Below are 72089 nucleotides of genomic sequence, written 5' to 3'. Positions count from 1 at the left end.
GAATTGGAGACACCACCCACCCCCATCGTACTCTTTCTCTATTTTCTCTCTCTCTCTCTCTCTCTCTCTCTCTCTCACACACACACACACACACTCACACATACACACACTTCCTCTCATTCACTGTTGAAACACATTGAAGCTTAAACAAACACTTCACAGATACATACATATATCTCAAATCATAAAAAAACACACCTACAACTCAAAAAACACACACACACACAAATACAAATCAAAACAAACACACACACACACAAACACACCCACTTTTAACTCGATCACACACATACTCAAGAGTGTATACAATGAACTCAAAACACACAAACACACACACACACACACCAAGTTTTAAACACACATCAGCAACCCACCCCTATCTTCGACCTCAGCTAGATCCAAAGACGACATTGACACCTCATCCATCATCGACTTCATCAAATCCATTGCCAAGTCAATCCAACACCTAATTCTCCTTTTAAAGATCATACAATTTAAAGTAGTAGCAATTATAAGTTCCCCTTGTGAAATCATTCGCACCCTGCCTTCTATTGCACCTTGCCTTTATCATCTTTCAGCATTCACCCAATTCTCTAAATTATCTTGATGAATATGGTTGTCCTGCTCATATATTTACAAACAAAAATCACAAATTTTAGGAATTGATCAATATGAAAATTAGGGTTCTGTATTACTGGATCTGCTGATAATGAATTAAAGAAAATTGGCGAGTTCAAGAGCATTTATGAAGAAGGGAATACATGCCACCCACAAGCTTCGTGAAGATCTGAAGTAGAGTCCACTGATAATCTCTATCGAGTAATATTCCCAACTCCTCACACTCCTTAATTTGTTCATTTATCAATACATCTCTAACTCCATTCTTCAAAGTCAAAGAGTACGATGTCGTTATTTCCAAGGGATTAAGCTTTTAATAGGCTAAGCCATGTTCTAAGGGACTTGAAATGTTGTATGAATAGGGCTTGAGAAAAAAAAGATGGATCAAGATGCATCAATGGAAGAATGAATCCAAGGGTAATTAGTTTTCACTAACTTACAAGGTGAGTTATAACTCTCACTCACTCACTATCACTCTCTAGATTATGAGTATATGTGTTTGTAATCCTTTGTATGTGTGTTTATGATTAGATCTAGATAATATTAGGTTAAATACCTACAAGATGTTAGACGAGATAGATTATGATTATACGTCTAAAACCATGTATCTTATCGTGTACTTATATTTGGAGTGTGTATAAGTTTATATGTGTAAAACATGTATCTAATAAAGTACACCTATTTAGAGTATGAATGAGATTATACGTTAAAAATCATGTATATAAGCATGCACAAATATTTAGAGTATCTATGGGTCGTCAATGATATAGTACAGAAGTACGTACAGATGTCAATGGTATTGTGTAGAATACCTATGTGTATGAGATGAAGATAGAGACTAAGTACTTAATGAGTTAAGTCTTAGATAAGTATTAAGAGATATCTTGAGGAGGTAAAGATAAAGAATTTCCATGGGAAAAGCCTTATGTAAGACTAAGTTAAGAACGTAACATGTGTAAAGGAGATTTTGGGAAGGAAGATAAATGATTCCTATGGGAATGGGATTTTGGTGGTTAAAAGAGGTAGAGGAAGGGTTCCATGAGTGGAACAAGATAAGAGAGCTCTTCAAAAGAACTTAGATATAATATGTGAGTGATTAGGAGTAAGGAATTTATGAGGAATTCAATAGAATATGATTTTGTTGGGATCCGTGAAGGATCAATGCAAGGGGATTTAATCAAGATGAGTGTAGCTGGTAAAGATAGGGTAATTTCGTTTCGCTATAAGAAAGATGAATCTATCGTATGATAGAATATGATAACATGAAAGTAGAAAGAATATAACTCGTCAGACATGTGGTCTAAGACTAGAAGTACCTTTATTTCTTTTTATTTTCCTTGTTCCATTATATTAGAGTAAGTTTTTATTATAAAGTTGATTTCCCTAGGATGTTATTTTTTTTTATTTTTTTGCGTTATAGAATTTAGCAATTTTTAGAAAACTATGATAATTTCCTAGAATATTCAATTGAGAAAAAGTCGGCTTATTACACTGTAGTCAGGAGTTGAGCTTGTCGGTTGATAACAGAAGAGGCTACAGCAGTACTGGATGTTCTTAATGATATGTATTTTCTGTTTTACGTTATGTTTCTTTCCTATTATTTGCTTATTATTATTATGTTTGTTATTAAAGATATTCATACAATGTTATGCCTGCCTTGTGTTTTTTTATTTGTGAGCTAGTCGGTCTTTTGTGTCCCGTGCATTCAGCAAGAAGTTTAATGTTGCTCTAGGAGCATTGGATCACCGTTTCGTAATGGAGAGATTTTATGATCGTAGTGATATTCTATGCATCTATACACTAATATTTGGCAAGGGAAGCAATTAACATTTTAACGTCCCAAAAATACAAGTAAAAATTTCATTTTAAATGAGTGAAAAACATTCATTCATTGTTCCAAAATAGGATCAGAGTCAAAGTATTCTCAAAACATCAATGTAATGTGTAAACATTCATTACAAAACAAATCTACAGGGGATGCGGTGTGATCAAGCCGAGCCATTCATTTTGTAAACAGAAGTACCTGAAACCATAAACATAAAACCGTAAGTATAAATCTTAGTGAGTTCCCCAAAATACCACATACCATACATACATTGGTCCATGCCCAACATCTATCGGGCCATGCCTGGTATCCATTGATCCCCACCCCGTAACATACCTGTAACATGTTATGGGCCCCACCCAAAACATATAGTGAGCCCTTCCTAAACATAAACACAAATACATTAAAGAGTCACAAAGATAGGTAGCATACTATAAACATAATCCAATGAGCAGACATTGGTACCTTCGACCAACAAATAGTGTCAGGAGATTCACCTCAATCCGAAGATAACCAAATCTCGCACTCGTTGCTACTATAAAATCTCCTCACACTAAACATATCCAAACAACCCTAACTAAAAATTAAGGTGATAACCCATAATCAAATTTCCATTTCATAGTCTCCCTCTATCTCTCTAAGATAAAAAAATCATTTTACCCTTCTAAGCCTAGACACCCCCCCAAGTTGAGCTAATGCTAAAAAATGACCAATAACACCTTCTGATCTTATGGTATGCGTACTCTGATGGGTTTTAAGCATTCTAACACTCCTATGGTGTACATGCAAACCTAGATGCTTTGGATCTATGTTTTCTCTAATATACATGCAAACTTTCAATTTTCCAAAGCATCATCCTAACTAGCATAAAATGGAGTATCTATACAACAAAATTCTAGTTAGATGACATACCTTTGTTGTAGCTTTGAAACCTTGAAGCTTTAAGAGCCTAGGACCAATAATTCGAATGCCTCAAATGGAACCACAAATTGCTACCAATAATTTGGAGAACATGAGAGAATATTTATTGCTCACAAAATCGGATATGCTCTTCTAAAGACTAACTAGTGCAGATTTTGATGAGCTAGGGGATCTCTGATACAACATGTAATGATTAGGGTTACACCATGCAAACACTAATGTGCATGACTTTCCACATTCCTTAGGCTCCATGGGTTTTAACCTCCATAGAGTATCCATGGGTCACCACAATGGGGTTAGCCCAACATAGAGAACTATGGATCACAAGCCCACTATATAAGAATGAATGATTTACACAATCAATCCCCATATATTTAATTAGTCTCTTTTGATCAAAAAATTGATTCCAAATTAATTCTTGATCAATACTAATTAATTAAGATGATTTCATATTAATATATTAAAACATATAATATATTAATAAATCATAAATAACCTCTTCGCAAAAGTCCATCCTTACAGATTCTTCTGGTGAAGTGCAACCCAAAAGGACCATGCTACTCTCGGGTTAAGTACATACAAAATATAGTTATGGTCTTAGACACCTTATCTAACAGTCTCCCACTTGGATAAGTCTAATAACTATAGTTGTATGTATGACTTTAGGATCTCACTAGCAATCGTGGATCTTAAATGCCTTTGTCGAAATTAGATGTACCATTTTAGATAAGTGATCATAGAATCCTCTGTTCTCAAGATATCAGCCGGACAAACACATGGAACACAGTTAATCTTACTGTCCAGCAGTTTGTTTCCTGATTTCTGATTCTTTTGACATAGAACTTAATCGAACACATCAATTTAGTTCTGACCGGACCCGACACATAAGTCAAAACAAAATCATCGAGGGGCCCAAAATATCGCTTTTAATCCTCCAAAGACAAAAAGGAATAGATAAACTTTGACAGTATATGCTTGTACTAACTATTCACTGAACCATACACAACAACAAATTTTATAACATCGAGTTACCAACGTGTTTTCGTACTATCAATGTACGATCAACTCATAGTCAACAACTCATATATCTAAGTCTGAAGATTATATGATATTATCGTCTCACGATCACTCAAGATAAATTCCATGAACTGATACAAGTGAGCATGGGTTAAATCCAACACTCAGACCTTATGAGCACTCATGAATGTTATAGCAATGTCTAACCATTTATGACAATCTACAGACCAAATTCATGTCAGTCTTGCTTCAATACTTACTTCCAACGTATGATCGAATGTGGATAGTTTGAATAATATAATTATTCTGGAAATCAAAACATGCAAAATGAAACAATTGTAAATGATTGACACAAGACAGTAACATACTAGTAAATAAAAAAGCACCTTTTATTTAAGCATCAAATGTCAATTACATTTCAACTATTACAAGTTTCTAAAGCTATCTAATCATTAAAACTAATATCATCCCTCAGCCCAATGTGCCTCGCATTCTGTAAATGCTTAACCCTACTCCGTCCCTTCGTGAGGGGATCTGTCGGGTTCTCATATGATGATACCCTCTTTGCGACGAGGAGTACTTCTTCTATCTTGTGTCTTATGAAGTGATATTTCCGGTCGATGTGTCTGGACCTACCATGATCCCTTGGTTCCTTGGCTAAGTTAACCGCACAATCGTTGTCACATAAAGTCTCCACATGCTCCTTTATAGCTGGTACAACTCCAAGGTATCCGATGAAGTTCTTCAGCAATATCGCCTCCTTCTTCGCTTCGGTTGCTGCTATGTACCTTAAATAGCACGTTGAATCAGCTACAATCTCCTGCTTGGAACTTTTCCAAGTGATTGCTCCTCCATTCAGGGTAAACACCCAACTCAACTGAGAGCGGAAATTATCTATGTCGGTTTGAAAGTTGGCATCACTATACCCCAGCACTCTCAAGTCATCACTCCCACCAAGTGCAAGGACCGAGTCCTTAGTCCTCCATAGGTACTTGAGAATGCTTTTCACCACGGTCCAGTGAGCCTTGCTAGGCTTCCCTTGATATCTACTGACCATGCTCAAGGAAAAGGCCACATTAGGGCGAGTACAAGTCGTAGCATACATGATCGAGCCAACAACGGAAGCATATGGTAATTGACTCATCTCAGCTATGTCAACCTCTATACTCGGACTATAAGCCTTGCTCAGTTTTGCATTGCTCTGGATCGGTAAGTCACCTTTCTTGGAATTATGGATGTTGAACCTCTTCAACAGTTTGTCCAAGTAGGTACTTTGACTTAGTCCAATTAGTCTTTTACTCATGTCTCTCAATATCCTTATCCGTAGGATATAGGCAACTTCTCCAATGTCCTTCATAGCGAAACACTTCCCAAGCCAAGATTTCACCTTCTGCAAGGTTGGGATGTCATTTCCTATGAGTAGTATGTCATCCACATACAGTACCAAAAATCTAACTATACTCCCACTAGCTCTGATATATACACACGACTTATCCTCACTTCTCGAAAAGCCAAACTCTTTGACTTTCTCATCAAAACAAAGATTCCATCTGCGAGATGCTTGTTTCAATCCGTAAATGGATATCTCAAGCTTACACACTCTATTAGGGTACTTAGCATCGACAAAACCCTCTAGCTGCTTCATGTAAACATCCTCAGCCAACTTCCCATTAAGGAAAGCGATTTTGACATCCATTTTCCCTATTTCATAGTCGTGAAATGCAGAAATGGCTAGCATAACCCTAATAGACTTAATCTTCGCTACTGGCGAGAAGGTCTCATGATAGTCAACTCCCGGAGTTTGAGTAAAGCCCTTCGTAACCAATCACACCTTATAAGTGTGTACTTTCCCATCCATGTCGGTCTTCTTCTTGAAGATCCATTTGCACCCGACTGTCTTACGACCCGGTACATTGTCAACCAAGTTCCCAACTTGATTGTCATACATGGACTGAATCCTGCTGTCCATAGCCTCTTTCCATTTAGCAGACTTGGGGCCTGCCAGGGCTTCCTTGTACTTGTTAGGTTCATCCAGATTTACCAGTGTGCTATCACTGAAAAACGTATCACCTTCTGTGGTAATATGGAAACCATAAAACATAGGTGGAACTCTAACTCTACCGGAACGCCTCAGAGGTACAGACTTGTCAACCGGCTCAACAAGCGTTTCCTCCTCAGGTTGACCGCTAGAGTTTGAGGTTCCTTCATTGGTTAAATCTTGAAGTTCTTCAAGGTCAATTTGCCTCCCCCTGTACCCTTGAAATATAAGTTCCCTCTCTTGGAAAACCCCTCTCCTCGCAACGAAGACATCATTGTCACTCGGTCTATAGAAGAGATAACCAAAGGACTTTTGCGGGTAGCCGATGAAAATACACCAATAACTTAGAGGTTTGATCTTGTCGTGAGGTGTTTTGGCAAAGGGAACCTTCCCTGTCCATATCTCATGAGGTGTTTTGGCAACCTTTTTAGTTGGGACTCGATTAAGGATATGGGCGGCAGTCTCCATGGCATACCCCCAGAATGAGATTGGTAACGGAGCTCAACTCATCATGGAACGAACCATGTCTAACAAGGTTCGTGTCACACCCTGAAAACCTAAGGTGGAAACATTTACGGGGCGGACTCCATGTTGAGTATCAAATCCAATACACATAGTAAGTAAAGTAAACAACCATTACATTACATATTAAAGTTTACATTTGTTCAAAAGTAAAGTTGTACATTTGTGATACATAGTATATATGAAAAAAAGTAGAGACGAGTCTTCTGTACGAGTTTTCTTTGGTTTACCGAAAAGTTTGTAAAGTAAACAACCATTACATTACATATTAAAGTTTACATTTGTTCAAAAGGATCGCTAGGTACCTGTCTAATGTTGACCTGAGAATACAAGCAGTTTGAAAATCAGCATAAAGCTGGTGAGTTCATAAGATGTTTGTTTTGTGAAAATGTACGAGTTTCCTTTGGTTTACCGAAAAGTTTGTTATCCAAGAAAATCCCATATTTTCTTAAAAGAAAAGGTTGGTTGATTGTTAGGTTACACGGTTCTGGTTATGTTTAACTATGATCCCAGAAAAGTCCCATACTTTCCTGATTTTATATTACTTATTGTGAAAGATATAAAGTTATCTAGTTTATTACACTTTTCTAGTTATTTAACGTTCCCCAGGAAAGTCCCATACTTTCCTAAAAGTAAGTTTAGTTATTGAATTTCGATGTAATGATTGATTTTCCATTCGTACCTATTGTATTAACTAGGTGTTCTGATATCCTAATGGTATTACCCTGGAGTGTACTTAGATACCTATCTTCGTATTCGTGTTCCTATTCTTAAACATATTCATATACTTATTCGCATTCGTATTTGTATTCGTATTCGTAGTCGTATTCGTTTCCCTAATCCTACTCCTATTACTATTCGTATTCGTATTCGTATTCGTATCTGTAGTCGTATTCGTTTCCCTAATCCTACTCCTATTACTATTCGTATTCGTTGTATTCCTAATTATAGTTTCGTATTCGTTCTGTTCTTAGTTAAAGTTTCGTATTCGTTCTGTTCCTAGTTATAGTTTCATATTCGTTCTGTTCCTAGTTTTAGTTTCTTATTCGTTATGTTCCTAGTTATAGTTTCGTATTCGTTCTGTTCCTAGTTTTAGTTTCATATTCATTATGTTCCTAGTTATAGTTTCATATTCATTCTAAATGATGATTAGTATGAATTATTCGTAGATTATGAAACATAATTTAGATTGTAACATTTTATCAAGAAATCTATGATTAGTTTGAAAGCTAACTTCGTAATTCGAACTATTTGATAAACACAGTTATTGATATTAGAACATACAGAATGAAATCAATTGAACTGAAAATAATAAGTTGGAGTACAAGATTTCCTTGTACTTTTTCTTGTATTCCCCCCTGAAAACAATGAAAACAGTTGAAAAAGGGTAGGGGTATGAACTCACCGGTTGAGAAACGTGACGTTCCAGATGCTAAGTGTCGATTCAAGGTTTGATAACACGTGAGGTTCCTATGTAATACAAAATGATATACAAATATATCTAATTAGATTTATAAACTCTAATTAGATACGATATTACACTCCAATGAGCGAAAACACTTCAAAACAAGTGTTTGGAGTGACCCGGGTGACATCTACGGACGTGTATTGAAGTGTGGGACTTGGGAATTGAGTTTAATCTTCAAGAGTAGACTTTTTAGGGAGTTTACTGCCTTAAACACCTCATCCATATGATTTCACGGCCGTGAACTCATGGAGATTGATTTTGGGTGCAAAATCGCTTCATAACACTCGGGAATAATTGTTAGACTTGGGTTTTTAGTTTTGGAATGGATTATAACACACATAGGGACCATTTGTTGGAGTTTACGGCTATAAACATGGAGTTTACGGCCATAAACTCCCCCTCACTTCAAATCCTTTAAGTTTTGGTCCTAAATTAATCACACATGATTCTAATGATTTTTCCTAAGCCTTGTATGGATTTTTAGAGGACTTTTGGCATGGTTTTGGAGTTTACGGCCCATGAACACCCTCATGGTCGTGAACTCCTTAGATGGGGAAAATAATATGTTTTAAGGTCCCAAAGTTAATCACATGTGATTCTAAAAATTCCTACAAGCCTTGAATTGATTTTTGAGCACAAATTGACATACTTTTAGGAGTTTACGGCCTTGGAGCATGCTCTATGGCCGTAAACTCTCATATGTGAGTTTTTTTTATGTTTAAAGCCCTTAAACTATTTTTGGTTGATCCTATGATTTATTCCAAGGCTTTTGGTGGTGTTGGATGGCTTTCTAACACATTGAAAATGAGTTTACACCCATGATTGAGGAGTTTACGGCCCACACACATGCCTTGGCTGTAAACTCATGCAAACCATTAAAAATTCATGTCTAAAGTGTTCTAGGTCCAATACCAATATTCTAAAAGTCATATTTAAGTCTTGTTTGTGTCATGGAAGGGTTTAAGGGCTTAAAACCCTTTAAATATGGGTTTACGGCCTATGCACCATTCTGGGCCGTAAACTCATATACAAGTCTCTAATTCATGAATAAATCTCGAATTTGAAGGTCCAATATGATGCAAAATGAGTATAGGAAGGTACCTTGAAGATTTGAGACCTTAAACTCTAGATTTGGACCTTTAAACTTGGATTTAGGAGAGAGGTTAGAGAGAGAGTAGTGAGAGAGAGAAAAAGATTCAAATGATAGCTTGAACATGTATAAATAGGTCCTAAGTTCGGGACACGGTGAAATTCTACCCTATACCGACGTTAAACGGGGCTTTTGGTCGCACCCGATTAAGTTGCCGTTACCCGATATGGTTGATTCTATAAATATTCCAATCACTAATACGAGATGTTAGAATGAGTTGTAAGGGTATAAGGACACTCATTAAGTCATAAAATAAAATCCACATTAATGACTTAATTAGTTGACGGAAATTGGAAACGAAATTGGAAACGGCGATTGGATGATCGAAATGAGTCGCGAAAAGCGGTACAAGCAATGAAACGAAATTTCGGGTTGTTACAGTTCGGTTGTGCCTCTCAGCCACACCATTAAGCTGTGGTGTCCTAGGTGGCGTCAACTGTGAAATAATTCCACACTCCTTAAGATAGTCCAGGAATTCGATACTAAGATACTCATCACCTCGATCAGATTAGAGCATCTTTATCTTCCTGCCCAGTTGATTCTCCACTTCCTGTTTAAACTCTTTGAATTTCTCAAAGGTTTCTGACTTATGCTTGATTAAGTAGATATAGCCATATCTACTAAAATCATCAGTAAAAGTCACATAGAAGTTGTTAGCATCCTTTGTGGCGGTTCTGAAGGGCCCACACACATCGGTGTGTATGAGATCCAACAAACCCTCAACCCTTTCACAAGAACTAGTTAAGGGTGACTTAGTCATTTTTCCAAGCAAACAAGACTCGTAAGTGTCATCCGACCTTATGTCGAATGACTCCAAAACTCAAGCCTTCTGGTTTTGGCCTACGCGCTTCTTGTTGACATGTCCAAGACGACAATGCCACAAGGATGCCTTATCCAAATCATTAGAAGAATCGATAGGCAACACATTATTTCCTAAGTTATCTACAACCATCACAGTTTCATATACACCATTACAAGGTAATGATCTAAAATAAAAAACACATATAATAAGCATTTATTGCACCAATTTCATTATCAAACGAAAATGTGAAACCTTGTTTGTACAAACCATGAAAGGAAATAATATTTCTCTCCATATCAGACAAGTAGCAACAATTATTCAAATCCATTTCTAACCCAATCCTAAGCAATGAAGAGTAAACTCCAATCTTGGTGACAGGTGAAACCTTCCTATTCCCTATGATCAAGTTCATCTTCCCATGCTCCACATCCTTACTTCTTTTGAGGCCCTACAAATTGAAACAAATGTGAAATCCACAACCTGTTTCAAGCACCCCAAGAGTTAGTATTCGATGAGTTTTTAGATAGAATAGTATAAATACCTGCATGGGTGGGTTTAACCTTCCCATCTTTGACATCTTGCAAGTATTTGGGGCTGCTTCGCTTCCAGTGCCGTTTGTGGGTTTAACCTTCCCATGCATGGGTGGGTTTAACCTTCCCACTTGAAGACGATCCATCAAGACACTTTCCGTTGCGGCTCTTTGAGGGAGCCTTCCTCTTCTTCCCTTTCCCTTGTCCAATTGCCAGAATAGGGGCAGTGGTAGGAGTAGTAGTAGCCGATTTACCTTTGAGACCACTTTTGACAGTCCTCAAAAGGCCCTGAATTTTGCTCAGAGTGACTTCCTCCTTGTTCATATGATAAGTCATGCGGAACTGATCATAACATGGAGGTAAGAAGTGTAAAATAATATCTATAGCCATCTCCTCAACAAAGTTCATATTTAATTTGAGTAGATGGTCCACAAACCTTTTCATTTTCTACAAATGGCCCGTGATGGGTTCACCATCCTTCATCTTTGTTGTAATCATGGAGTAGATGATTTCATACCACTCTTGACGAGCACTCTAATGGTATCTCTCCATTAGGTTCTGGTGCATCTTAAAAAGGTAGAAGTCCTCATAGGACTTTTGGAGTTCAGGAGACATGGTGGCAAGTAGGATATAAGCTACCTTGATGGCATCTTTCTCATGTACCCTGAAATCAGCAATCTCCAGAGGAGTAGAAGCAGACTCATCGATTTCCTTAAGCTCCTTTTCGAGGACATATTCCTTATCCTCGTAGCGAGTGACCATCCTAATGTTCCTAATCCAATCATTGATATTAGTCACATCAAAGATGATTCTCCCACAAAGGTTTATGAGAAAGAAGGAGCTGGTAGGGTTTGAGCCAAAAGCAGTGTTGGAAGACATCTGAAAAGAATGAAAGACAAAGTTTAGATTAGATAAAGAGTCCTTAATATAACACCCAAAATGAAATATGAAGGCCAGGACCCAGCACAATACTTTACAATTTGGAAGAGAGATGTTGTAGGGCCCGTCTAGACGGTGGGCAACCCGGGCGACCGCCCAGGTCCCACTTCTCTAAGTGGCCCAAAATTTCTGAGCTATGTAGTGTATATAAATAAAAACAATTATTACCCACATGATTTTTACGGCCTAAAGTTGGTTCAAACTTAAACTAGCTCAAAAGATAAACAATTTGGCTTGCTTGTTATTGCTAATTGAACGCATTTATAGTGAAGAATAAATGATATTTTTTGAATCTTTGTTACATTTGTCTTTAAGGGGCTCTTTTTTTTCGCCCCGGGCCCCATATACTTCTAGACCGGCCCTGGGATGTTGTAATCCAACTTGCAAAATATTTGAAGGTAGGTAAATAACGATTTACCAATTTCCACCATGAAAAACAAAATATTTATTAAGTTTTAACTGGATTGAAACTTCTAGATCATTTGAGATTCATTGAACTTTTCAATGGAATGTTTAAATGTCGATTATGCCCTTCAGGTTAGTGACTTGGATACCGAGGCTCACAAACAAGGTGTAAATAACCATGCAAATGTACTTGGTACTCTCAATATATATTATCACCCTAGTCAATGTGCCGGTTAACCACACATGCTCCATTGACATTATGATAAACATTAAGCTAACCTTTGCCACCCTTACTAGTCCAAGTTAATGTGCCGGTTAACCACACACGCTCCATCAACGACTTGGTAAGGTGAAAAATGTAATTTCATGGATTAGCATCAATATCACATTTTCCTAAAGTAACTAAGATTGGGAATTTTTAAAATTTTTAATTACTTTATTATTATCATTATACTTTTAATGAGAATTATAGTCTTTGTCCTACCCATTCGGCTAACGACCCTCCACCAGTCAAGGAAGGGTGGGTGAGAGTGGACACTCATTAAACCACCATTTTATAGGTAGTAACCTTATACCCCCTTATAGATCGGCTTCATGAATGAGGCCTACTAACGTTAAAACCGACTTGATCTTATATATATATATATATATATATATATATATATATATATATATATATATATATATATATTAACTTTTAATACTATAAAGTATAAGGGTTGAATTTTAACTTTTAAAATTCTAAGGTATGGAATTAAAACTTCATTTAGTGAGACTTTACAAATTCCAAAACTTGAGAGCAAGTTTTGAAACTTATCAAAACTCTTTAAGTTCATAGCATTTGAGTTTAATGACATCTTAAATAGAAAAACCTTTCATGTTCCATAACATCCATAACTTGAGGACAAGTTATGGAGTCCACTAAAAACATTTAAAACATTATCTAACTAATACAATAATCAAATAATGCATAGAAGATACAATTAAACTCATATGAACAAGACAATTCAAATCAAAAAATTTCATATAATTAGCCTAACAATATAAACTAATACAAAACATGAAACTTTGACAATTATCTTTTAAATTGGATTAGAATGATCATTACCACATCAAAAACAAGTTTATAAGTTTAAAAACAGTTTAGAGTAATGATCCTAGTTCAATTCTAGCCTAAAAACTCGAATATTTGCACTCAGGAGCACCAACTCGTCGAGTACATGAAATAACTCGCCAAGTTGGTTAGATTTGTGAGGAGACTCATCGAGTTCCCTAGTGGACTCAGTGAGTCCACTGTCTAGAAGGCAAAAAATTGATTTTTAAGCATTTAAAAGCAAGGAGCATCAAGTATATTAGAAAACAATCCTAGGCTCTGATACCACTGATGGATTTTGAGCATTCTAACACTCTTATGGTGTACATGCAACCCTAGATGCTTTGGATCTATGTTTTCTCTAATATACATGCAAACTTTCAATTTTCCAAAGCATCATCCTAGCTAGCATACAATGGAGTATCTATACTACAAAATTCTAGTTAGATGACATACCTTTTTTGTAGCTTTGAAACCTTGAAGCTTTAAGAGCCTAGCATCAATCATGTGAATGCCTCAAATGGAACCACAAATGAGAACCATCAATTTGGAGAACCTGAGAGAATATTTCTTACTCACAAAATCAAATATGCTCTTCCAAATACTCACTTGTGCCGATTTCATGAGCTAGGGGATCTCTTATATAGTTTGTCATGATTAGGGTTACACCATGCAAATCCTAATATGCATGACTTTCTACATTCCTTAGGCTCCATGAGTTTTAACCTCCATGGAGTATCCATGGGTCACCACATGGGTTTATCCCAACATAGAGAACTATGGATCACAAGCCCACTATATAAGAATAAATGATTTACACAGTCAATCCCCATATATTTAATTAGTCTCTTTTGATAACAAAATTATTTCCAAATTAATTCTTGATCAATACTAATTAATTAATATGATTTCATATTAATATATTAGAACTTATAATATATTAATAAATCTTAAATAACCTCTTCTCAAAAGTCCATCGTTACAGATTGTTCCGGTGAAGTGCAACCCAAATAGACCATGCTACTCTCGGGTCAATTACATACCAAATATATTTATGGACTTAGACACCTTATTCAACATACTCTAGCTCTACATCATTCATAGAACCTTCACATAGAAAATAGGACAAGGTCACGCTATGCGCTATGTAATCCAAGGTTACACCAACCATGCGTAACCAAGTAGTTGCCAAAATCCATTTTGATGTCCTTAATACATTAAGACATTTCACTCAAAGCTCAAGTTAGGTACGTAATAGCTCCATAGAGGATAATGTTTCCAACTTTATCCATTAAGATGGTCCAAACAATCAATATCTTGTCTTTAAGCCTCAAAGGGACCAAAAATGCATCTTTCTTAACTTAATATATTATGTTCAAGTCTCCAACCTGATCTGAATCAATATGATGTTTAGATGGATAAAGTTTCCAACTTTATCCATAACAAGGCCACAAACTTTCAAGATCTAAACTTTAGGCACTAAAATGACCAAAAAGTGGCAAATATGACAAATGAGTAAATCTATGAAACCAATGAGCAGGTTAGTAGTTTTTACTCATAATGATCAATGAGTGATGTAATCTTGTTGGATCTGTACTTGAACTCTTGTTATATACATTTTTCCACCACCTTACTCTTCAATACTCAACCTTCCAATGAAGAAATAAGCTCATAAATGATGCTAAGGCTAAAAAACAAGTGAGAGGTGGCTAGGGTTTCTCAAGGAATCATCTTAGGTGATGGAGGCTAGTAATGAGAGGGTTTCACATAAGTTAGAGCTCTTAAATAGGGCTCAAAGCTGAACATTTAGGTTTTTGACCTACCCAGATTACGCTTTGGTTAACATAAATTCCACCATGCGTAATTCATTAAACCCTCGTTATGCCCTACATAACTTTAAATTATGCCATGCGTAATAAAAATTGCCATATTCCCTTCAATTTCAGACAACCATAATTTCTTCGTTTCAACTCTGTTTTCAGCATTCTTTTTATGCACAAAAAGGTATTGAAGTTCCCCACAATCTTATCTAATTACTTTTGACTTAAAACGTAATGAATTGAAATCCTTACTTCAAGAAGTCTGAAACATCACTTTTCCCTTAAAACATAACCAATATTATCCACATCCAATAGGGTCCAACCCATATTTTCTTGAAGCGTAAGGCCTTTACTTGATCCATTTCCTGTCCACAATCCCAAAATAAGAAACATCTCAAAGCAGGATGTTACAAACATATCCCTAAGTGTACATGAAACCTAGGATCTAGCTTTTAATAATTATAGCAAAATTCTTTCAAAATTACTAAATCATGCTACAAAGATAGATAGAATCACTAACCTTCATGAAAAATCGGATTCTCTTCTAGAAATCTTGTAGACCATGAATCCCTTGATGCTATTGGAACATCTCGCACCATATTAGAGTTCCTCTAAAGAATCACACGCAAAAGTCTAAACACTAGAAATCAAGAGAGATGAGAAAGGACCTGTAATAATCGAATTCTCTGAATGCAAGGGAGAGAAGGAATGAAAATTTTGAAGTCCTATAAGTTCTATTTATAGCTGAGAAAACTTTTAGATAATGTCTAATTAAATAATCAAATTTAATCTTAATTCAAATCCATGCCTTATCAATAGTTATGGATGAATTCTAGATGGATTCTATCATTCTTAAAACTATCCACCCCTACGGGATTCCAGAATATTCTAGTTTCTCAACTATTGAACAATTGATATTTACTCCATGTACCTTCAAATAATTTTCTGATTAGTTCTAATTAATTACAAATTAATTCTAATTAATTTTAACTATTTTCTAATTAATTTATCAAGCTATGATAAATTAATAAACTACTTATTTCACTCTCTTAAATCCTTTTCTAGTTATTTTATCTCTTGAAGGCATCCTTAAAAGGACTTTGTTATTATTCCCAAAGTTATACCAATTAGTTATGATATTGGACACCCGTTTCCATTAGTGTCCCACTTGAAAAAATTATCAACTACTATTGGTCGAAGAATCTTCCAATAACCAACAAAGCGTGCCTTCCATAGAATCTACCAAACCTTGATCTAATAAAAAAATCCTCCCCTAGATAAGTGATCAAGTATTCTTTTATTTCTACAAGATATCATTGTGAATCGAGTTGTAAATTATGAATCAACCTAACAGTTCAACAGTATGTTTTCGATTTCTGATTTGTGATGATCAAACCATACTACTAATTGAACACAACAATTCTGTGTGGGCTAGACTTAGCACATAAATATAAACATCAAATAATCGAGGGACTGACAATATCGCTTTTCCCTTTAACGCAAAAGGAGTAAACAAACTTTGACTTCATAGTTTTTGTTTAATCGTCAAATCATGTATATACTTATTCCTTATGAACACTATTTACGGATAGCGTGAGATTAAGACTAATACATAACCAATTTTTAAGTAAAGAACTCAATTCCTCTCCATTTTAAGAATAAAATATATTACCATCTCAGAATCACTCATGATTAAATCGATGAAGGAATCTCTTTTAGTATAGGTTGTATCTAGTATTTAAATCTTTATTTAAATACTCATGAACATTAGTTGCAATCTCCATGTTATGTCTAATCACTATAGACAATCTACTAATACCTCACGACAATCTTAACTCAATACTAACTCCCAAGAGTATGAACGATTATGGAACTTTTAGTAAATTAATACTAGGGAAGTGGGGATTTAAACATGCAAAAAACGAAACAAAAAAATAAATTAATTGTAAATGGTAACACACTTGAAAACAAGTAATTCTCCATTATTTAATCACCATAACAATAACAAAATTTATTCATTGATAAAAATGTTTTAAAACAATTGACTAACTAATAAAGTTAACATTATCTCTCATGCCTACGCTCCTAGCATGCACACTATGCCTTTCCTTGGTCATCCTTTTTGTGAATAGATCAGTTGAATTCTCCTTTGATGATACTCGCTTTACAACTAGATCTTTATCCTAAACTATGTCTTGAATGTAGTGAAATTTACTCTTTATATGTATTGACCTTCCATGATCCCTAGGTTCTTTAGTCAGAGCAATTGCACCTTTGTTATGACATAATATCTCTAATGAATCTTTGTTACTCACAACAACTCCAAGTTCACCTAAGAAGTTTATGATATATAGGTAGCTTCCTTGGATGCCTCACATGTACCAATATATTGTTGTTAACTAATATATACATAATATAATACACAATAATGTTTTCAAAAAAAATTTATTGTTTACATAGTAAGTTTTATGCATAAATTTCCCTGTTAAGATCAAAGCTAGAAATTGTTATAGAATTGTTTATAAATGTAAAGAAACACTAAATATATTGAGTCACTTCAACAAAATAGGATGTTGTTGAAAACGATTTTACTTCCAAACACATAACATATTTAGTTAACTGCATACAAACATGTATACAATAACATACAAACGAAAACCAAGTAGGATGCTATTAAAATTGTTTAACATGAATTGTTATAAACACAAGCATACACTAATTCTAGAGTGTGTTTGGGATTGAATATTCAAATTGAAATATAACCATATACACTTATACATACAAAGACTTAGTCATAATTTTAAAATTTATCACATATGAATGTTTTAATATTCAATATGCACGGAAGGTAAAGAAATTACACTTTTGAGCATAATCGAAGAGAAATAAGATAACCTTTGTTTTTATTGTGAACAAAAAAAAACAAAACATTGACAGAGACGTTAGAGAGTAAGAGGTAAATTATAAATCAAAGTAAAATGTTTTTATAGGGGAAGAAATAAATATTATGTTTCATATGCACAGATAGAGAATAAATTAAACACATATATTAAGCTAACCAATTAGATTAATGTGAATCTCGATGCTTGTGTTCTAAAAAGTATGCAATGATTCGTATCATATGATAATTCGACTAATAAAGTTCAATACATATCATTTGATGATAGGAATTGAAAATGTGAAAAAAATGATAAAGTGTAGAAGTATTTCTAGTTAAAATTTTATGATTTTCAACAAAAAAATCCGTTAAACAATCCCATGAAATTTCAAATTTGATTGATTAGTAGGGATAAATTATGAATAAAAATATGATTACTTTTTGAATGTATCGACAAGTCCTACTTAATTCCAGGCGTGGCACCTTCTCGTCTTGTACCTCCTGAGATGCAAGTACTTTAGGACCTACTAGACAATGATTTTATTCAATTGAACAATTCATCATGGGGAGTACCTATCTTGTTTATCAAGAAGGATGGTTTACACGGGATGTGCATTGACTACCGGGAGGTTAGTTAGCTCACAGTGTAGAACCGTTATCCACTGTCAAGTATTGACAATTTTTTTGATCAACTTCAGGGCGCATCTTGGTTTTGCAAGATTGGTTTGAGGTCGGGGTACCATCAGATGAGAGTTAGAGTTGATGATGTTCAGAAGACGGTATTCCGAACTCGCTATGGTCGGTACGAGTTCATCATGATGCCATTTGGGCTCACCAATGTATCGGAATCGTTCATGGATCTGATGAATCTAGTGTGTAGATTAATGTTTGACCAGCCTATGATTGTGTTTATTGATTATATATTTGTTAACTCTAAGACGAAGGAGCAACATGCGGTGCACTTGTGGGAGCTTCTTGAGAATCTAAAGAGGGAGATGCTTTATGCCAAATTCTCCATGTGAATTTTGGATGCGAGAGGTTCATTTCTTTGGATATATCGTCAACCAAGATGGTATCTTGGTTGATCCAAATAAGATCAAGGCAGTCATGCAATGGGAGGTTCCGAGGTCTCCATATGATATCTAGTGTTTCCTTAGGTTGGCTAGTTACTACAGGAGATTCATTCAGGTATTTTCGAAGATTATAGTTCCTCTTACACATTTGAGGAATAAAAGTCTCATGTATTAGCGGGGTTCTGAGCACCAAACAACATTTAACACTTTGAGACAAATGTTGTGTTACACACTAGTGTTGACCCTTGCTGATGGTGTTGATGACTTTGTTGTCTATTGTTATGCTTTGATCACAAGTTTGGATATGGTTTCAGATATCAAAAATCAGTATACAAAATTTTCGGATATCCATTATTGAAAAACCCTAACAAAAATCTTACTTTAGAACTATGGAACTCATATTTAGTTACATGAAAATTGTAAGATAAATGTGTACGGTGTAGATGAGACAATAAGAAATCTATATAAAAAAAAGAATCAACCAAATCCTAGTTTATATCAGAAGGCTGTAAATGTCCAAAGTTGAGAAAAAACACTCCACAAAGTTGGAATGGATATTTTCTAAGTCTGAAATAAAAAAGTATTTAATTGCACATGTTTACGTAACAAAAACAATACTCATCCAAATTATTTGATTCTTGACCTTAACATGTAACAATCTCAATCTTCCTAGAAGCTATAGCAAAAATTATTAGCTTATTTAGAGCTCCTATGAAAATGATATGAAGATTTAAAGTTGGCTACTAATCCATTTTTAATGTTGTCAAAAGTTGATGTTCTTTGATTTTTATTGACTATTAAGTTTAAATGATAATTTTGTTTATATTTTCCTATCATTTTACCAATTTTTTTTTTAGAATTGAATGCGGGTGACTAAAATGAGATTATTGTGTGAAACCACAATCAAAGGAAGAATCTAGGAGAAATCAATGGGTTTTAGGCTTTTGATTTGAAGATAACAATTCATTATTTACATGTTGGAAATTTCCAAATTTGGTCATATTATTTGAACCCTAAAATCAATAAGAGTCGTTCAATCAAAAGGTATTTCAATCGTAACAAAACCATAACCATTAAAACGTCATGTACATCACTAAATAAAGGAGTTATTGATTTTTTTTTCAAATACTTAAGGATATTTAGAATTGACACACTTCTTTTGATCAAGTGTCTGAATAGGCATTCTACTTGTTCACTTAGATCTAGGAGTCTAAATTTCATTTATGCTAAGCCTTCTTATATTTGGTCTAAAATTATGCTATCTGGTTTTTTTTTTCTGGTAGGTGATCATGGCATGTAGCTCATGATCCACCTTATTAACTTCAGTTTCTTCTAGTCATTGATGAAAATGTGCATGCTCCCCCGTATCATCTTCGACATCAAAGATTAGCCTTTTGTCTTTGACCACGTATTTGATCCAAGAATGAAAGTCAACAAGGACTCAAACACTTCCATTGTGTTTACTCTCATTTCATTCAACATATTGATGTTTGATTTTGTTCTCTGGCCTTCCTTGACTGAAAAGAACTAATGCTTTTGAAAACTTGACAATGCTTTACAAACAACCTTCTTCATTTTTCAGCCGTGTGATAGATGGACCTTGAAAGAGGATGTCAGCCCATGATTATTGCCTTTTTTGTGTTGAATAACTGACTTGACTTCTTTGGCATAATCCACCGATATTAGGAAGGCATCCATAGTGGTGTTACATAGTTCCAAAAGGCCAACAATTTCATCTAAAATCTTGTTTAGTCAATAGAAATGAGAATAAGGGCTCGATGGATTTCTACATATCATTCAGACGGTTTAGATTATCGCCAACGAATGATGATGATGATGATGATGATGATGATGATGACGATGATGAACAAGATGTGGTGGGTTCTTGAGAAGCTTGGAATATATACAACTCAATGAATACAGATTCCAGGTCTTATGTAGATGGTTAGCTGACGGACTAGACTGTAAACTAACAAATGAAATACATATAACGGCTAGGGTTTCATATTATTATCAAAGAGAAGTACAAATACAATGAAAAGGAAAGACATAATATATAGACAAACTAATTAGGGTTTCCTAGCGAAAAGGCCCAATCATAAAACCCAATACAAAATAATGCCCAAAATATTATTAGGTTAACATCCCCCTTCAAACTCACAATGCAACAGCAATAAGCATTGAGAGTTTGTTAGACAGAAAATGGAATCGAGGAGCAGTCAACGGCTTCGTAAGAATATCAGCAATCTGCAAAGAGGAAGGAACATAAGGAAGGGAGATAGTGCCCTTCTGGAGATGATGACATGTGAAATGACAGTCAATCTCAATGTGCTTTGTGCGCTCATGAAACACTGAATTCTTGGCAATCATTATCGCACTCTCGTTATCACAATACAAAGGGGTAGGCTGAGAGATGTGAACGCCTATATCTGCAAGAAGCCATCTCAACCAAACAATCTCACAAGTGGCGATAGCCATGGGTCGATACTCAGATTCTGTAGAAGATCGAGAAACAACATCTTGTTTCTTGCTTTTCCATGATATCAATGAATCTCCAAGAAAAACACAATACCCAATAGTGGACTTCCGATCATAAATATCACTATCCCAATTTGCATCACTATAGGCACGCAACTCAAGAGAGGATGAAGAAGGAAACATAAGAGTGCGGAACTGAGTACCATGTAAATATCTCAAAATACGAAGAACAGCTCCTCAATGAACAGTAGTAGGAGCAGTGACAAACTGGCTAACCACATGAACTGCATGAGCAATATCCGGTCTAGTGACAGTCAGGTAAACCAAACTCCCAACAATGGTACGATAAAGACTTAGATCTGATAATGGGACACCATCAGTTGGAGAGTACTTTGCATTACTCTCTATAGGCGTATCAACTGTTCGATTATCCGTGAGTCGTGCACGTTCAAACAAATCTGAAATATACTTCGTTTGAGATAAAAGATAACCCTTTGGAGATTAAGCAACTTCAATCCCCAAGAAATAACGAAGTAATCCCAAGTCTTTCATAGCAAAACGGTGAGCCAAATCACGCTTTAAAGACTCTATACCATCATGATCATCACCAGTAATAATCATGTCATCGACATACAAGGAAAGAATAATCCGCCCTGCATTCGTACATCGAATAAATAGAGCCGAATCATGGTTACTTGGTTGAAAACCAAGAGAAGTAATCACCGTATAAAATTTCTCAAACCAAGCATGAGGGGCTTGTTTGAGGCCATATAGAGCCTTCCGAAGTCGACAAACTTCACCTGGTCGGTGAGCAATACCAGGGGGAGGTGACATGTATACTTCTTCATGAAGATTGCCATTCAAGAAAGCATTCTTGACATCCATTTGATAAATCTTCCATTGACGAATGGAAGAAACTGCAATCAAGGTGCGAACAGTCGTCATTTTTGCAACAGGAGCAAACGTCTCCTCATAATCCATACCATACTTTTGCGCATAACCTTTCGCAACAAGTCTGGCTTTATAACGCTCAACGGATCCATCAGACTTTGTTTTGATTTTATAAACCCAACAACAACCAATTGTGTGTTTTCCAGGTGGAAGCGGAACCAGAACCCATGTATGAGTCTGATAAAGAGCCGCAAGTTCCTCAGCCATAGCGGTCTGCCAAAGTGGATCAGAAATGGCCTCTATATAGGATGTTGGCTCAGAGAGACGATGTACATTAGCAATAAAAGAGGCAAAAGCCGGTGAGTAAGAGGAATAGACAAAGTCAGGAAGCTTTGTGGACTTCTTATAACGATAAGGTCTCGATGGAGGGGGGTCTTGATGATTTGTAGGCAGAGGATCAACGATAGGTGCTGGATCAGCCACATGTGGTGAATCAGCAGCAAGTGGTGGATCAGTGACATGTGGTGGATCATCAATGTCAATGCTAAATGGATCAATAGTATAGAGCTCCTCTCGGGTTGCATCATGTGACTGAACAGGAATGTTATAGAATGGAATATGCTCCAAAAAGGTGACATTGCGAGATACATACAGTTTCTGATTGGAAGGATCATAGCACCGATAACCTTTCTGACCAATACCATATCCCAGAAAAACACAAAGAGCTGATTTTGAAGACAACTTATCTCTCTCTACATGAGGCTTCAAGACAAAACATGTACACCCAAACACTCGTAATGAAGAATAATCTGGGAGTTGTCCAAACAACATTTCATAAGGAGACTTACCCGAAGTGTACGCAGTAGGAATGCGATTAATAACATAAGTAGCAGTATGAGCAGCTTCTCCCCAAAACATATTGGGAACTTGAGCAGAGAGTAGTAAGGATCTAGCAGTTTCTAGGAGATGTCAATGTTTTCTTTCTGCAACACCATTCTGTTGAGGAGTGTCTGTACAAGATGATTGATGTATAGTGCCATCAGATGCCAATAATTGTTTAAAATCATTGGAGGTAAATTCTCCTCCCAGATCACACCGAAAATATTTTATGACAGCAGAGTGTTGAGTCTTGACAAGAGCTCTGAATTCACTATATATGGTGAAAAAGTCAGACCCGCGCTTCATAAAATAAACCCACGTATAACGAGTGTAATCATCAATGAATGAAACATAATAGTTAGCTCCTGACTTAGAGGTTATCGGAGAGGGACCCCACACATCAGAATGCACAATATCAAAGGGAGCAATAGAACGAGTGACACTTTTATTAAACGGTAAAGCAGAAAATTTTCCCAGTTTACAACCACAACAATCAGAAATATCATCAAATTTCAAAGAGCCTAACACACCAGTGGAAACCAAAACTATAAACGAGACGTTGAAACATGTCCCAAACGAGAATGCCAAAGATAAAAAAGGAGACGATGAAGGGTCTAAACGAAAAGACGACAAATCGACACTAGATGCAGCAACATCAGCAACATGTAGCTGCTCCAAGACATAAAGCTCCCCAAGTCTACGGCCTATCCCAATCACCCTCCGAGACCGAATGTCCTGTACACAGCAGAATTAATCAGAAAAGAAGACCCAACATCCAGATTTACACAACTGACTGACCGATGCAAGATTCAAAGCAAGTATAGGAATGTAATACACATCTGTTAAAGATGTATAAGGAGTGACAATAGAACCAACACCCTCTACTGACATGGGTATAGCACTAGCAGACATAACAGAGACAGGTGTACGAGAAGATAATGAAGCAAAAGATGAAAAATGTGGTGACATGTGATGAGATGCACCAAAATCCAATATCCACAAGGATGAAGGAATACCTAACGTGTTGGATGAAGACAGACCTGAATGAGAGATGGAAGCTGGCATGGCAGTTGGATTGGTAGCTAAGAACTGTCTGAACTGCTCAACAATCTGTGGATCCAAGGCTGATGGTGGTGTGAAATCTGTTTCATTCTCAACTGAAGGTGTAGCAGCAGCGTACTGTGCTGGCCTAAAAGATGAAAAAGAGGGACGTGATTGTCCAGAAGACTTGTTCTGCTGTGAAGACTGAGAGTATGCTGGTGATCTTGTTTGTTGTTGCTGTTGATTTCCCTTGCTTGTCAGTAAAGGACAATTTGCCTTCCAATGGTTTTTCTTCTCACAGAAAGCACACTCATCAAATGCAACTCTGGGACGATGTTGGTTTGAAGATTGGGGTCGTTGTGAAACTGCAAAGACAGCAGGAGTGGCTGTCTTGGGAGCTTTGTCAGCATGGGACTTGATACGAGTTTCTTCAGCAATCAACTCGTGAACAACCGAATCAACAGTGGGAAGAGGTGTACGATGCAAGATTGATCCATGCAGACCTTCAAAATCTGAACGTAATGCCATCAAGAACTGAACCAAACGTTGCTCTTCGCTTCTATCAATATAAGGCTTAAAAGCCTTCAACACATCAGGTTCTGTAAGAGCTAACTGATCCCACAAATCCGACATAGCTGCATAAAATTCCTGAACACTAAGATTGTTCTGTTGGAGGGCTCGAATATCAAACTCTAACTAATACTGCTTTGCAAAGTTAGACTCAGTATACAACCTAGCCAAGTGATCCCAAACCTCTTTTGTCGTGTCATACTTCGACAACTGAGTACCAATAGACTGGACGACAGAATTATTAATCCAAGCAATGATCTTGGAGTTATCAGTCTCCCATGAATCCAGTAAGGTTTCATAATTAGCGGCCTTCTCGTCTGTTGGTTTCTTCTTGTCACCTGTAACAATCCCCCACATAGTCTTGCCCCGCAAGAAATTTTTCATAACATAACTCCAATAGGCATAGTTTTTGCCATCAAGTTGAATACTAATGGATTGAAGAGAATCATCTCTTGGGGCCATATTTCAATATCAGTCAAACAGTAAATACGAGTAATAGCAAAAAATGATCAAGATCTCGAAATCAACAAAGCTAGACGAAAACGAAACCCTCAAAACCGACAAACGAACAAATCAAACCAAACCAAAAATACAGAAACGAGCAAAAAAGGCATATCCTAAAATTGCAAATGGTGACAATGAACAGTACACGTGAATAGTGCTGATGAATAGTAACCGTGAACAGTACTCGACGGTGAACAGTATCGATGAACAGTAACCGCGCGATGAATAGTAATCGGTGAACAGTAACTCCGATGAACAGTAACCACGCGATGAACAGTGTCGATGAACAGTACTCCCCCCCCCTCCCCCCCCCCCCCCCCCCCCCCCCGATGAACAGTACTCGCCCAAAAAACAAAACAAAATGAAAAACTACAGATAATCAACCGAGCTCTGATACTATGTAAACTAACAAATGAAATACATATAACGGCTAGGGTTTCATATTATTATCAAAGAGAAGTACAAATACAATGAAAAGGAAAGACATAATATATAGACAAACTAATTAGGGTTTCCTAGCGAAAAGGCCCAATCCTAAAACCCAATACAAAATAAAGCCCAAAATATTATTAGGTTAACACAGACATGAAATGGGGTTTTATGTTTGGTAATAAATGTTGGAGTGTAAACCCAGTCGTATATCGGCAAAAAGAAAAATTGGAAGTTGGCTTATAAGGCAATGGGTAATCATTTCGATCACCAATTGGTTTTAAAAAATGGAACTTCGTTGTTCTTCTATGTTAAGCAAGTTTGGGGTAGTTGTGAACCTAACAAATGGTATCAGAGCTACGGTTGTAGCCTAAATGATGTGGTCGGCGCGCAGTGGTGTAATACATAGTAATTCCTAGTTCAACGAACTTGATCCTGAAGTCTTGTATCGAAAGTCTTCATGACGGCCCCAGGTCAAGTAAGTGTGCCCCGAGAGTATCGACGGTATGAAAAAGGATTGGATCTAATGAGCAGTCGTTGAAGGGAAGGCCAATGGCGGAACTTGGGTTTGAGGGGAGGATTGTTGGGCTCCAAACCCAATCCCACATCGACAAGAAGAAAAAATACATGTTAACATATAAGGCAATGGGTAATCTTTTTTCCATCACAAATTGGTTTTAGAGAATAGAATCTCATTGTTGTTTTATGTGGACCATGTTTGGCTAGTATCGATCATAACAGTAATAAACTTTTCAACTGATTACAATTACAAACACGGAATAAATAGTTCCATTAATTTTGGTGTTCAATATTAGTGTAATCTTGAATTAAATGTGATTGCTGGCCACGTATGCATTGTTTCACTTCCTTACATAATTACAGCTCATTTTTCATTATTCTATTCCCTAAACTCCAGCCTTCACATGCCTTAATTAATATTAAAACGAATGAAATTAATTTTTTTTTGCATCGCATGATCTGAGTTTTGATTTGCTGAATTAATTTAGATATAATACTTTGATACAAGTCACAAGTGGCATTGCGTAAAAAAAATTATATATACCCAATGCACGAGTGATAACATGAATAAATAACCTTTGGTTGATTGTAGGGTTGGGAGGCATTGGAAATTGAGGGCACTCTCCATGTTTAGATGCTCTTAAAGAGAATCTAGATCTGCTGTGATTCTTCTTTTGTGCTGAAACCTAACTTAATGTATTGCATCACTTTCAAAGAAAAAATGACGTTAGCTTGTTTCATTGTCGAATAAAAAGTTTTTTGGTAAAGGCCAAAGGGTAGATTCAAGTGCCAAATCCACAGCTCATTTCTCACAATTCTGTGTCCTACATTTTTTAACTACATTTCTCAATTGGAGACATTAACTTGTTTCATTGAATGTATGATCTAGTGCCCACCCAACCCTATTTTCAGGATTTTCAATTGAAGAGAGCACATGACCCTACGATTTCACCCCAACCTTATCCTTCTTAACTCCGAAATCATCCCATGTGACGCCCTAAACCTAAAATCAACACTTCCTTGATCACCATTAATATTCGACTGGAATTCCCGAATTCGTCCATGATGCCCAATTGATAAGCCTCCTCTTGGACTATTTCCACTATTTGGCAATCCCTCCTTCGGCAATTAAAACTTCCAATAATCCCTCCCCCATTCCTTATAATTAATATGTAGTCCACACCATCACTGGAGAAAGAAAAAGCACCAGCTCCGTATTGGAAAACCGAACTTAGAGTGTTTTTAACGGGTACATAGCTTTTCACAAACAACCATTTTTCAAGTAGATTAGTATTGAAATGTTTTAATAATACGAAAATGAAAATAGAGGCGTGATAGGAGATATGTCTAACGATACAAAAAGTAATTAAATATTTATTACTCAACTTCAGTGTGCTGTCTAATAATCTAAATTATACAAAAAGTAAACAGTTATTAATCACCTCAAAAATGTTGTTTTTGGTTTATAACTTTATACAAAAATTATTTCAATGTTTACAAAAACTATACTCAATAAAAATTTCTGTACATCACTACAATATGCATTCTTGACTTTTTGCTAACAGCTGAGGATATTTAGAATTGACACTCTAGTTTTGATCAAGTATCTGCAAAGGCATTCTAATTGGTCACTGATATCTAGGAGGCTAAATTCCATTTCTGCTAAGCCTACTTTTATATTCTCTACAACTGAGCTGTCTGAGTTGGTTTTCTTGTAGCTGATTACAGCATGTAGTTCATCATCCACCTTCTTCAGTTTATTTTCTTCGAGTGTCTCATAACACTGCACACGCTTGCTGCCTATCATTTTGGAAACCAAAGACCAACCTTTTGGCCTTGAGTGTGTGTTTGATGCAAGAATGAAGGTCAACAAGGATTCAAACACTGCCAAAGTGTTTAATCTCATTTCTTCCAATATATTGATTCTTGATTGTGTTATATGGATGTGGCTTCCCTTGACTGATGATGCCCCTTGCTTCTGCAGAACTGACAATGTTTTACATACAACCTTCTTCACTTTTCTCCTCTGGGATAGATAGTCCTCGATTGAAGAGGTTAACCCATGATTAGTACCTGTTTTTCGGCGAATAACCGATTGGAGTTCTTTGGCACAATCCATGGATATGGACAAAGCATCCTTGGTGGTGCTACACAGATCCAAAAACCCAACAAGTTCATCTAAAAACTTATTGAGTTGTTCTTTGTAGCATCCTTGGGCTAAAGATTGTTGAGTGGATGGCAATGTAAGGAATGGCTGAACAGATTCATACATATCATTTAGGCAATTTAGTTTATTGCCTATCAATGCTGAGGATGATGATGATGAACAAGATGTGGTGGTTTCTTGAGAATCCTGAAATCTGTACAACTTATTGAATATGGATTGTTGGTGTGATGTAGAAGGTAAGCTTTTGGATCGGGCATGGTAATGCGGTTTATTATTTGAAGAAATATTGGCCATCTGTTTTGTAAGATCTAGAAGCTGAGAAATTGATTTATCGTTTGTTGTCTTTCTTGTAACTTGGTGTATATATAGTTGGAGTTTTGGTTATAAATCATAATGTGACCCTGAATTAAGTTTAACTGGTCACCTACTTCTGTGTATTGTCTCCCTCCTTTCCATATCCACAGCTCATTTCCAATATTCTATTTCCTACCTCAATATTCACATGCCTTAATATATATTGTATGACATGTATCTTGCTTCTGACAATGCTTGATCTGGGTTCTGATTTGCTGAATTGATTAATATACAAATACTCTGGCAGCATCTGCATTAATTTAGCAATAAATATCGATATATACACAACGCACGAGTGATAACATAAATAAATGAAATTTGGTGAATGGTTGCTTCCAAATTGAAGACATGGTAACCTGAGGACACTATGTAATAATGTAAAGATTTGTTGACAAAGAATCTATATCTGCCAAGATCCTACTTTGGTGGTGAAACCTCATTTAAGGTGTGGCATCACTTTCACGAATTAAAAAATAGTAATAACATTAGCTGGTTTTCGGGCTGAAGAAAAAGCCTTGGAGTATATTGGATATTTTATGTGTGTGGAATTTTGGAGCCTAATCTTCCCATTAACCACTAGCAACTTTTAGGTCAAATTGTGAATAGATCTCCATATACGATTGTAACTTAAAGCAGAGAGCATGTGTTTGGCGGCTACATACGTTAATAAAATCTCTGATCCCCGGTTCGTTTGTGGATTAGCCGATGACTCTGATCGTATGAGCCACGTTAATTCTTTGTTTTCTTTTTATTTTTCTTTTCATCTTTATCATGTGTGTTTGTGTGTTATTTGATCCTTAAGCCTAACAATGTGTTAAGTAAATTGTCAAATTAGTACACACTTAGGCTCCACAAAGTTTAATTTTGTGACCGTTTGTGATCTATTGCACCTTACAAAAAAAAGCTTATAATAGTCAATATTCAGTAAGTTAGATGTCAGACGCTAGAGGGAAACATAATTTGTTGCCAGAGATAAAAGGAACAAAATTTGTGAGTGTCAGCAGATCATATGTTGTACATGTATAAATCTTTGTACGGAGCTTGTTAGGCCATCCGGTATGGGGACGTGAAATCAAACGTGGCAAAGAAAGCCACATGTAAACACCACCCCTAAGGGGCGTAGGTTTCATGTTAATTGGCCTCGGCTACGAACGATCACTAGCAATTGGATTGGTTAATGAAATTTTGACCATTTGTTTTGTGTACATTGGCAAAATTAAAAAAATAATTAAATGTAAACTTAATCCATTTACTTGTAAATACAATTACACTTAAACATATTTTTTCATCATACAAACACTCTTTCAATATGGAAAAAAATGGCTTTAATTTCTTCCTCTTCATCCCATGATAATGATTTTGATGATGATTTGGTTTTGCATATGTTGTTGTCAATGGCACCCGACATGTAGCGTCAGAGATCCGAACATTCAAATGTCAAGAAGACGCATAGAACTTCAATCAACTGGGATCGTATCGCAACAAGAATATAAGTCAAAGTTCATTCATTTCTTTTCCCTTTTCCCTAACAGGAAAAAGCGATATCTTTGGCACCATCGGTGATATTGTGTTGACTTATAGTGTTGGGCCGAACCAGTAGTAAATTGATGTGTTCAATAAGTAAGTCTTATGAGCTCGTTACAAATCAGGAAATCAGAAAATAGAATTTTGGACAATCAGATTGATTCTAATCCATGTCTCGTGTCCATATGATATGTTGTAGAACGAAGTAATATTTGATCTGTTATCGTAAGACCAATGTCTGATCATATCTCTGGAGTTGCTTTAGGAAGCACCCTTTGCTATTTGATTTAAAAGTTATACTTCCAATTGTAACTGTAGACTTATCCAACTAGGAGACTATTGGATTAGATGTCTAAGCCATTAACTACATTAGTATATACTTGAGTTAAAAGCAAAGTCTTTTCGGGTTGTCATCAAACATAGCAATTGACTAGAATGACTTTTGGAGAGAATGAGAGGTTGGTTTATTAATCTTTTGTAAGATTAATAACTAGCAATAAATAATTTATTACTATATTAAGAGATTAATATATTAATTAGAAAAATTATTATTTAAATAAGAGTTTATCAGAAGTTAATTAGAATTAATTTTCGGATTAACTAGATTAATTAATGTGTAAGGACGAAAACTTTAAGTGTTCAATAATTAGACACGAGAGGAATTCTAGAAGGATCCTAGGGTTGGCAAAAAATTTGAAGGCTCCGTTAGGGATTCTAGATTATTCAATATAGATAAAACAGATAATTAGGAAAATAGATAATTCCATATTTGAAAAAATTTTATTTTATTTCAAATTAGGGTTTCTACGGTTTTCCTATCAGCTATTAATAGGGTGCTTTAGCTACCTATTCTTGGCCATTGATACTCCTAAAAGGATAGCCGGAAATTCCATTCCCTCTATACTATCCTCAAGTTTTCTTTGTTACTTGGGTTTGGGTGTGAACCATTAGAGGCACAAGATTTGTGGTGCTTGGTTCCAAGAGCTTTTGAAGAAGGTTTTTCATTGATTATATACAAGAATAATCAAGAGGTATGTAAAACCTAACTCTTTTATGATTTTTTAAAATCCTAGGGTTTGTATAGGGTTCTTTCATGTTCAGAGATTATAGCATCCAATATTGAAAACATAGATCTAATTAGGTTACATGTGAACTTAAGAGTTAGGTTATTTTCCACCACATGAATTTTGTAACTTATAAAACCTATCTTTAACACTATTCAAATAAAAAGCCTCACAAACCTACTCATTTTGGGTCCTTATACAGGATGTGGTTTTCACATTTGCTCTAATTTGTAGGGGCTAAGATAAAGTGAGGAGGTGGAGCATGGAAGGATGAATCTGATCATGGGCAATAAGCGATCTTTTCCTCTTACCAAGATTGGAACTTATGGTATTGAGGTTAATGGTGATGTTAGATTAGATTTTGTTGACTGCTGCTATTAGTTAGAAATGACACGAAACATTATTTCTTTTCATTCAGTATGTAGACAACGTTTTTGATATTTGTTTAATAATGTGAATGGAGCGATTTTTGGTTTATAAATTTGGTATTTTTGTATTTTTAAGCTTTAACTTCTAATGATGTGTATGAAACTATGATTTGTGTTGATAACTTAGGTAATAGTCTCTTCCATATTGATTCGTCTAATGGTTTAGACAAGGCATGCTTGTGGCATTGTCGTGTTGGGCACATTAACAAGAAACTGATCACCCAAATCCAAAATGATGGAGTGTTGGAATTATCTGAATTCAGGCCAGATGATAAAGGTTTGATGGATCTCACACACACAAATGTGAAACAGGCAAAGGTTTGATAGATATCAGATAGAAAAATGTGTGTGGAACCTTCACATCCACCACAAGGGGTGCTAAACGATTTAATGTGACATTTATAAATTATTATAGTAGATATGGGTATATCTATTTAATGAAGCATAAATCAGAAACCTTTTAAAAGTTCAAAATTTTAAAAATGACGTCAAGAATCAATTAAATAGCAAGATAAATATGCTCTGATCTAATAGAGGCATAGAGTATCTTACTATCGAGTTCCACGACTATCTTAACGAATGTGTAATAGTTTTATATTCGACTCCTCCTAGGACACCACAACTGAATTGTGTGCCAAGAGGCGTAATCAGACCCTGTTAGACATGGTTCATTCCATGATGATTAGAGATTCTCTTCCTATATCTTTCTGTGTGTATTCCATCAGACCCTGTTAGACATGGTTCATTCCATATCTTCCAATCTCTAGCATAACAGCCATCGTAAATAGGATGAATTCTAACATAGTAATCACATAACACCCATCCTAAAACAGGATGAAATCTAACATGGCAATAACAAAGCAACCATTCTAAACCATGATGTAAATCATAAAGGGCCGGCCTTAGTGCTGTACACCCTATCGATATAGTGAGGATAACTCACCTGGCAGATGTCGATTCGAAATGCAAACTCCGACTATCAGATCACTTGACACCGGCTCCACCACCTATAACCATAGCACAATATACTCATAAGTTCTTACTCTTATGAGACACCCCATAACCTCTTAGTGATTCCTGATCAAGGTCAAAATCCTTAGTCAAGGTCAACAGTCCATGTTGACCTCAACTCACCAAGTACACTCGGCCACTCGCCGAGTCCATGGAACACATTCCAACTCACCGACTCATCAGAGTGACTCGTCGAGTTCCTTCGAATCCTGATCAATCCTTAAGGCCACCCGTCGAGTGTCCTCCTTGCCACTCGACGGGTACACACGCATGTATATCCTAGGGAAAAGCCATCCGACTGGCCGAGTTGCTCTTCAACTCGTCGAGTTTAATGGTGATCTTCATCGGACTCGTCGAGTTGTTCATCCAACTCGCCGAGTTCAATGACCATCTTCATGTGACTCGCCGAGTTCATTCTTGGGACTCGCCGAATCCATCCAGTCCTCTTTCCATACAGACTTGTTTTCAGCCATGCATCGGCTCCAAATCACACATCCAAGCTTCTAGGGCATAGTTACCACGTAAAGTTGCAAACTTTACGTGCATGCATGGTTATAAAGGCTCCAAATGTCTATTTTAAGTTCTTAATGGAGTTTCTAGTCCAAGAGGGACTTCAACCACAACCAATACAGCCACTTTATGACTCTAGCATCCAAGGAGGGTCCAGATCTGAAGTTACAACTTCAGATCTAGCCCATAGCTCAACATCCCAACTTGAAAATTCATAAAAAGCCCTAGAACTCAACAAAAAGGGAAGAAAAGGAAGTAAGAATGGCACTTTGATACCTTCAAACGATGCTTGCTGAGGCAAAACCCGCTTCCCACTCCTTTCTTGCTTCAATTTCCTTTGCACTCTTAGCTTCCTTCCTCCAAGATCCTCTTTTCCAAGCTTCAAACCCACACCAAGGCACACACACACGAATTAGGGTTTTAAGGGTTATCAAAGACAGTAAGGAGGCCCAAAGGAGGCTGAGGCTCCTTTAAATAGGGGTGAAAACCCCGAGATTTAGGGTTTCAACTACCAGCTCCTACTCGTCGATTCCCAATAGTGGACTCGCCGAGTAGGTCACTAAACACGTGTTCTCACCCCGCTGCTACTCGACGATTAGGTCGACCAACTCGTCGAGTAAAGCTTCGTCCAGAAATTCTTAATTAATTAATACTTGAGGATCGGAGCGTTACAGGAAAATTCGAAGAAATTAGAGCTACCTATTCAAAGAAATGCCAAGTTGAGTAAGATTCAAATCCTTACTATAGATGAAGAGGTAGCAGAAATGAGTCGAGTCCCACATGCCTCGGCTATAGGATCGATGATGTCCACTATGACGTGCACTCGCCCTGATGTGTCTCTTACTTCAAGCATGGTTAGTCGATTTCAGGGAGATCCTGGCATAGATCAATGGATAGCAATTAAAAACATTTTGAAGTACCTGAGAAGGTCAAAGGACATGGTTCTAGTCCTTTGTGCAGTGAGACGTTGAGAATGAGTGGGTATAGTGATGCCACCTTTCAAACAAATAGAGACAACTTTCATTCTTAATCTGGATGTGTGTTCCTATTAAATAATGGAGTCATTACTTGTAAAAGTTCCAATCAGGACACGACGGACGAGTCTAACTGGGAATCATAGTACATAGCATCAAGTGAAACATCAAAGGAAGCTGCTTGGATGAAGAACTTCATCGGTGATCTCAGAGTAGTTCTGACCATTTAGGAGACAATGGAACTTTTCTACGATAATGAAGTAGCGGTTTCTTTGACCAAAGAACCGATAGATCATGGTAAATCCAGAAATATCGACAGAAAGTACCATTACATTCTACATAGAGTTAGAAAAGGTCATATCCTGGTGAAGAGAGTGTCATCATAAGAGAATCCTGTAGATCCTTTCACAAAGGCTCTGAGTAGGGTTAAGTATAATCAAGATGCTAGGAGCATTGGTTTTGAGAGATGATATTAGTTTTAGTAGTTAGATGATTTGTTTGAAACTTTTAACATAATCAATGAAATTAACTTTGGTGATTAAATAATAAAGATTATTTATGAGTTTGATTGCTGCCTTTGTCAATTATATTTTCTTATGTTTCGATTTGCATGATTTACTTCCTGATTAATTTAATTATTAATATTCCACAGTCACTCATACTTTTGGAAGTAAGTAGTAAATTAAGAGTGTCATAAATTGGATTGTAGATTGTCTAAAGAGATTAGACATAGTAACTGTGTTGTTGCAATATTCATAAGTACTTAGAAAAATGGAGATTTTGAGTATTGGATAAAACAATATAAGCCATGTTCAGAGAATTACTTCATTGATTCTATCACGAGTAATTCTGAGACAATAATATCCTATATTCTTAAAATGGTGATATATGAGTTTTAATTTCCAATACGGTTGTACATTGGTATTGCAAAAATACATCAGTAACATGATATTATAAAACATCGTGTCATGTTTGATTTGGTGAGTAGAGGATACAAGAATATATGTCAAAGTTTATTCGTTCCTTTTACCCGAACGGGAAAGTGATATCTTTGGGACCTTCTGTGATTTGTTGTAGACTTATAGTGTTCGGCCGACCCAGGACTAAATTGATGTGTTCAATTAGTAAGTCTAATGAGGTCATGACAGATCAGGAAATTGGGAAACAAGATGTTGGACAAGAGATTGATTATAATCTATGTCGCATGTCCTTCCAATATGTTTTCCAACGAAGGAATATTTGATCACTTATCTTAGGAACGATGTCTGATTAGATCAGAGACTGGAGTTGCTTTGGGATGCACCCTTTCCTCTTTGATTTAGAGTTTATACTTGGAATTGTAGTTACAGACTTATCCAAGTGGGAGACTATTGGATTAGGTGTCTAAGTCAATAACTAAATTGGTATATACTTGAAATATTAGCAAAGTCCTTTTGGGTTGCCCTCAAAACTAGCAATTGAATCAGATGACTTTTAGAGAGAGAAAGACTGTTTTATTGATTTCTTACATGATTAATAAATACAAATAAACTAGATTAATTAGAAATATTATTATTTAATTAAGAACTAATCAGAAATTAATTAGAATTGATTTTGGGATTAATTTGATTAATTAAAGGTATAAGGACCAAAGTTGTAATTGTTCAATGGTTTAACAAAAGGGTTTCCAGAAACTTCCACAAGTGGTGGACGGTTTTGAAGTATATTCTAGGATTTCTAGAATATCCATTGAAGATAATTAGGAGATAGGATAATTATCTAATTTGAAATAATAATAATATTATATTCAAATTAGGGTTTCCAGGGTTTCCTAGTGCAGCTATAAATAGGGCCTTAACCATTCAAATTTTCGGCCACTCCTCCTCTTAAGAAAATATCCAAAAATCATCCCCTCTCCTCTATCCTCAAGTTTTCTTAGTTGTTAGGGCTTGGGTGTGAACTATCAAAGGCACAAGATTTTTGGTGCTTCGTTCCAAGAGCTTTAGAAAAAAGGTTTTTCATTGATTACTTACAAGTATAATAAAAAGGTTTGTTGTAGCACCTGGTTCCTGGTACGTAAATCTTATTTGAGTATTCTCTTCTTTTTAGCCTTGGACTCGGCGAGTCATAGGTCCGACTCGCCGAGTAGATACGGGACCCGGGACATGTTTAAGTTGGCGACTCGACGATTCCATATCCTGGACTCGGCGAGTCACCGCTGTTGGATGAAACCCTAAGTTTCAGGGGTTTGCACCCTATTTAAACCTCATGTCCGCCCCAAGCTACCCCCCATTCACCCCAGAGCTCCCAACCCTCGTTCCAAAGTTTATTTCCTTGAGAGTTTGAAGCATTCTTGTGTATTCTTGAAGGATTTGAGAAGGAAGTGGAGTAGATCCAGAGGAAGGGAAGGAAGCCAAGCATCTTAGTGCCCTCTCAGTGATTTCTTTGAGGTATAGCCCGTTTTCCCTCTGTTTTTATGCTTATTGCTCCATTAAGTCTTTCTTGAGCCCTTCCCTAAGCTATGAGCAATATAAGTCGTAATAAGTTGTTTGGCATTTAGATCTAGGCAAGATTGAGCTCCAAGAGCTCAGATCTGTTACCTTTATGGACCTATGTTGCTTGTTCACCCTAGATCTACCCTTTTGAGGCATTTTGAGCCCTAAATCCCTCATTGGTGAATATCCACACGTAAAGTTGGAAACTTTACGTGTCATTCATGTTCTAGGAACCCAGATTTGTGAATGGCATAGACTGGAATCGAGCAAACTCGCATATATAAAGATTGCATGGCTATGACTCAGCGAGTCGTTCATACGACTCGGCGAGTCTGCTCGTGAGTCTACGAGTTGTCCCCTTTTCGTTGTGTCGAGTGGATGTAGTGAGTCACAGGGTGTGACTCAGTGAGTTGGAAGCCAAACTCATCCATGGAGGAACTCGGCGAGTCCATGCCCTGACTCGGCGAGATCAAGGCAATCTCCTTAAATCAAGAACAGACTCGACGAGTTGTTCATACAACTCGGCGAGTCACAGCATAAAGTGTTCTTCGGAAGAAGATGAACTCGGCGAGTTGTTCATACAACTCGTCGAGTAGGATGATGGACTTGAACCTCAGTTTAGAAGAAGAACTCGTCGAGTCAGCGCCTAACTCGACGAGTAGAAATGGGACCCAGGTCAGTCGATTGGACAGGGACTCGGCGAGTTGGCAAGCCAACTCGGCGAGTCGGGTCAACTGAAAGTTGACTCTGACTTTGACTTATGTCATGATCAGGGGTAAAATGGTCATTTTACCCAATGGACAGTTAGCAGTGATTGATTGAGTATGTTGTGGGAATTGCAGCCGGAGGATTTCCGGAGCAGCAATAGGCAGTCAGTTCCCGATCAGATCAGCAGCTACATTGAGGTGAGTTACCTTCCAATAGCGGTGGGTCTACGGCCACAATGCCGGCGCACCAGTAGGAGTCGTATGTTAGATGATTGTCTTTGTGATATCATCTAGGTTTGCTACTACTTGATATGTTATATGCTAGCATGATATGTTATATGAGATAGAAGTAGAGATCGGTTGATAGGACCGAAGGGTAGTTCAGACACCCCAGAAATGTCTGACAGTACATGATGATATGTTTACATGCTGGCTTGTTATGTTGTATGCGATAGAGGTAGTAGGAGGGGACTAGTCCCCGAGGATCGGTTGTGAGGACCGATGGGTAGTCAGCACCCCAGAATGGCTTGACACGGGTAGTCAGCACCCCAGAATGGCTTGACACGGGTAGGACGGCATCCCAGAATGGCCGTACGGGTAGTCGGCACCCCAAAATGGCCGTACCGGGTAGTCAGGCACCCCAGAATAGCCTGGCAGTATGTTATGTTATGTGTTTGTATGGTATGTGGTACGATGGGGGAACTCACTAAGCTTCGTGCTTACGGTTTTTAGTTTTGGTTTCAGGTACCTCCTCAGCTAGGGGAAAGGAGCCAGCGCGGTAGCAGCATGTCACACACACACACTCTCTTATTTCCGTAGTTACGAGTTTATTCTGGGATTGATACTCTGATATTTTGATTTATCGAATGTTGTGGTTTTAGTTTGGTTTCCGATGTGAAGTGGCTCAACTAAACAATGTTTTAATTGTTAACGTTTTCTATGTAATGTTTTATAAACGAAATTTTAGGACGTGAATTTTTGGGTCGTTACAAGTTGATATCAGAGCCCTGGTTTGAGGGATTCAGACACACCTTCGGGGGTGTCTGAACTCAAATCAAGGGATTAAAAGATTCTCTAAAAGAAAATGTTTTCTAAAAATTGAGAAAAGAGTTTCGAGAAAGAACGTAGTGTGTGATGTGCGCGACCGGCCGAGCTCAAATAAGTATTCCCCAAAGTACCCATACGAGTTTATGTTATGTTTATCAGCTTTTGTAGAACAACATGCTAGAATAGGACTAAGGATCTAGGAGTGATGCCTTATGTGCCTGCTTTATGTGTTTCAGTTGTATGAGAATTGCATGCTAGTTATTGAGTAGACAGCAAGTAGGATAGCCTGATTAGGTTATGCCTGATAGTATGAGCTTAGCACTTTATGCTAGTACAGTTCCTGTAAGCAGATAGAGTTGATTGAGATTGTTACCCTTTTCTGAATGCTGCTTGCTTCGTGCTATATGGGACTCTGAATAATGGGAGTTAGCCATAAGGTGAATACGTCACGTCACATGTGATCAGGGTTGAATAATCTTAGAGTGCCGGATTTGATCCTACTGCGCAGCTCTTGTTTGAGTCCAACCGTTGTAGGGACGAGTCGGGTGCTCGAAGGATTATCTGAGCCTCGTCACATGTGATGGTATTCGGGTAATGCTTAATTGGCATTACAAGGAGGCCTGCAACAGCTGAGGACTGGATAGAGTAGAATCAGAGATTTCCCTAGGGCAAGCCTAGGATGAGTATAGCAGTGATCAGCAGTAGTGAAAGGGATCTGGTGGAGTCGAGGCATTCCTTGAAGAGGTACGGATAGATGTGGAAGGTAGTATGGGCCCGTACTACTGAAAGCAGAGGATCCGTACCCAAACCAAGGAAGGCCAAGATAAGACCATGGAACTTGTAAGTAGTAGTGATCCCTCAGGAAGTATCAGTATCACTAATAATTGTATTATGCATTGCAGAATGGTGGTACTTCGATCGAGGCTGGTAGATGGCAGTTCAGGAGAGGGGTCAGGTTCGGGATCAGGTTCCGAGCCGGTAGATGAGGGACTACACGAGTTCATCGCGTCAGAGATCACCAGAGGCATCCTTGAGTCGACCCCCATCATCTTCGGGTCGATCAAGGAAGGGATCATCGAGTTGATAGAGGATCGCCTTCGGGCATTCAGGAGTGATATGGCATCTAGCCAGTCGGGATCTCGCACACTGTCCTTCAAGGACTTCAGGGGCAGTGGTGCGCTGGATTTCCATGGGGTGAAAGACCCCATTGCTGCCAGGCGATGGATTGCAGACATCGAGTCTGCACAGTTGATTAGCTTCTGCCCCGAGGGGTCGAAGGTGAGGTATGCAGCAGGGTGTTTACGGGACCGAGCCCGGGATTGGTGGGAGTCAGTGGGTGAATCGTTGGGAGCCTCAGCTATCAAGGCTATGACTTGGTCAGATTTTGTGACCAGATTCAGGGCAGAGTTTGCGCCGGCTGTCGAGCTTCAGCAGCTGGCCAGGGAGTTTTTAGACATGAGGCAGACGACTGAGACCATGGCGGAGATCACCGCCAAGTTCTGGGAGAGGGCTTTGTTGGTGCCCCAGTATGCTGGTGACGAGGATATGAGGAGGACCCGTTATCATGATATGCTACGAGCTGACATCCGGGAGCATGTTAGCTTTTCGGCTTGCCCTACCTTGGACTCTATGATTGCCAGGGCAAGAGAGAGGGAGATAGATTTGGAGCACATCCAGAAACGGAAATCAGAGGAGGGACAGACAGGAGGGGCTTCGGGGAAGAAGCCCAAGGGATCAGATGGTAGGCCGAAAGGCCAGTCAGGACCGAGCCGCTACAGGAAATGCGGCAGGCCACACGAGGGGGCGTGCAGGTTGGGATCATCAGGCTGCTACAAGTGCGGCAAGTCTGGGCACATCAGCAGGGATTGCACTGCTCCGGCAGCAGTTATTCAGACATCAGAGTTGCTGTGTTTCCACTGCAACCAGAGGGGCCACAAGAAGGCCAATTGCCCTTAATTAACAGTTTCAGCGCCGATGAAGGCGCCAACTCCAGCGACCCTGCGGATCACGAATGGCCGGCAGGGCAAGGCAGAGGCTCCAATGGTGAGGAGCCGAGCATTTCAGTTGACTACCGAGGAGGCACGCGCCACACCCGATGTTGTGACGGGTATGATTCTTTCCCTCTCTTTTATTTTTATGATGTTATGATATTGATATGTGCTCCGTATATATATATATATATATATATATATATATATATATATATATATATATATATATATATATATATATATATATATATATGTTTTAGGATCGTTCCATGTGAACGGTATCCCAGTTCAGGTGTTATTCGATTCGGGTGCATCCCGATCATTTGTGTCCCTTGCGCTTAGCAAGAAGTTTCCTGAGTCTTCGGGTATGTTGGATTGCCCTCTGGAGGTAGAGATTGCTGATGATCGATCGGTGCGAGCATCGATGGTGTTTCGGGATTGCGTATTGCGTCTGTTCGAGGAGCGCTACTTAGTAGACCTCGTTCCCATTCCGTTGCATGGGAACAAGGTGATTATAGGCATGGATTGGTTGAGCCCTAATGGGGCGGTGATAGATTGTGCGCAGCAGCTAGTGCGGGTTAGGACCCCGGGCGGGGGAGAGTTAGTGATTCATGGTGTGAGGCCGCTGTGTGGACCCGCAATATGTTCAGTAGCGAGGGCGAGACGCTACCTTCAGCAGGGATGCGCAGGATATGTCGCGTACGTGATGGATACCCGGGAGGCGGGTAAGGCGACATTGAGCGAGGTTCCGGTGGTGCGAGATTTCGCAGATGTTTTCCCAGAGGAGCTTCCTGGGATACCTCCGGAGCGACAGGTGGAGTTCAAGATTGACCTCGTTCCTGGTGCGGCTCCGATAGCCAAGGCACCGTATCGGTTGGCTCCTCCCGAGATGCAGGAGTTGTCTACGCAGCTGTAGGAGCTGCTAGACAAGGGATTTATTCGCCCGAGTAGTTCACCCTGGGGAGCCCCAATCCTGTTTGTGAAGAAGAAGGATGGGTCGCACCGGATGTGCATAGACTATCGGGAGCTGAATAAGGTAATGGTGGAGAACCGTTACCCACTCCCGAGGATTGATGATCTCTTTGACTAGCTTCAGGGAGCGTCTTGGTTTTCCAAGATCAATTTGCGTTCGGGATACCATCAGATGAGGGCCAGGGAGGAGGATACGCAGAAGACCGCATTTCGAACGCGCTATGGCCACTATGAGTTCGTGGTGATGCCGTTTGGGCTCACCAATGCTCCTGCCGCGTTCATGGACCTCATGAACCGCGTGTGCAGACCGATGCTGGATCGGTCTGTGATAGTCTTTATTGATGACATCTTGGTTTACTCCAAGACTCAGGAGGAGCATGAGGAGCATCTGAGAGAGGTGTTGGAGACCCTGAGGAGGGAGAGCTTGTATGCCAAATTCTCCAAGTGCGAGTTTTGGTTGCGCGAGGTGCAATTTCTCCGACACCTCGTCAACCAGAATGGGATTCTGGTCGATCCGGCCAAGGTCGAGGCCGTGATGAGATGGGAGGTTCCGAAGTCTCCATCTGAGATTCGGAGTTTCCTGGGATTAGCAGGCTACTATCGGAGATTTATTCAGGATTTCTCCAAGATAGCCGTACCCCTGACGCGGCTGACGAAGAAAGTCGTGGTCTTTCGGTGGGGACCCGAGCAGCAGGCTGCATTTGAGACACTGAGACAGAGATTGTGCGAGGCGCAGATCTTAGCCCTGCCAAAGGGCATAGAGGATTTTGTGGTTTATTGTGACGCGTCCATTTCAGGGTTGGGCGCGGTACTGATGCAGAGGGGGCATGTCATTGCCTATGCTTCGAGGCAGCTCAAGCCTCACGAGGTGAACTACCCGACGCATGATTTGGAGTTGGGAGCGGTGGTTTTTGCCCTCAAGATTTGGCGACATTACCTCTACGGGGTTCGATGTACCATTTACACGGACCACAAGAGTTTGAGGTACCTCATGGATCAGCCGAATCTGAACATGAGGCATCGTCGGTGGTTGGACGTGGTGAAGGATTATGATTGCGAGATCCTTTACCACCCGGGGAAGGCCAACGTGGTGGCCGATGCGCTTAGCCGCAAGGCGGCGCCGATCAGGGACGTATGCATGAGGATGACCGTGGTGACTCCCCTGTTGGAGCGAATTCGGGAGGCTCAACAAGAGGCTATCAAGGAGGAGCATCGGAAGAGTGAGCGTGTGGTGGGTCAGGTTTCCTCCTTTGATTATGATAGTCGAGGACTATTGACACTACACCATAGGGTGTGGGTGCCATATCACGGAGGCGTGCGCCAGATTTTGATGGAGGAGGCGCACAAGTCCCGATTCTCTATTCATCCCGGGGCGACGAAGATGTATAGGGATCTTCGTCTAGATTATTGGTGCCCCTGCATGAAGCGGGATGTGGCATGGTACGTTGAGCGGTGCTTGACCTGCAGGAAGGTCAAGGCCGAACATTAGAGACCGCATGGAAAGATGCAGCCGTTGGATATTCCACTGTGGAAATGGGAAGATATCACGACGGATTTTATCACGAAGCTTCCCAGGACCGCGCGTGGAGTGGATTCGATTTGGGTCATCGTGGATCGATTGACCAAGAGTGCTCACTTTATCCCGATTCAGGAGAGCATATCGGCCGAGAAATTGGCCGACATCTATATCAGGGAGATCGTGGCGCGGCATGGGGTGCCAGTATCGGTTATCTCAGACAGGGATGTGCGTTTTACTTCCAGATTTTGGAAGAGATTTCATGACGAGTTGGGCACTCGTTTGCATTTTAGCACTGCCTTTCACCCGCAGACGGATGGTCAGAGCGAGCAGATCATCCAGACCTTGGAGGATATGTTGCAGGCGTGCGTGTTAGACTTCGGTGGTAGTTGGGATACCTATCTTCCCTTGGCTGAGTTATCCTACAACAACAGCTACCACGCGAGTATCGACCGCCCTCCTTTCGAGATGTTGTACGGACGGAGGTGCAGGACCCCGATATGCTGGGGAGAAGTTGGCCAGAGAGTCATGGGGAGCACCGAAGTGGTGCTCAATATGACCGAGAGGATCCAGCAGGTTCGGAGCAGGCTTCAGACTGCTCAGAGTCGATAGAAGAGTTGCGCCGACAAGCGTCGATCCGACTTGGAGTTCCAAGTAGGGGATATGGTTCTCCTGAAGGTGTCGCGTTGGAAGGGCGTCATCCGATTCAGGAAGCGGGGCAAGTTGGGCCCGAGGTTTATTAGGCCATTCAGGGTTGTAGCCCGGGTAGGCAAGGTGGCGTATAGACTGGATCTGACAGTCGAGCTCAGCCAGATCCACATCACTTTCCATGTTTCTCAGCTGCGAAAGTGCCTAGTGGACGATTCAGCGGTTGTGCCGTTAGAGGATATTCAGGTTGATGACAGCCTGAATTACATTGAGCGCCCAGTCGCAATCCTCGACAGGAAGTCGAAGGATTTGAGGAACAAGAAGGTGGAGCTAGTGAAGGTGCAATGGCAGCACCGCAAGGGTTCGGAATGGACTTGGGAGCCGGTGGATGAGTTGATGGAGCATTACCCCGAGCTGTTTCAGGATCGAGCAGCAGACTTCGAGGACGAAGTCTAAAATAAGTGGGGGAGATTTGTAGCACCTGGGTCCTGGTACGTAAATCTTATTTGGGTATTCTCTTCTTTTTAGCCTTGGACTCGGTGAGTCATAGGTCCGACTCGCCGAGTAGATACGGGACCCGAGACATGTTTAAGTTGGCGACTCGGCGAGTCCATATCCTGGACTCGGCGAGTCACCGCTGTTGGATGAAACCCTAAGTTTCAGGGGTTTGCACCCTATTTAAACCTCATGTCCGCCCCAAGCTACCCCCCATTCACCCCAGAGCTCCCAACCCTCGTTCCAAAGTTTATTTCCTTGAGAGTTTGAAGCATTCTTGTGTATTCTTGAAGGATTTGAGAAGGAAGTGGAGTAGATCCAGAGGAAGGGAAGGAAGCCAAGCATCTTAGTGCCCTCTCAGTGATTTCTTTGAGGTATAGCCCGTTTTCCCTCTGTTTTTATGCTTATTGCTCCATTAAGTCTTTCTTGAGTCCTTCCCTAAGCTATGTGCAATATAAGTCGTAATAAGTTGTTTGGCATTTAGATCTAGGCAAGATTGAGCTCCAAGAGCTCAGATCTGTTACCTTTATGGACCTATGTTGCTTGTTCACCCTAGATCTACCCTTTTGAGGCATTTTGAGCCCTAAATCCCTCATTGGTGAATATCCACACGTAAAGTTGGAAACTTTATGTGTCATTCATGTTCTAGGAACCCAGATCTGTGAATGGCATAGACTGGAATCGAGCAAAATCGCATATATAAAGATTGCATGGCTATGACTCAGCGAGTCGTTCATACGACTCGGCGAGTCTGCTCGTGAGTCTACGAGTTGTCCCCTTTTCGTTGTGTCGAGTGGATGTAGTGAGTCACGGGGTGTGACTCAGTGAGTTGGAAGCCAAACTCATCCATGGAGGAACTCGGCGAGTCCATGCCCTGACTCGGCGAGATCAAGGCAATCTCCTTAGATCAAGAACAGACTCGACGAGTTGTTCATACAACTCGGCGAGTCACAGCATAAGTGTTCTTCGGAAGAAGATGAACTCGGCGAGTTGTTCATACAACTCGTCGAGTAGGATGAAGGACTTGAACCTCAGTTTAGAAGAAGAACTCGTCGAGTCAGCGCCTAACTCGACGAGTAGAAACGGGACCCAGGTCAGTCGATTGGACAGGGACTCGGCGAGTTGGCAAGCCAACTCGGCGAGTCGGGTCAACTGAAAGTTGACTCTGACTTTGACTTATGTCATGATCAGGGGTAAAATGGTCATTTTACCCAATGGACAGTTAGCAGTGATTGATTGAGTATGTTCTGGGAATTGCAGCCGGAGGATTTCCGGAGCAGCAGTAGGCAGTCAGTTCCCGATCAGATCAGCAACTACTTTGAGGTGAGTTACCTTCCAGTAGCGGTGGGTCTACGGCCACAATGTCGGCCCACCAGTAGGAGTCGTATGTTAGATGATTGTCTTTGTGATATCATCTAGGTTTGCTACTACTTGATATGTTATATGCTAGCATGATATGTTATATGAGATAGAAGTAGAGATCAGTTGATAGGACCGAAGGGTAGTTCAGACACCCCAGAAATGTCTGACAGTACGTGATGATATGTTTACATGCTGGCTTGTTATGTTGTAGGCGATAGAGGTAGTAGGAGGGGACTAGTCCCCGAGGATCGGTTGTTAGGACCGATGGGTGGTCAGCACCCCAGAATGGCCGTACCGGGTAGTCAGGCACCCCAGGATAGCCTGGCAGTATGTTATGTTATGTGTTTGTATGGTATGTGGTACGATGGGGGAACTCACTAAGCTTCGTGCTTACGGTTTTCAGTTTTGGTTTCAGGTACCTCCTCAGCTAGGGGAAAGGAGCCGGCGCGGTAGCAGCATGTCACACACACACTCTCTTGTTTCCGCAGTTACGAGTTTATTCTGGGATTGATACTATGATATTTTGATTTATCGAATGTTGTGGTTTTAATTTTGTTTCCGATGTGAAGTGGCTCAACTAAACAATGTTTTAATTGTTAACGTTTTCTATGTAATGTTTTATAAACGAAATTTTTGGACGTGAATTTTTGGGTCGTTACATTTGTAAACCCTAACTCTCTTATGATTTTCGATAATCCAAGGGTTTCTATAGGGTTCTTTGATGTTCATAGATTATAAAATTCATTAGTGAAAATATAGATCAAATTAGGTTACATGTGAACTTAAGAGTTAAGTTATTCTTCGTCACATGAATTTTGTAACTTATAAAACCTATCACCAACATCCCTTGTATGGATTTAGAATACAAAAAGCTTGAAGACATGGAAATTTATTGTTTTTTGGATTAATTTCCCAATCCCTCATCACCGTTGCATAACATTACGAAAGGTTTGGATGAACCTTGAAGCCATATTCTTTGAAAATAAATAATATGCTACCGTTCAACTACAAAGTGAACTCTGAAATATAACTATGGGGACCTCTCGGTTCTCAATTACTGCACCATGATCAAGGCACTTGCTGATTTGTTTGAAGGACTCGAGGAAAAGTCAAAGAAAAACATGTGGTGATTCACACAATCAATGGAATTACGGGCAAACATGTGGTGACTGTCAACCCATTGTATCACCACCCCCTTGCATGCCCATCACACTTCTTCACCAGGCGCTTCCACATCAATTCGTGGGTGTGGCGGAAATTCGCACCATCATAATATCTGTCTGGGTAGTGACACCTTTAACTGCAGTAGCATTGTCGTCAGCAATCATATACAGCCGCTGGAACTCCTCCTACTAATTAGCTATTTGGTTGGGTTTATTTCCCACCACCAACACCCTCATAATTCCAATAGTGGGCCACTCCTTCATCCTATATAACTACTTCATAGGGGATCCATGCCAACATCAACATCACAACCAATCGTAGGGTAATCCCACTTCTCCCAGCAATGGACTCCATGGCATCGGGCCCACATCGGCCGAATTCCAGCTACAACCCAATCCATATGTGTATCATTAGTTCAACATAACTGATCAATATTAATGTAATCAAGAATTAAGTTTGATTACAGACCATGGGTAACACCAAAAATTTTTAAACAATTTTTTCGTTTTCAAACCAAATAATTCTCAATATCACATTCCAAAAACCACAATTGTCAAATTGTCAAAAACACAAATTCATAAATTGTTTGATAAAATCCAAGATCCTCAAAAATATAAACTCCATCTCGTGTGTACAATCAAGCTGGCGCCTTCCCGTGATCGTGAGAAGTACCTGAAACACATAACATAATAAGCATTAAGCTTAGTGAGTTTCCCAAAATACCACACATAACTCATCAGGCTCTCGTGGCTATATCTCAAATAAGACCCTCTAGTCAATGTGTCTCAGTGGAACCCTCCGGTCCCACAACTCAGGTGGACCCTCCGATCCGAACTCAGTAAAGCTCAGCATAATACAAAACATAAATCACAACTCGGGTGGACCCTCAAGGTAAGTATAGTTAAAAGACTCACCTAGTAAGTAAGCAAATAGACCTCGTACACGAATCACCGATCTAGCCTCCGTCTAACACATACGATAATTATCTCTAATTAACACTTAAATCACAACTCCAAATAAACCAAGTTATTTTCTCTCTCTAATCTCTTGGAATGGGTAAAAGACTATTCTACCCCTCCATAGTCTCCATAATCCCTGTCTTCACCAAACCCTAAAGTCAACAGAAGTCAACACTCGAGTTAACAGTCTATGTTGACCTGACTCGTTGAGTGCATCTATGTGACTCGTCGAGTCCCTAGTTCCTTCAGGAATATCGCGAGAACCCAACTTAACTCGTCGAGCTATCTCATCTACTCTTCGAGTTACTCATGTCCAGACTTGTCGAGAAAAACCCTAGCCGACTAGTCGAGTTAGCTCATCGACTCATCGAGTCCCTTCAGACCCTCTTCTCATTCAGACGATTTAAGGAGAGCTACAACCCCAAAGTCTAGATGTAGCCTCCCAAGGCTGAGATACCACGTAAAGTTGCCAACTTTACGTCCATGCATGGCACTTAGGGCTTGAAATGCCAAACAACTTCCATTTAGGGTCCTAAGCAATAGAACTCTCCTCTAGCTTGATAAAGCTTGGACCTTTGGGCTTAAGGGACCTCACAAGGTCCAGATCTGAAGTCTCAATCACTTGGCAAGCTCAAAATGCTCAAACTCTCAAGGGAAGATGGAAAAAGCCCTAAAAATTTCCTAGAAACGAGATCTAATCGAAATGATGAGCAAGGGGATGACTTTTACCTTCCAACTGAAGCTGAAGAGTGGATGAACATCGGATCCAATAGTCCATTCTTGTTCCTTGCTTTGATACTCTTTTCTTCTCTTCTAATAGTGCACTAAAATGCCCAACCCCGGTTAGGGTTTCACACAGGGGAGTGAGGTGGCTGGTGAGGCGGAAATGAGGCTTAAGGTCCCTTAAATATGACCCAACCCCGGAGACTTAGGGTTTCCTCTCACAGCGCCAACTCGTCGAGTTGGTCGTAAAACCCATGTGCCCAAATCCGTCTCTACTCGACGAGTTAGGGCGTCCAACTTGTCGAGTTGCTCAATCAACTCACAAAAAAATATATATAAATATTATACCTGGGAGTCGGGATGTTACACCATGTATGCATTGTCTCACTTGTTTCAATAATTACAACTCATGTTTTCATTATTTTACTAGTTTATAACTCGTGGGAACCACGGTTACAAAATAAATTAAATTTTCATAGTAAAATTCATAAATTATTTATCAATTACTTTAAACAAATCATTAATTATGAGATATACCAAATTTTTAAAGTTATTATAACTTAAAATTTAACATATAATTAGAAAAAATAAATTTGAATTTTGAAGTGTTACCTAATATATCTCTTTGACATGTGATATGATATTAATGAAGAGTTGTATTAGAGTGACACATGTCAAATGGAGATTAAAACTATTCATTTATTAGAATAGGAAGATTCCCTATACTCCGAGTGACTCTCTCATATGAGAGAGCATGGGTTCAAGTCTCAATGAAGACAGTGAAAACATTGATGGTTATTTAAAAGTGGTTACTTAGTTTGCCGTTTAAAAAACAAAAACAAAAAAAAATACAAACAAACCTGCCTTAGTTAATATTACAACAAGAATGACATTAAATTGTTTCTTTCATTTCATGATCTTGAGTTTGGTTTTGCTGAATTAATTTAAATATAATTCTCTGATAAAAGTCACAAGTGGCATTGCATAAAAATTTATATATCTACCCAATGCACCACCGATAACTTGAATAAATAACCTTTGGTTGATGCTAGAGTTGGGAGACATTCTAGCAAGAGGACACATTAGCTGCTCCCATTATCGAAGAAAAAGTCTTTCAGTAAAGGCCAAAGGGTAGATTCATGTGCCATATCCACAGCTCATTTCTCATAATTCTTTGTCCTACTACATTTTTTTAAGCTACATTTCTCATTAATTAGGAGACATTATCTAGGTTTTAATTAATTTTGTGAATTATAAAATAAAATGGCCTGACAATTACTGCACAAGTGATTACTGCTGAGACTAAGCACTGTATTTCTAACCATAGGTAGGGCATTCATATATTGCATCGCCTGTGAAGGAGCCATAGATGAAGCTCCTTCCACCACTTTAACATAAGTTACTTCACTCATACCATCCCTCACTCTTTTCGAATTCCCTTCACAACTTTCTTTCTTCAAGTGCCCACCCATGTGACCCAACCCTGTTTTCAGGATTTTCAATTGAAGAGAGCACATGACCCTACGATTTCACCCCAACCTTATCCTTCCTTAACTCCTATGACGCTCTGAATCTCCAATCAATACTTCCTTGAACACCATTATTCGACTGGAATTTCCGAATTCCTCCATGATGCCTAATTGATAAACCTCCTCTGGGACTATTTCCGCTGTTTGGCACTCCCTCCTTAGGCAATTAAAACTTCCAATAATCCCTCCCCACTTCTTATAATATGGAGTCCACACCATCACTGGTGAAATAAAGTTCAGTTCTTTCAAATACTCCATTGGACGACTGATCAGAAACAGCCTAACGGCCAATTAAACGTCGAATGTTTTTAACCGTTACATATCTTTCCACAAACCCGCCATATTTCAAGAAGATTAGTATATTGAAATGTTTTCATAATACGAAAATGAAACTTGATGCTTGATTGGAGATACCTCTAAGGGTACAAAAAGTTATTAAATGTTTATTGATCAACTCCAGTATGCTGTCTAATAATCTAAATGATACAAAAAGTAAATAGTTAGTTAATCACCTCAAAAATGTTGTTTTTCGTTTATAACTTTACACAAAAATTATTTCAATGCTTAATAAAACTATAATCAATAAAAATTTCTTTACATCATTACATTATGCACTGTTGACTTGTTGCTAACAGCTGAGGATATTTAGAATTGACACTCTAGTTTTGATCAAGTATCTGCAAAGGCATTCTAACAGGTCACAGATATCTAGGAGGCTAAATTCCATTTCTGCTAAGCCTACTTTTACATTCTGTACAACTGAGCTGTCTAATTTGGTTTTCGTGTAGATGATTACGGCATGTAATTCATCATCCACCTTCTTCAGTTCACTTTCTTCAAGAGTCTCAGAACAATGGACACGCTTGCTGCCTTTCATTTTGGAGACAAAAGACCAGCCTTTTGGCCTTGACTGTGTGCTTGATCCAAGAATAAAGTTCAACAAGGACTCAAACACTGCCAAAGTGTTTAATCTCATTTCTTCCAATATATTGATGTTCGAATCTGTTCTGTGGCTTTCCTTGACTGAAGAAGCCCATTGCTTCTGCAAACTTGACAATGTTTTAGAAACAACCTTCTTCACTTTTCTCCTGTGGGATAGATAGCCCTCGATTGAAGAAGTTAACCCGTGATTATTACCTCTTTTTCGGCGAATAACCGATTGGAGTTCTTTGGCACATTCCATGGATATGGACAAGGCATCCTTGGTGGTGCTACACAGATCCAAAAGCCCAACAAGTTCATCTAAAAACTTGTTCAGTAGTTCTTTGTAGCATCCTTGGGCTAAAGATTGTTTAGTGGATGGCAATATAAGGAATGGCTGAATAGATTCATACATATCATTCAGGCATTTAAGTTTATTGCCTATAAATGTTGATGAGGAACAAGATGTGGTGGCTTCTTGAGAATCTTGAAATCTGTAGAACTTATTGAATATGGATTGTTGGTCTGATGAAGAAGGTAAGCTTTTGGATCTGGCATGGTAATGTGGTTTAGTATTTGCAGAAATAATAGCCATGTATTTGTAAGATGTAGAAGATAGAGAATTTGATTTATTGTTTGTTGTCTTTCTTGTAGCTTGGTATATATATAGTTGGAGTTTTTGCGATCCATCATCATGTGATCCTGAATTAAGTTTGATTGACCACCTACTTCTATGTGTTGTCTCCCTTCTTTCTATATCAACAGCTCATTTTCAATATTCTATGTCCTACCACAATGTTCACATTCCTCAATATATATATTATGACACCAAACTTGCCTCTTTCAATGCAGGATCTGGGTTCTGATTTTTTGAATTAACTAATTTTACAAATACTCTGGCAGCATCTGGATTATTTTATCTATAAATATCGATGTATAGGCAACGCACGAGTGATACCATAAATAAATAAATTTGGTGAATGGTTGTTTCCGAATTGGAGACATGCATGGTAACCTGAGGACACTATGTAATAATGTAAAGATTGGTTGACATATAATCTATATCTTCCAAGATCCTAAGTTGGTGGTGAAACCTCATTTTAAGGTGTTGCATCACTTTCATGAAAGAAAAAAAAAATAACATTAGCGGGTTTTTAAGCTGAAGAAAACGCTTTGCAGTATCAGGAATATTTTTACGCAGCTTAATCTTCCTTTTGACCACAATTAGATTTATATTTTAGGTCAGATTGTAAATAAATCTCCATATACAATTGTAACTCTAAGTAGAACTGTAGAAAGCGTGTGTGTTTGCCGCATACCACTACTAAGAATCTACCCCTATGGCTACCGCAAATTTTAGACCTACATATGCCGACGGCATGTCGTCGGAGAGGCTGTACGGACGACAAGTCATTGGCATAGTCTTCTCGCCATAGGTGGAAAAAGACGTCGAGATAGCTACCCCTATACCGTCTCACACAGGGTGTGTCGGGAATGATTTTCGAAAAAAAATTAGTTTTTATTAATTATTTGTATCGATTCTTGGTCGTTGCTATAGGTCAATACTACAAGTAAAAACCGATATTTCTAGTGAAGGTTGCAATGGAAGGTATTTTCGTTGTTATTTTATTCCCTATACTTAGAGTGACTCTCTCGTATGAGAGAGCATGAGTTCAAGTCTCAGTAAAGACATCGATGGTTATTTAGAAGTGGTTATTTAGTTTGCCATTTCAAAAAAAAAATAATAATAATAAATAAACAAAAACAAAAAAACAAACAAACCTGCCTTAGTTAATATTACAACACGAATGACATTAAATTGTTTCTTTCATTGCATGATCTGAGTTTGGTTTTGCTGAATAAATTTAAATATAATTATATGATAAAAGTCACAAGTGGCATTGCATAAAAATTTATATATCTACCCAATGCACCACTGATAACTTGAATAACTAACCTTTGGTCGATGCTAGAGTTGGGAGACATCCTAGCAAGAGGACACATTAGCTGCTCCCATTGTCGAAGGAAAAGTGATCTTTCGGTAAAGGCCAAATGGTAGATTCATGTGCGATATCCACAGCTCATTTCTCATAATTCTTTGTCCTACTACATTTTTTTAATCTACATTTCTCATTAGGAGACATTATCTAGGTTTTAATTAATTTGCAGAATTATAAAATAAAATGGCCTGACACTTAATGCACGAGTGATTACTGCTGAGAATAAGCACTTATTCATTTCTAACCATAGGTAGGACATTCATATATTGCATCCCCTGTGAAGGAGCCATAGATGAAGCTCCTTCCACCACTTTAACACAAGTTACTCATACCATCCCTCACTCTTTTCGAATTCCCTTCACAACTTTCTTTCTTCAAGTGCCCACCCAAATGACCCAACCCTATTTTTAGGATTTTCAGTTGAAGAGAGCACATGACCCTACGGTTTCACCCCAACCTTATCCTTCCTTAACTCTGATGACGCTCTGAATCTCCAATCAATACTTCCTTGAACACCATTATTCGACTGGAATTTCCGAATTCCTCCATCATGCCTAATTGATAAACTCATCAGGGACTATTTCCGCTGTTTGGCACTCCCTACTTCGGCAATTAAAACTTCCAATAATCCCTCCCCACTTCTTATAATATGGAGTCCACACCATCACTGGTGAAATAAAGTTCAGTTCTGTCAAATGCCCCATTGGACCACGGATCAGAAACAGCCTAACGACCAATTAAACGTAAAATGTTTTTAACCGTTACATATCTTTCCACAAACCCGCCCTATTTCAAGAAGATTAGTATATTGAAATGTTTTTCATAATACGAAAAAGAAACTTGAGGCGTGATGGGAGATATGTCTAAGGCTACAAAAAGTTATTAAATGCTTATTAATCAACTTATCACTACAAGAATAAGTATCTATAGTGACAAAGCTTAAAAGGACAACGAAGGTCGTCGCTATAGGTTGAGCTATCGGGACGATTTGTCGTTCCAATAGGGTTGACCAACAAAAAAAAATTGACCTTGAGATTTGTAAACGACTTGGCGGGTCTCAAATGGTTAGCGGGAAATTTCCCGGGTTCCTGAAAAGTTATAGGGACGAAAATTTGTCTCAACTAAAAAAATTAAATTAAATTAAATAATTTTTTTTTTTTAATTTTGAAGCTAGGTCTAGTCCCTCATTCACAATCGGATCCCATTCACCCTTTTCTCTATCGATCGAACTACTGCTACTTGACGCCGACCACCACGACGTTTCTCGGTTCCATTGATGTCGCCCACTTCCACAACGACCATCGCCTTCACTGCCTGTCACCTGCGACCTATTGTCTTTAGGACGAGAATATTTCCATGTGTTGATTCTGACTCCCTGGTTTGGGGCTTGGTGTTGATTTCGGATCCTGGTTTCATCATCAATTTCAATTTCCCTAATTCCAGCTTCCTCTTTCTGTTAATCAACTCCCATTTTCTCTAGCTATGTCCTACTAATTTTGTTATTGGGTTACTGATTTTGTAACGTGTTAGTTAATTTAGGGTTTCTGATTTTGTAGATCCACTTCAAGAAAGGTTCTCTTGTTATATTGCTGGTTTTCGTCACTATGGCTGCAAGTAGCCTTTTCTCTAAAAGTAATAGCCAATCCAGTGTTTGTTGGAGGTAATGGAGTTATGGAGATATATATGTATTATCTTGTGATTTTGATTCAAAAATGAGAGGAAACAAATATATTATATGTTTTAGCTTACTTAAATGTGTCTGGTGACTTACTAAAACAAGACATATAGTTACAATTTAATGTTCAGGATGAGATTTTTTAAGGGTCTGTGGACCATGATTGCCAACGTCAGATTATGAGGTTTGTGATTATCAGTTTTCTGCACATCAACTGATTAGAAATCGTTGCAATGTTGATTTTGATTATGTATATTGGACAATGTCTTTTGCTCAGGGAAGTATGCCGCCATTCCTATTCTTATCTTACTTGTTTGCGTGCTCAACTTATTTTTAATTTTACATTGAACGATGTGGACCATTTAGGCATCCGAAATGTGATCTTCGATTCAAATTCTTCTTGTAGCATATGTAGGTACATTCTTTCCTTGACATGTTTTTATCTTAACTAGTCTTGCTCGTAATATGGTGGTGACACAATCATTCATTGTATTGCAGGTTACAAGTTGTAATTAGTATGTGGATTATCGTTTGACAAAGATATATGTGGCAGATATGGTTTCCTTTTAAGGTTACTTTAATTATTTGGAATGACTTAAAGTGAGCGACCAACATAACACAACATTGAAATATGAAATCCTCTTCCAAAGAATGCCTAAAGCTATATGTAGCACCTGGTTCCAGGTACGTATTCCTTGTAATTAACTCTTTAAATATTTGCATTTTTGGCCTTGGACTCGACGAGTTGAAGGACCAACTCGCCGAGTAGAAGCGGGATAAGACGCGGGACTTAAGTGATGGACTCGGCGAGTAGGTACTTTTCGGACAAAAACCCTAATCCGCAGCTTTGCACCCTATTTAAGCAATGTTATGACGGTCATATTGTCCCTTATGCTCACCAAAACACTTCTCATTGAAACCCTAGCCGTTTGTGCTTTGTTGAGGCCATTTTTGGTGTTCTTGTGTGGTTGTTAAGCTTGGAAGGAAGGAAGGAGCTTGGAACTCGAGTTAGGACCAGTAGATCCAGGGATTTTACTTCATTTTCAGCAGCTTCAAGGTATAATGCCCCTGTCTTGACTCGTCCATGTGTTTATTCATCTTTAACTTGGGATCTCTTTGGATTTCTAAGTCATAGTTCGGATTTGGAAGTGTTGAGTGGGTTTTGACTTCAGATCTGGAGCTTAAGAGGGGTGTCATGGCATAAAGGTGCCAACTTTAGGGCCATGAGAGCCCCATGCACATTGTAGGACACTTTATATGGATTTTTTAGCTAAAAACCCCATGCATGTGCATCAAGTTTGGAACTTTACGTATAAAGTGAACATTAGGAGGCTAGATATATGGTTTTGGTGTGTTAGATCTCATTGAAATCGACTGTATGGATTTGGTCAAGATTGGACTCGGCGAGTGCATGAGCGGACTCGGCGAGTACAAGGCAATCTTCTTGTGGATGAAGATGACATTGACGAGTTGTTCATACAACTCGGCGAGTCAAGACCAGGACCTGTTTATCAGTTGAAGATGAACTCGACGAGTTGTTCATACAACTCGGCGAGTCGGATGAAGATTCAGTCGATGTCCATTAGATGGAAAACTCGTCGAGTCATCGCCTAACTCGACGAGTAGAGACGAGTGTAAGAGCAAATGGAAGGATAGGGACTCGGCGAGTTGGCAAGCTAACTCGACGATTCAGGTCAACTGGTAGTTGACTTTGACTTTGACTTGGTCGGGGGTAAAGTAGTCATTTTACCCTAAGGACAGTTAGTAGTGTTTGATGGATTGTTTTGTGGGAATTACAGCCGGAGGATTTCCGGAGCAGCACCAGCAGATAGACAGTTCCCACGCAGATCAGCAGCTGCTTCGAGGTGAGTTACCCTCCAGTAGCAGTGGGTCTACGGCCACAATGCCTGCCCATTAGTAGGATTTGTATGATTAGTTGATTGTCTATGTGATATTCATCTAGGTTTGCTACTACCTAATATGTTTATGTGCTAGTATGATATGATGCTATGTGCTAGTGACAGTAGGGAAGATAGTCCCCAGATTTCCGGTCGATAGGGTCGAAGGGGTAGTCATGCCCAGCCATGCTAGATAGATTATGTGATATGTGTTATGCGGTGACAGTAGGGGTGAAATAGTCCCCAGTATCCTGTCAAGAGCACCGAAGGGGAGACCAGCACCCAGATATGCTAGTCAGCATCCGGTCGAGAGGACCGGAGGGGAGGCCAGCACCCATATATGCTAGCCAGTATCCGGTCGAGAGGACTGAAGGGTCAGGTCGGGCACCCAGATATGCCTGACAATATATGTATGTTATGTGGTACGATGTGGGAACTCACTAAGCTTCATGGTTAAAGTTTTCAGTTTTGGTTTCAGGTAGCCCTTCATCGAAGGGGAAGGGGCTGGCGCGGTAGCGACACATCATACACACACACTATTTTTCGTTTTACGAACTTGTTCTGGGATTTGTACTCTGATATTAGGTCGTTTTCATATTTTGGTTTTCAGACACGATGTATGTTATGAATTGGCTTGATCAGACAATGTTTTATTTACAAATGTTTCCCAAAGTATTGATTTTAAAAATGAAATTTTTGGGTGTGTAATTAGGGTCATTACAAGTTGGTATCAGAGCCTTGGTTTGAGGGATTCAGACACACCTTCGGGGGTGTCTGAACTCAAATCGAGGGATTAAAGGATTTCGAAAAAGAAAAAGTTTTCTAAAAGATTAAGTAAAGAGTTTTAAGAAAGAAAGAAGTGTGTGATGTGCGCGACCGGCCGAGCTCAAGTAAGTATTCCCCAAAGTACCCATACAATGTTATGCACTGTTTATCAGTTCAGTAGAACAGCATGCTAGTATAGGACTAAGGGTCTAGGAGTGATGCCTTATGTGCCTGATTTATGTGCTTCAGCTTATGTGAATTGCATGCTAGTGTTAAGTAGACAGTAGTAGGATAACATGTTTAGGTTATGCCTGATAGTATGAGCTTAGCATTGTATGCTAGTACAGTTTCTCTCTATGAGAACAGACTTGCTTGAGTAGTTTACCTGCATCCGAATGATGCTTGCTTTGTGCTTTGTGGGACTCTGAGTGATGGGAGTTAGCCATTAGGTGAATACGTCACGTCACATGTGGTCAGGGTTGAATAATCTCAGAGTGCTAGATTTGGCCCTATTGCGCAGCTCTTGTCTGAGTCTAACCGTTGTAGGGACGAGTCTGTTACTCGGAGGATTATCTGAGCCTCATCACATGTGATGGTATCCAGGTGATAGCTAATTGGAATTCAAGGAGGCCTTTAGCAGCTGAGGACCGGTTTGGGTAGGGCCAGAGCTTTTCCCTAGGGTAAGCCTAGGATGAGGATAGCAGTGGTCAGTAGCGGTAAAAAAAGGGATCTGGTGGAGTCAAGGCAGTCCTTGAAGAAGGTACGGATAGATGTGGAAGGTAGTATGGGCCCGTACTACTGAAAGCAGAGGATCCGTACGCGAAAAGAGGAAGGATGAGATAAGACCAGGGAGTTTTTGGATATGAGGCAGACCACGGAGACTGTGGCGGAGATCACCGCCAAGTTTCGGGAGAGGGCGTTGTTGGTGCCCCAGTACGCGGGGTGATGAGGATATGAGGAGGACCCGCTATCATGACATGCTACGAGCTGATATTCGGTAGCATGTTAGTTTTTCCGCATGCCCTACTCTGGAGTCCATGATTGCCAAGGCCAGGGAAAGGGAGATCGACCTAGAGCACATCCGGAAGAGGAAGGTTGAGGAGGGGCAGGCTACGGGGGCTTCGGGGAAGAAGCCCAAGGGACCAAACGCAGGGCCGAAAGGCCAACAGGGGCGAGGCCATTGCAGGCAATACGGCAAGACGCACGAGGGAGCGTGCAAGTTGGGATCGTCAGGCTGCTATAAGTGAGGCAAGATTGGGCACTTCAGCAGGAATTGTACCGCCCCTACACATATTGATGGGTTTTGAGCATTCTAACACTTCCTAAGTGTACATGCAACCCTAATAACCTTGAATCTATGTTTTCTCTATATACATGCAAATTTCATTTTCAAGGTTATTTCCTAAATAGCATGGCATGGGGATTACATAAAACATAAAAGCTAGTAGAAATACATACCTTGTTGTTGCTTGGATTCCTTCAAGACTTTGTGAGCCTAGCACCCCAAATGTTGTGCCTCAAATGCTTCACACAACACCAAAAAACTTGGAATAACATGAGAGAATACTTCTTACACTTGAAAATCGGTTATGCCCTCTCTAGAAACACTCTAGTGCCGATTTTGCATGCTACAGGTTTTCTTTTATGGTGTGTAATAATTAAGAGCTACAAATGTAAACCCTAATTGTCATGACTCTTCATTTCTCATGACCCATGGGTTTGTAACTCCCATGGACTATCCATGGAGCTCCATTTGGTTATAACCAAACCCATAAACCATGGATCATTAATCCACCATAAAAGAATTGATGATTGTCATAATCAACCCTATATATTTAATTAGTCTCACTTTGATCACCAAATTAATACTAGATTAATACTTGATCAATACTAATTAAATAATACTATTATCAATATATTAGAACTTATAATATATTAATAATCACAAGTGTACTTTTTCTCATTTTGTCTATCCAAGTATTGCAATGCCATGCAACCAAAATGGACCATGCCGGGTCGGGTCAAGTACATACCAAATAAAGTTATGGACTTAGACACTATATCCAACAGTCTCCTACTTGGATAATTCTAATAACTATATTTGCAAATATGACTTTGAAATCCGACTAGAAATCGTAGCTCTTTCAAAGTCTCTCGGAACTGAGATGATGATGATACGCCATTTAAGATAAGTGATCATATAATCTAGCATTTGTTTCTTGATCTCTGATTTGTTTCAACATAGAACTAAATTGAACACATCAATTAGGTTCTGACCGGGCCCGGTACATAGGTCAAAACCAAATCATCGAGGGGCCCAAATATCGCTTCTATTTCTAGAAGGAACAGATAAACTTCAACTGATATGCTTGTACTAACTACTTGTTGAATTATTCACAAAGGCATGTTTTATAACATCGAGTTACCAATTCATTTTCGTACAATCAATGAATAACCAACTCATAGTCAACAACTCATATCTCTAGGTTTGAAGATTTATATGATATTACTGTCTCACGATCACTCAAGATAAATTCCATGAAGTGATGCAAGTGAGCGTGCGTTGAATCCAATACTCAACCCTTATGAGTACTCATGAATGTTGTAGCAACCATTGCATTGTCTAAAGCACTTTAGACAAATCATACAAGCCAAATTCATGACAGTCTTGATTCATATCTACTTCCAACATATGACTGACTGTGGATGGTTTGAATAATATGATATATACCATAACATAATTATTCTAGAAGTCAAAACATGCAAAGTGAAACACAAGAATAATACTAATCTTATATGGCCCCAACACTTTGAGTGTAAATAAAAACACCTTTTATTTAAGCACCATATTGATTACTCATTATTTATGTTTCGATTAATCAACTTTATGCTTGAATTAAAACATTAGTTGTCCCATGCTCCAAGCATGTACATTATGTTTTTCCAAACAACAATTATGCCATACTCCAAGTATGCATACTATGTTTACATATGTTCCTCTCTTTGTGAAATAGATCAATTGACAATATTCCAATGATACTCATTTCACAATTCCAATCCTTGTTGTAAATGCAAGAATACCAAACTCTTGCTATTTACTGTAATCTGTTAGATTCTAAACTTATATGCAATGATCCCCTTGTAATGACTATGCATAGAAGTCACAAAGACTTGGCAACAGACATTACAAAGTATTCCAATGGAAAACAATTCCATGGAAATGAAGTCTCAAATTCAAAGTACATTCCTTTGAACATCCTTCTTAGCATTAAGTTCTTTAATCTTACACAGATTCAAAGAATAACTTCCACTTATGGAGACAATTCCATATTACCATTTTGACCATCACTTCTGAACAAGAGTTGCCTCTTTTCAAAATATGTCAATATGGTCGTTACTCTATACTTCTAATTTTCCATGAGCAACCAATCTTTGGTAAACCTCAGATTGTCCTCGACAACTTTGCTTAATCATTTTAGTCATTTCCAATTCTATTCCTTTTTCCACCTTAATGCCCTAGGCATTTGGAAAATTTTGAATGGATGAATATTATAGCATATGTAATCAAACCTATACCCAAAGCATATGGGACATGATTTATGCCATAAAATTTTTTATTTGCCATGCTTTCATAATTCGAACTATGAAGAGGGATGTCGTAATCATAATCGAATTTTAAGAACGCAACATATATAGAATTTTCTTATGTTGAACCATTCCAGCATAATCTTCATATATATTCTTGACTAAAGTAGATTAAATTCTCAGTCTAAGCTTGTAGAATTGGAGTGAAGTATAAAATCCTCTCCCTTAATTATAACTAAGCAACTTTTTCAAGGGGAATTGAAACTTTTGTTTTCTATAATTAATATTGTTGACTTGCAACACTTAACATAATAATCATGCTCCCACTAGCATAATGATTATTATCTTACTAGCATAACACTTATGCTCCCACTAGCTTTGACATGTATCCAGAGATCAGCTGGACTTTTAGAAACCAACACTTTATTGACTTTTCTACCAATGTTCAGATTTCTGATACACAATTTCTTTGATAAGACTTTATCAAAACCATACACCTTTCCTTAGATAGCTCACTTGTGCGTCTAAACAATTATGAAGAGGGATGCCGTAATCATAATGTTTAGACCTTTTGTCATTCTCACAATTGCTATCTACTCAAAATCTACTTAGTGAAAGAGTTTCCTTATGACACTTAGATTTTTATGGTGTATGTGTTCCTATCCATGGGAATTTGTCATAACCATAACCACAAGACAAGGTTAGTGATAAATCCAAACTCATATGGACTGAACTTGTTCAATCTTAATTTCTTGCCACCTGGTAGCACAATGCCCAACATTGCTTCCGGATTGTTATGCAAACAATTGAGAACTCATAGAACTCACAAGCATAATCAACTTTTAATTGGAATAGACATAGAAATACGAATATGTCAACACGATAGGTTGCAAACCTCAAGTCGAGGGCTAGTGATTAACAAAACTCTTGATTAGTTCTTGAAACTATTTCAATATCTTTTAGACTCCCACTGTCCTCTTGACATATAAGACTTCTCTTTGTCAAGAACCATTCCTTGACAATACAAATATTCAAGAGCTACTGCGGATTCTTATCAAGTTAAACATTTCTCACTATTGGTCTTAGCTGGTCTTTGTTTTATCCAAAACATCACAACTTACCAATCTCAAATGTACAAGAATAAGAAACATCTTACTCTGCATTTGACAAGTGTTATGAACTTTCTAAAGACTATGTCACTCAAGTTACAATCTTGGAGTATAACTCCAGGATTTGTTTTTGGAACGAAGTATGAATTATCTTTTGATTTAACCATTTCAACAATTCACGATTCCTCTCCTCAGGCAACAAACACACTAAGGTGTCCTTAGAGGTTCAGTTGTGATTTGGTTCCATAATCACTAAGATAATCATAAAACAAAATACACAAGTACTCTCCCATCTCTTCAGATTGGAGAAACTTTTATCTCTCTGCCTTATTTGATTCTTCTTATTCATTCTGCCATACATTGAAACTTTTCCAATGTTTTAGAATTACACTTAAACTTGTAAGCATAAGCATATTTACTAAACTTTAGTAAATCATAACGAATAATCTTATCTACCTTTTTGGTGGACCTGACTAGTGCAAAACTTAATGTACCTGATCCTTTAGTCCTTCGCTTGACTCACATGCGAATGTGAACAAGGAATTAGTCTTAATTTACCAAAGATGAAAATTCTCATTCATCACACAATACAACTTGCATGATTCCAAGTTTCTATACAACTGAAACTTGGGTGATGAGAATCTTTCCTTATTTGGTAAATTATGACACTACCACTAATGAAAGAATCAAATCCATTTACCCATATTGCTTATCAATGGAAACATATAAGCAACAACCTTTTCCCAAATGCCATTGTAAGGATACTTAAAATAAATAAAATCAAAACCATTTTCTTTTATTTTAAAACTTTGCGGAAAACTTATCCTTACAATCCATATGGAAAACTTGTTGTTATCTATTCCTAAGAAATATATCATAACTCTTAAGTAACAACTCAAAATTTTGATCATCGAACCATGCGATCGAAATCCATCTTCACGATCAGAATCAGCATATACTTCCTTTAAGTTTCTTCACTCTTCTTTGATTCTTAAAACATCAATATGTGAACCAGTCACAACATGCAATAAGAATCTCAGAATAGAAACTTAATAAAGTTAGATAATGGACTTTACCTAAAGCAGAGTCAAACATTTGACTTTACTATCCTTATGGACTTTTAGGTAAATTTGGTAGCTTCGCAACCAATGCCCTTCCTTTGGCAACAGAAACATATGGACTCTTTGGAAACAAACTTAGCCTTTCTCTTTACCATTTGGTCAACCGAGTTGACTATGGCCAATCCCTTTAAATTGGGAAGAGAAAGGGTTTCTGGACTTCCAATGTTACCATTGTCAATGTCCATAGAAGTTTGGGAAGTTGATCTTCCAATTAAAATTTGCTTTACCGATGCTCCAAATCATTGCTGATTCAGCATCATCAAGCAAATAGGTAAGGTCATTAAGGGTCATGTCATGATCTCTCATCAGGGAGTGACTGAAGAGCAAAGTCAGCAGCCAGCTACCTCGAGACTTCGACACCGGACTCTCCCGGCTTGTCAATATGGGACTTAATATCCAAGACCTAATCACATATAGACTTTGTTTGCCAATAGGGATTTATCAGGTCTTGAAACTTTTGGGAAAGGGAGATTTATCGGAGTAGGTGGACGAAGTGAATTATGATTTCCAGTCCCACTAATGCACAACAAAGGGATTGATCTTTCACCTTTGTTGCCATTTAGGATATCATGTTCATTAGGAAGCTTGTTCCTAAAGAATTGGGAAGACCATAGTTGTCTAAACTAGACATCTATAACGGGAGAAATTCAAGTTAGTTGATTTAAAGTCCTTAATGTAACACCGAATATGAAATATTAAGGCTAGGATCCAACAACCTATTTATAACTGGAAGAGGGATGTCATAATCCAAGTTATAAAATAGTTGAAGATAGGTAAATGACGATTTACCAATTTCCACCATAAGAACGAAATATTTTAGTATTAGGTTTTATTGGTTTTGAAACTCCTAGATCTTTTGAGATACATTGAACTTTTCAATGGCATGTTTGAATCTCGATTGTGCCCTCTCAAGTTTGTGACTGGGATGCCGAGGATCACAAACAAGGTGTGAATAACCATACCAATTGACTTGGTACCCTTAACTTAATCACCTAATCGATGTGCCGGTTAGCCACACAGCGCCACCGATCTATAATAAGGTCAAGTTACCCCTTGCTACACTTACTAGTTCTTGTTAGTGTGTCGGTTAACCACATACGCTCCACTAACGACTTGGTAAGGTACAAAGTGTAATTTTATGGGTTAACAGCAAATTCACATTTTCCTAAAGTAACTAAGATTGTGAATTATTAAGGTATAGTTACTTTATAATTTCATTATACTTTTAATGAGGATTAAGGTCATATCCTACCTTTTTCGACTAATGACCCTCCACTAGTCAAGGAAGCGGTGGGTGAGAGTGGACACCCATTAAACACCATTTTATAGGCAGTAACCTTATACCCCCCTTATACACCGACTTCGTGAATGAGGCCTACTAATGGTAATATTGACTTATTCTTATACATATCTATATAATTAAAATTATAATAATAGTATAAGGGTGTATTTTAAACATTTAAAATACTTGGTAATTTAATCTATTAATTAAACTATACTCTTAATTTAATAAAACTTAAACCATTTCTTTATGGAATTATTAACTCTTTTAATTAATTTAATGAAGTCCATAAAGTTTGAATTTTTTTTAACTTAAAAAAAAATATTTAATTTGGAATTAAAGTGTAAGACTTTACATGTTCCAAAACTTGAGGGCAAGATTTGAAACTATTCCAAGTCTCTTCGGTTTGTAACTTATGAGTTTTAATGGTTCATAAAATGAAGACTCTTCATTTTATGAAACCTCTTTAGTTCTTTAATCACAATTTAAAGAAGTGACTTTTGGTTATCCATAACGTGATGACAAGTTATGTACAGCATCATTGCGATTAAGATCATGAATTAATCAACCATGCAAGTTACAAACAATTCCTATGATCTTCTAAAACTCATAAGAACAACTATTCACATCAACAATTTCAAGAATCATAAATAAACCATATAAAACATCAAATTTTGATAATAACCATTTATTTGGATGAGAAAAAACATTACCATAACATCAAAATCAAGTTTTAAGAACAAAAACACTTTGTGGTAATGATACTAATCCAAAAATGGCCAAAAACAAATTTTTTTCACTGAACAGTCACCACCTCGTGGTAAACTGACAGATTCCAAAAAAAAGATTTTTCATGCAAATTGCATCAAGTATATAGAAAACAATCCTAAGCTCTGATACCACAGATGGGTTTTGAACATTCTAACACTTCCTAAGTGTACATGCAACCCTAATAACCTTGAATCTATGTTTTCTCTATATACATGTTAATTTCTTCTTCAAGGTTATTTCCTAACTAGCATGGCAAGGGGATTACATAAAACATAAAAGGTAGTAGAAATACATACCTTGTTGTTGCTTGGATTCCTTCAAGACTTTGTGAGCCTAGCACCCCAATTGTTGTGCCTCAAATGCTTCACACAACACCACAAAACTTGGAATAACTTGAGAGAATACTTCTTACACTTGAAAATCAATTATGCCCTCTCTAGAAACACTCTAGTGCCGATTTTGCATGATATAGCGTTTCTTTTATAGTGTGTCATAATTAGGAGTTACAAATGTAAACCCTAATTGTCATGAATCTTCATTTCTCATGACCCATGGTTTTGTAACTCTTATGGACTATCCATGGAGCTCCATATGGTTATAACCAAACCCATAAACCATGAATCATTAATCCACCATAAAAGAATTGATGATTGTCATAATCAACCCTATATATTTAATTAGTCTCACTTTGATCACCAAATTAATACTAGATTAATGCTTGATCAATACTAATTAAATAATACTATTATTAATATATTAGAACTTATAATATATTAATAATCACAAGTGTACTTTCTCTCTTTTTGTCTGTCCAAGTATTGCAATGCCATGCAACCCAAATGGACCATGTCGGGTCGGGTCAAGTACATACCGAATAAAGTTATGGACTTAGACACTATATCCAACACCTATGATACATATATAAGAGTTGCTGTGTTTCCACTGTAACCAGAGGGGCCACAAGAAGGTCAATTGCCCCCAGTTGACAGCAGCAGCGTCGGTGAAGGCGCCAGCTCCAGCGACCCTGCGGATTACTGATGGCCGGCAGGGCAAGGCAGAGGATCCAGTTGTGAGGAGCCGGAAATTTCAGCTGACTACCGAGGAGGCACGTGCCGCACCCGATGTGGTGAAGGGTATGATTATTTCCCTCTGTTTTATTTATATGATGTTATGATGTTAATATGTGCTCTGTCTATATGCGTTTAGGATCGTTCCATGTGAACGGTATCCCAGTTCAGGTGTTGTTTGACTCGGGTGCCACCCGATTGTTTGTTTCTCTTGCGCTTAGCAAGAAGTTCACTTAGTCTTCGGGCATGTTGGACTGCCCTTTAGAGGTAGAGATTGTCGATGATCGATGAGTACGAGCATCAGCAGTGTTCAGAGATTGCGTTCTGAGGTTATTTGAGGAGCGATACTTGGTGGATTTGGTTCCCATTCCGTTGCGTGGGAACAAGGTGATTATAGGCATGGATTGGTTAAGCCCTAATGGGGCGGTGATAGATTGCGCGCAACAGCTGGTGTGAATCAGGACCCCAAGTGGGGGAGAGTTGGTAGTCCACGGTGAGAGGCCATAGCATGGACCCACAGTATTTCGGCAGCGAGAGCTAGGCGCTACCTTCAGCAGGGTTACGTGGGATATGTCGTGTATGTTATGGATACCCGGGAGGCGGGTAAGGCGACGGTGAGCGAGGTCTCGGTGGTGCGGGACTACACAGACGTGTTCCTAGAGGAGCTTCCTGGGATACCTCCGGAGCGACACGTGGAGTTCAGGATCGACCTAGTCCCTGGTGCGGCTCCAATTGCCAAGGCGTCGTATCGATTGGCTCCTCCTGAGATGCAGGAGTTGTCTACACAGCTGCAGGATCTGTTAGACAAGGGATTCATTAGACCGAGCAGTTCACCCTGGGGAGCCCCAATTCTATTTGTGAAGAAGAAGGATGGGTCGCATCGGATGTGTATAGATTATCGGGAGTTGAACAAGGTAACGGTGAAAAACTGTTACCAACTTCCGATGATTGATGAACTCTTTGACCAGCTTCAGGGAGCATCTTGGTTCTCCAAGATTGATCTGCGTTCAGGATATCATCAGATGAGGGTCAGAGACGAGGATGTGCGGAAGAACGCATTTCGGACACGTTATGTCAATTATGAGTTTATGGTGATGCCCTTCGGGCTCACCAATGCTCCTGCCGCGTTCATGGACCTCATGAACCGCGTGTGTAGACCGATGTTAGATCGGTCTGTGATAGTGTTTATTACTGACATCTTGGTTTACTCCAAGACGCAGGACGAGCACGAGGAGCATCTGAGTGAAGTTTTAGAGACTTTGAGGAGGGAGAACTTGTATGCTAAGTTCTCCAAGTGTGAGTTCTGCTTACGCGAGGTGCAGTTCCTCGGACATCTCGTCAACTAGAACGGGATCTCAGTGGACCCGACCAAGGTTGAGTCCATGATGAGATGGGAAGTTCCGAAGTCTCCATCTGAGATTCAAAGTTTCCTAGGATTAGCAGGCTACTATAGGAGATTCATTCAGGATTTCTCCAAGATAGTCGTACCTCTGACGCGGCTGATGATGAAAGTCGTGGTCTTTCGATGGGGGCCTGAGCAGCAGGAAGCGTTTGAGACATTGAGACAGAAATTGTGCGAAGCGCCAATCTTAGCCCTGCCAGAGGGCGTAGATGATTTTGTGGTATACTGTGATGCGTCCATTTCAGGTTTAGGTGCGGTGCTGATGTAGAGAGGGCATGTCATTGCTTACGCTTCGAAGAAACTGAAGCCTCACGAGGCGAACTACCCGACGCACGATTTAGAGTTGGGGCGGTTAAGGTACCTCAAGATTTGGCGGCATTACCTCTATGGAGTCTGGTGTACCATTTACACAGACCAGAAGAGTTTGAGGTACCTCATGGATCAGCCAAATCTGAACATAAGGCAGCGTCGATGGTTGGACGTAGTGAATGATTATATCTGTGAGATCCTTTATCACCCAGGGAAGGCCAATGTGGTGGTCGATGCACTTAGCCGCAAGGCAGCGCCGATCAGAGGCGTGTGCATGAGGATGCCATTGGTGACTCCATTGTTAGAGCAGATTCGGGAGGCTTAGCAGGAGGCTATGAAGGAGGAACATCAGAAGAGCGAGTGTATAGTGGGTCAGGTTTCCATCTTCGATTATGATAGCTAAGGGTTATTGACACTATACAGCAGGGTGTGGGTACCATATCATGGGGGTGTGCATCAGGTTCTGATGGAGGAGGCGCACAAATCCCAATTTTCCATTCATCCCGGGGTGACGAAGATGTATAGAGATCTTCGTCTAGACTATTGGTGGCCCTGCATGAAACGGGATGTAGCTTGGTACGTTGGGCGGTGCTTGACCTGCAGGAAGGTAAAGGCCAAACACCAAAGGCCAGATGGCAAGATGCAGCCGTTGGATATCCCACTGTGGAAATGGGAAGACATCACGATTGACTTTATCACCAAGCTTCCCAGGACCGCACGGGGAGTGGATTCTATATGGGTCATCGTGGATTGGTTGACCAAGAGCGCCCACTTCATAACGATCCAGGAGAGTATCTCGGCAGAGAAGTTGGCCGATATCTTCATTCGAGAGGTGGTGGCGCGGCACGGAGTGCCAGTCTCCGTGATTTCAGACAGGGATGTACGGTTTACTTCAAAGTTTTGGAAGAAGTTCCATGACGAGCTGGGCACTCGTCTGCATTTTAGCACCGCCTTTCACCCGTAGACAGTTGGTCAGAGTGAGCGGACCATCCAGACTCTGGAGGATATGTTGCGGACGTGCGTGCTGGATTTCGGTGGTAGCTGGGATACTTATCTCCCTTTGGCTGAGTTATCATACAACAACAACTAACACGCAAGTATTGACCGTCCTCCCTTCGAGATGTTGTACGAGAGGAGGTGCAAGACCCCGATATGTTAGGGTGAAGTGGGCCAGAGGGTCATGGGGAGCACCGAAGTGGTGCTCAAGATGACCGAGACGATTCAGCAGGTTCAGAGCAGGCTTCAGACTGCACAGAGTCAGCAAAAAAGTTATGCCGACAAGCGTCGTTCAGACCTCGAGTTTCAGGTCAGGGATATGGTTCTCCTGAAGGCGTCGCCTTGGAAAGGCGTCACCCGATTCACGAAGCAGGGCAAGTTGGGCCCAAGGTACATTGGACCATTCAGCGTTGCAGCTCGGGTAGGCAAAGTAGCGTACAGGCTGGATCTGCTAGCCGAACTCAGTCAGATCCATAGCACCTTCCACGTCTCCCAGCTGCGGAAGTGCCTGGTGGACGACTCAACAGTGGTACTCCTAGAGGATATTCAGGTTTATGACAGCTTGAACTACATTGAGAGGCCAGTGGCAATCCTCGACCAGAAGTCGAAGGATTTGAGGAACAAGAGGGTCGAACTCATGAAGGTGCAATGGCAGCACCGGAAGGGGTCGTATTGGACTTAGGAGCCGATGGAAGAGATGATGGAGCACTACCCCGAGCTGTTTCAGGAACGAGCAGCAGACTTCGAGGACGAAGTCTAAAATAAGTGGGGAAGATTTGCAGCACCTGGTTCTTGGTACATATTCTTTGTAATTAACTCGTTAAATATTTGCATTTTTTTCCTTGGACTCGGCGATTTGAAGGACCAACTCGCCGAGTAGAAGCGGGATAAGACGCGGGACTTAAGTGATGGACTCGGCGAGTCGGGTCCCAGAGTCGGCGAGTATGTACTATTCGGACATAAACCCTAATCCGCGGGTTTGCAGCCTATTTAAGCAATTTTATGACGGCCATATTGTCCCTTATGCTCCCCAAAACACTTCTCATTGAAACCCTAGCCGTTTGTGCTTTGTTGAGGCCATTTTTGGTGTTCTTGTGTGGTTGTTAAGCTTGGAAGGAAGGAAGGAGCTTGGAACTCGAGTTGGGACTAGTAGATCCAGGGATTTTACTTCATTTTCAGCAGCTTCAAGGTATAATGCCCCTGTCTTGACTCATCCATGTGTTTATTAATCTTTAACTTGCGATCTCTTTGGATTTCTAAGTCATAATTCGGATTTGGAAGTGTTGAGTGGGTTTTGACTTCAGATCTGGACCTTAAGAGGGGTCTCATGGCATAAAGGTGCCAAATTTAGGGCCATGAGAGCCCCATGCACATTGTAGGACACTTTATAGGGATTTTTGAGCTAAAAACCCCATGCATGTCCATCAAGTTTGGAGCTTTACGTATAAAGTGAACATTAGGAGGCCAGATCTATGGTTTTGGTGTGTTAGATCTCATTGAAATCGACGGTATGCATTTGGTCAAGATTGGACTCGGCGAGTCCAAGGAAATCTTCTTGCGGATGAAGATGAACTCGACGAGTTGTTCATACAACTCGGGGAGTCGGATGAAGATTCAGTCGATGTACATTAGAAGGAAAACTCGTCGAGTCATCGCCTAACTCGACGAGTAGAGACACTTGTAAGACCAAGTGGAAGGATAGGGACTCGGCGAGTTGGCAAGCCAACTCGGCGAGTCAGGTCAACTGGTAGTTGACTTTGACTTTGACTTGGTCGGGAGTATAGTAGTCATTTTACCCTAAGGACAGTTAGCAGTGTTTGATGGACTTTTTTTGGGAATTACAGCCGGAGGATTTCCGGAGCAACAGCACCAGATAGACAGTTCCCATGCAGATCAGCAACTACTTCGAGGTGAGTTACCCTCCAGTAGCGGTGGGTCTGCGGCCACAATGCCGACCCATTAGTAGGAATTGTATGATTAGATGATTTTCTATGTGATATTCATCTAGGTTTGCTACTACCTGATATGTTTACGTGCTAGTATGATATGATACTATGTGCTAGTGACAGTATGGGAGATAGTTCCCATATTTCTGGTCGATAGGGCCAAAGGGGTAGTCATGCCCAGCTATGCTAGATAGATTATGTGATATGTGTTATGCTGTGGTAGTAGGGGTGAAATAGTACCCAGTATCCGGTCGAGAGGACCGAAGGGGAAACCAGCACCCAGATATGCTAGTCAGCATCCGGTCGAGAGGACCGAAAGGGAGGCCAACACCCAGATATGCTAGCAAGTATCCGGTCGAGATGACCGAAGGGGTAGGTCGTGCACCCAGATATGCCTGACAATATATGTATGTTATGTGGTTGTATGGTATGTGGTACGATGTGGCAACTCACTAAGCTTCATGCTTACAATTTTCAGTTTTAGTGTCAGGTACCCCTTCATCGAAGGGGAAGGAGCTGGCGCGGTAGCGACAAATCATATACACACACTGTTTTCCATTTTATGAACTTATTCTGGGATTTGTAGTCTAATATTGGTTCGTTTTCATATTTTGGTTTACAGACACGATGTATGTTATGAAATGGCTTGACCATACAATGTTTTATTTACAAATGTTTTCCAAAGTATTGATTTTAAAAATGAAACTTTTGTGCGTGAAATTTGGTTCGTTACACTGTAATTACAATTTCCCCTACCTAAAAGTTTCAAAGGCATCATCGTTTAAAATTGTAAATAGCTACATATAGATTATCATTTCTAGTTACCCTTTTTTTCTTATGTTGATCTGTTGAATTTACAGCCTTAATTGTGGTGCAATGAAGTGTATTCCTGCTTGGTGTCACCAAATTTGTTTTGCGGTAAGTCAACAACCATCAACCTTTAACATTTACATCCAATTTAAATTTTCTAGTTGTTGCTTCAATCTCGAAGTAAGTTCTCTCAATTTAGTAATGATTGTGGCCAGATTATTCCTAATTTTTCTTAGTTTGACTTAGTTGTCTTCAAGTACGAAGCTTGAATGCATTTGATAAATAGTAATCACAAGCCCAAACTTGGTAACATGTCCCACCTATACAAAATTGTAATCAATTTTTTTTAATAATTTTTTAGTTATAAAATATGGTTATTTATAAAGAAGAGTATTCTATTGTA

General features: G+C 39.1%; 2 protein-coding genes across 2 annotated transcripts; both read right to left on the bottom strand.

Annotated features, from left to right (window-relative positions):
- Positions 1–27890: 27890 nt before the first annotated feature.
- On the bottom strand, positions 27891–28871 carry LOC111899735 (uncharacterized). Its single transcript, XM_023895585.3, has one exon. The coding sequence runs from the start codon at positions 28869–28871 to the stop codon at positions 27969–27971; it is 903 nt and encodes a 300-aa protein (XP_023751353.1). The 3' UTR covers positions 27891–27968.
- Positions 28872–50587: 21716 nt separating this feature from the next.
- LOC111899736 (uncharacterized) lies at positions 50588–51598 on the bottom strand. Its single transcript, XM_023895587.2, has one exon. The coding sequence runs from the start codon at positions 51543–51545 to the stop codon at positions 50658–50660; it is 888 nt and encodes a 295-aa protein (XP_023751355.1). The 5' UTR covers positions 51546–51598; the 3' UTR covers positions 50588–50657.
- Between the last annotated feature and the right edge of the window lie 20491 nt (positions 51599–72089).

The sequence above is a fragment of the Lactuca sativa genome, chromosome 4, assembly GCF_002870075.4.
Source record: "Lactuca sativa cultivar Salinas chromosome 4, Lsat_Salinas_v11, whole genome shotgun sequence".
NCBI classification, from domain to species: domain Eukaryota; kingdom Viridiplantae; phylum Streptophyta; class Magnoliopsida; order Asterales; family Asteraceae; genus Lactuca; species Lactuca sativa.
This window is presented reverse-complemented; position numbering and strand designations above follow the sequence as displayed.

Excerpts from the sequence above, each read along its gene's own strand:
- LOC111899735 (XM_023895585.3), bottom strand. The coding sequence starts at position 28,871 with ATGGCCAATATTTCTTCAAATAATAAACCGCATTACCATGCCCGATCC.
- LOC111899736 (XM_023895587.2), bottom strand. The coding sequence starts at position 51,545 with ATGGCTATTATTTCTGCAAATACTAAACCACATTACCATGCCAGATCC.